At 36.4% G+C, this 72,089-nt stretch overlaps 1 long non-coding RNA gene across 1 annotated transcript; it reads left to right on the forward strand.

The window, feature by feature from the left end:
• The first annotated feature begins 22,711 nt into the window (after positions 1-22,711).
• LOC118172641 lies at positions 22,712-38,869 on the forward strand. Its single transcript, XR_004753794.1, has 4 exons — positions 22,712-22,722; positions 32,207-32,212; positions 38,226-38,233; positions 38,723-38,869. It is a non-coding gene; the product is annotated as an uncharacterized LOC118172641 (long non-coding RNA).
• Positions 38,870-72,089: the final 33,220 nt, after the last annotated feature.

The raw sequence follows: 72,089 nt of genomic DNA on the forward strand, positions 1-72,089 counted from the left end.
TATACAGAATTGCACATACAGTGCAATGAAATGCAACATAAGCTGACAGGATATTGGTATGGCAAACCAGGGGTGTCCAGGTAATATACAGTTGTACAACAGCACAATTCCTCTCTTTTTTGATGATACACTAAGGGTATCCAACCTTACAGAGATTGCAGGATAAGAGATAACATGGATATTAACACAGCATGACACAGGACACATTCTCATGTTACAGCAGAATGCTGCATGCTGGGACCCTTTGGGTTAGAGGAGATTGACTAGCTTGTTGGGGCTGAGAAGTCCAGCCCTCATGGGTTTCCCTGAGAGGTGGAGTTGGCAAGCACCAACTACTTTTTGCCCTGTTATCCCTTGAGCATGAGGTTAGTAGAAAACCTTATGAGATCCAGCCTGGAGAGTTTTTTATTCTACTAGTACCCTTTTGAAGGTTTTCTGTGAGAAGGCAGAGGGAGCCTCTGTCTGGGTACAGACCTTCTGTGCCAGAAGAACTTTAAATAAAAATTAAAATAGGAAGAGAAAGAGAAGAGAGATCTACTTACAAAAGAATCAGGGAAGCATTATGTTTCTACTGAGAAAAATTCATTCTATCCTTTTTATTATTTTAAAATGTAAAGAACACAAATGCATTCATGCAGAAATAGAATAATTTTATATGGCTATTAAACATTCTGAAACAATGAAAAAGTTTAACTAAGCACTTGAGAGTACTGTGCAACTAGCGGGGAATCAGTTTCATTACCAAATAAAATACAGCCTGGAAATCACACGTTATGCTGTGTGTGTGTATATACGTAAGTATGCATGTGTGTTGGTTTCTCACCAATGCCTAGCTAAGTTCCTCTGTGCTGCTCTCTTCCTCCTCAACGAAACGGGGAGAAAATGCAATGAAAAAGGCTTATGGGTTGCAATAAGGACAGGAGATCACTCACCAATTACCATCATGGGCAAAACAGGCACAGCATGGGGAGATTAATGTAATTTATTGCCAACTACTAACAGACTAGAGCAGTGAGAACTAAAAGCAAAAACACCTTCCTCTCTCCCCCAACACCCAGCTCTTCTACCTCCTTCCCCTGAATAGTGAAGGGGAGTGGGGGCTGCAGTCAGTCCCGGACACTTCGTCTCTGTTGCTCCTTCACGGTCACCCTCTGCCTGTGCTCCATGTGGGGTCCCTCCCACGGTATGCCATCCATCCCGAAATGAGCCTGCGGGGGCTGCCCACAGGCAGCAGCTCTTCAATAACTGGTCCCACATGGCTCCATACCACAGGGTCCATCCATCAGGAGCAAACTACTCCAGTGCAGGTCCCTCACAGGCAGCGGGTCCCCCCAGACCCCCTGCTCCTGTGTGGACTCCTCTCCACGGGCTGCAGCTCTGGCCCAGGGCCTGCCCCTGCGGGAGCTCTCCATGGGCCACAGCCTCCTCCAGGCCACATCCACCTGCTCAACAGGGGGCTCCTCCATGGGCTGCAGCGTGGAGATCTGCTCCATATGGGACCCATGGGGTACAGTGGGACAGCCTGCTTCACCAGGGGCCTCTGCACAGGCTGCAGGGGAACTACTGCTGCGTGCCTGGAGCACCTCCTGCCCTCCTGCTGCACTGACCTGTGGGTCCACAGGGCTGGTTCTCTCACATTTTCTCACTCTTCTCTCCCAGCTGCTCTTGCACAGCAGTTTTCCCTTCCTTAAATTTTCTCTCCCAGAGGCGCAACCAGTGTCACTCAGCTCTGGTCAGAGGTGGATCAGTGTTAGAACAGATAGAGCTGGTTCTTACTAATATGGGGCAGCTGCTGGGCTCTGCTCACAGAGGCCACTTTGTCCCTCCCTTGCTGCCAAAACCTTGCCATGTGAACCTAATACAGCCTGGATAATATATTTGTATGAAAGCTTTATGCATTTTGCGTTGTTACTTTGTGTGGAAAGATACTTTTTGCATCTGAGCTAATTGTCACCCACTTCATTTGCACTGAATCCATAAAGAGTTTCCTGAACCAAAATCAGATGAAATCTGCACATTAAAAAAAGTGTTCTTTGGACTTTAAAAGGTTATAGACTGCTGACTGCAGGGATTGAAACTGATGTTCAATAACAATTGAAGCTTGGAAGCTAGGTTTTTAATTTATTCTTTCTATATATCCCTTAGAAGCTGCTTGCTGTTCAGCTGCTAATGCATTTCCAACAGAAATTTTGTAAATTATATTGGGCAACATTCTCAGTGAGAATAGATTGTGTAAGTAACGGTAATGGCTTCCTCCTGCTGCTTCTGGCAATATGGATATTCCTCCTCCTACCCCCATCACCCCCCCCCAACCCCCCACAACTTATTTAAATTTCTTGGGCCTAAAAAATCTTCAAGGTTCAAAATATCAGTTCCTCAGCCACTAAATTTCATGGATAATAATCTGGGAAACAGAACCGATGAGAGGCTTTTTTAAAGCAGTAAGCTGTTGCATCTCACAGATTTTCATTTCTAACAAGAAAGGTCTTGTGTAAACCAACTTTTTCATATAGGGCTTTTTGGCACTATGTTCTTTATCTTGAATATTTATTGGAATTCCTTTTTTCCTCCACTAAAATCTGGAAAGCATAAGTTTCTTTACTTCTTGGGTTAAGAAAAGACCTGCTGTGGCCAACATTACCATTCCTGATTTTAAGGTTTCAGTGAGTGCTCTTTTCTTCTTACCTTTTGAGCATACCTCATGCCAGCCCTGAGCTGAGGGCAGGAATCCATATGTAGAGAGCAGTGCATTCCCACCAGTTTTACCAAGAGCAGATTGGTGTAACAGTGCATGGTGTGGGCATGGCCACAAAAGCAAAATTTTGCAGGATGCAACATGGCCTGAACTTACCTAGGTAAAAGGCTTGAGACTTAAGCCAAGAGGAAAAAAATTAATCACATATAAAAAGAGAAAATTTAAGTTTTACTTCAGTGGGAATAATAGAGAGTTTGGAATTGACTCTGCTTTGTATAAACGAAAATTAATTTTCACCTCTTGATTCAATGCAAAGTTCAGATATTTGCTACCATTTCCCTGTTTCCCATTTGTAGGCTTTGCTTAAGTGTGGCTCTGTACACATACGCATTTAGAAAGCTTTGTCTTCTATTTGGTTCACATTTAATCTGAAGAAACAGAATTTAGAAACCGATAAAAAAATGTATCTTTAGGTACTGTGATAAAAGATTGGTTTTGCTCGATTGCTTTGTGTTTGTTTTTGTTGTTGTTTGGTTTTGCTTTTTACAAATTTCAAGGTGATCTGAAGTACCTTTAAAGTATTACTGATTAATGCTCTGGGTTTCACTGAGGTTAAAATAAATGAGGAGAGTTGCTAGATTTGCTATCACTATGTTCTCTGGAATTTTCAGCAAGAACAACACAAATCCCTACACTTGTTTTGTGTTATAGTTCATTTCTTTAATGGATAACTGAAATGATACTCCATACAAGTCTGTGAGTCCCAAATCTGGAGTTTGAACAGGGCATCCCTGTGCTAGAAGACAGAGATGTTGATTTAGGCACAGAGAACACTTTTCCCTGGGTTCTGTAGCAAGCACTCTGCTGGGACATGTGGGAACAGGGCTAAGAACTGTAACAAAAGCAATTCTTTGCCAAGTATTTAGTTTTTATAACTTCCCTTCACAAAAGAGAGCCAGAATATTTTTTATTTATTTCTGTACACCACTCCTCTGGTGTACGTAGCATGCTGGTTATCTACGTCTGCTTCTTTATATGATAAAGCTTTGGTTCGTATTTCTATATGTATTTAATTTCAGTGAATATTAAAGGGATTTACACAGAATCATCAAGAGAAATGCAGCTCATCTAAGCTTTGACTGATTCAACAGGGAATCAAATCATATAACTAGACAGGCTAAAGCTTTAGTACCAGCATAGTTTATCATAAACAAATAGTTTCTCTGCTCTGCTTTTATTGCTTCTTCACCTGTGCTAGTCTGACTGCCGTCTGTGTGCATTTGTAAAGTAAAACTGAGGTATTTCAAAATAAGGCTGCAATATGTTTGCAAAAATAGACCAGTGAGTGTAAAACATTTTTAAGCAAATGTCATGTGAAAGCCATAAAAAGGTGTGGATATATTGTTAATTTAAGAAAGAAACTTTTTCACAGTTTCTTTGAGAAAATGCTGCATGAATTATTAATGTATGTAAATTAAAAAATCAAATTTTAGTGTATTTAAATTGATGCTTCTGTAACGCTATATGAGCTGCTATTTTATCAAAGCTATTTATTGAAGAAAATATGTCCTGAAGTAGAGTCTGTTGTAACTCATTGTAACAATATCAGTGTATGAAGTTTCTTAAAGATAAGGACAAAGGACAGCCAAGTTTTAAAATGTCTTTGTTATTCCTTATTTATGGTAGTTTGAAGTGCCAGATGTTTGCTTAGCACAAAGGAACAAACAGCCCCTGCTCTGTATAGATTGGGTCTTACATCTCTATCAGGAGATATTCATTTAAGAAAAATCTGTAATTTTCAAGAAAGAGCCATAGTCATTTCCAAAAACACTTTGATGTTGAAATTAAAAGTGTAATCCTGCAAAACAAATTCTGTCAGGTGCTTACTGGCCTGTCTCTCAATCATCAGCACAGTATTTCTGGCATGGGCTTGAGTCAGTATTTGAGCAGTCCCTGTGATTGAGGGGTTGGCTCCCTTATGTTCTTCTTACGACCCTGATGGCTCAGATGAGGCATGTGGTGCTCCCACGTGGTTAGCAAGTTGAAAGGCTTTGCCTGGTACACAAGTCATCTTTCTCCCAACATATGGCAAGAGTAGCACAGCATCCGTGTTGATGCCATTTTCACTGACAGTGCGGGCCCATGAGAGTATCTTCAGATTTATGCAGAATATGCCACTTATCTAAGTCACTGAATGTTGTTGTGGACTTCAGGGAAAGGCCATGGGCTATGATCAAGTCTGGGCAGTGTTCAATCCAGAAAGCTGTTCGGGCTGCTGTGCATTTGGCACGAGCAGCTGGGTGACAGAGGGCTGCTGCATCCAGTCGGAAGGTGGAGAGAGGTAGTTATATATGCTAATAATTGTTTATTTAATCTTAGTTAAAACTGATAAGTGCTGGCACTCACTTGAATTAAAACCAATCTGTATGTTCCCAAGACCGTTTTTGATGCAGTCTTGAGATTCCAGTCCTCAGAAGAAAATATGAAAACAATGTGTGTGTTTTATCTGTGCAAGAGCATTCGAGTGTAGTTTCTTTTAAATGGAAATATAAAAATCTGTGTTTCTGGCTGTCAATAACTTAGATGTATGTCATATTATTTGATTAGCAGTTTATGTGAGAGAATAACACTTAACTGCACTTTTTTTTTTTGGAAGTTGTCTGCTAATGCTCTTTGTTTCTCATGCTCAAATCTTATGATCTCATAGGCTTTGATGGTTATGGGAATCAACAGGTTCTGTTTAAAGTTATGAAATCAAAATCATTAAGCAATGTAAACAATAGAACAGAAGTAAATATCTTTAAAAAGAAAGATAAAGGGGGGGAGAATGAATTTGGAGGAGGTCATGTTACTGAAGAAATGGAAACGGTGAAGATGGTGATGTGAATGAAACATATTAGAAAGAGGAGAACTGATCTGCATTCTGTATGAAGAGGTTTCATTGGGAAAGGTGACTCAAAATAGTTTAAACTTCTAGTTTTAGTAAAAGATCATTTGCCTTATATTTAAAAGGAAAAAAATATCAGATAGTTCTCGGATTGATCTCAACTAGCTACATTTAAAAAGTTCTGCAGCTCACACTCTCGTGGTATTGTTTTTCAAAAGTATCTATTTTTATGTCAAAAACAAACAAACAAAAACAAACAATATAAATGCTGTTTAAGTCAACACAAAATGAATAGAGAAGTTTTATTTCTTCAGATTCCAGTACAGATTCTTTTTAAACTTCTGCTATTCTGTGTTTCAGAATTAGTACTAAATTATGACTAGCAAGAAATAGACTTGTTTTTTAGAGGAATGTGGATAGCATGATATCACAGCATAAGATGCATCCTCCCTTTCTTTCTACCATTCCAAATGTTTATATTTTCACCTCTAAAGCAGTTACACATCCAAAAGCCATTTTCTTTACTGACTGTGTTACTCAATTTTGAGGGTATCCTGCTGGGAGATGCTACTTTTAGGTAATCGTGTGACGTAATGATGTTACTATGCCCCAAGTATTCCACGCATTATTGCTGAGATGTTCTTTTAGACCTAGTGTTACTTGTGTTTTTAACCTCAGTGGACTTTGAAGAGCTTTTTTTCCACTCCATTAAGCAATTATGGAAAAGGAGTAATTTTTTCCTTGAAGCTATGCATTTGTTTTGGGTCTTATGGCAACATGAAGCTCAAGGAAGGAGACTATTGTTTATATTTATAAGGAAGGGAGGATTAAGTAATGACATTCTTATTAAATGTTTGATAAATTAAATGCAATAATGAATTTTCTTTTGTTCTTACCTATGGGACACAACTGTTAATGTATAACTTGCCATATAAATTTATACACATTAATCATTTTAAGCAAAACTTTTCAACAATTAAAATAATACCTTGAAGAAATTAAACGTCAGTTCTTTACATCGTTCTTTGGCTACATATAGAACAACTTTAAAAATATATATATTTCTGGCAGTAGCTATCCTAATAGAGGTACTTGCAGAAGAGAATCAGTGTGTGCAGTTCCTAGGCTTTGTCCACGTGAATAAGTGGACTGATCCAAGATGAATGGACTCATGGAACAGAACGGCTGGCACTAAGGACACTGTACTTGAAAGAGGGGGATTATTACAGCCTACCTCTGTGTGGTTCCTGGGACTGAGTGCTCATTAGTGGTTGGAGCCCATTGGGTGCATTCCTGGAGCATGTCTCTGTTTGGTTTTATCCCTTTTTTGATCTCTCAGCTTGTTCTGCAATTGCTCCAACAGTGGTGAATGAGAATGATTCATCTCAGAAATATACTCTTGATCCAAGCTGCAGGGTCTTATGTAGGAGGTTATTATACAAGATGATTAATGTGATCCACTTGATTTTTAGTTGGAGTTTGACTATAATGTAGGGGGCTTCATCAGTTTTTGGAAAGAAGCAATGTAAGGTGAAGGTTGGTTACACTGTGTGTTTGGGTGTGAAAGAGGGAAGTTACAGTATTGTGTGGAGGGGAGATGTTCCTTCTCCCAGTCCTTCTGCTCGTACCTCTATGCTCATGCCCATGTGCAGGCAGAGGTGATCTCAGATTCTTTCCACCTCCCAGAACCATCCTTTGTTTTCTCACATCTTTCTTTTTCTTGGTTTCAATATATGAAATTCATTTGTACCAAACCCAGGTATTAATTTTTTTTCCAATCTTGATAGAAAACATCCTGCACAGAACTGCCCTAGAATGAATTTTGGGGAAGGGAAGGAGGAGTGGAGTACAGGTTGAAGCATTCAACTCTGATCATACACTCATGTTCTATGCTGCTATATTTAACTATTATTAGGAAGAAGCTTACCCTTAGGAAATTTGTACTAATTACCTTTATTCTTTTAATAGGTGTATGTACCATTGGAACAACGTGGAAATGCCGTAGGGAAACAGATTATGTAATACAGATGCAAAAATATTTTCATGTGTAACTTAGGCTAAATAGCCCCTATCTTTGAGTGCTCAAAGCCCTTTTAACACTGTTCAGAGAGTGCATGATTTACTTGTCCTTTTTATCTTCAAAGATTACTGTAAGGTATGCCAATGGTATGTCATCTACTGGGCCTTTCTTTTCAATGCATTTGGACATCTTCCTGGTGTCAGCAAAAAGATGTTTGTTATTGAATGTTCATTCAGTGGAACTTGTGCCTGTTATGAATTCTGTCACAAAGGAAGTATCAAAATGCAGAGCAACTTCTCTGTTTGCTACAATTTTTTTCAAACATTTCAAAACTTTTTGCAACTTTACTGCTTCCAATGACAAAATAAACTCTTTAGTATAAACTGCTCCATCAGCTCAGCAGTTGACCTGCACTGGTTGTGTGCAGCCTCTGTATAAATTTCCCTCATGCTGTGAATGCTGATCTGTTTTCCTTAATGTTGTCAGTTGAAAAAAAAAAGAACAGGTAGAAAAGGACTTTTCTTATAGTGACAGTCAGGGGAAGACCCATCTGGAATAATCAAAGTGTAGTTGTAGTTATCATTTTTAAAATAATGCTAATTTTGCATAATATATATATATTTCTTGCAACCTTCATATTTTTTTGTTTGTTTGTTTATCAGTGTAATCGGTTATTCTTTAAGATTGCAGAGCATGAAGCTGTTAATTGCTGAGATCTTTGGTAGTGAAGTTTGCAAATTTACAAACAATGGCAGCTTCAATTTCTTACAGAGCCTTTCTAATAGTCAGACATCTTGAAGTGCTTTACGGAGCATATAATTATGTGCTAGCACCAAAGTGAGTTTATACAGGCTAACTGGCAGCCCCTCTGCTTTCAGCCATATCCCACATACTGCAAGGAATGCTAGTTAGAGATCTGAAAGTGAAAAGAGAGACAAATGCTGAAGGGTGTTTCTGGGGCAAAAGAGGTACACGGTAACTTGTATTTCAGTGTAGACCAAAGCTTTTGACTCCTGAATTGAAAACAAAATGACATACCTGAAGGCATACAACATGATGGCAGCCAGGTGTCTCAACCATCTAAGACAGTTTCTTCCATGTTGTTGTGTATAAATGGTTAGAGGTGCATTTACTGCATGATGCATATTTGACTGTCTTCATAACAGAAGTAAACAACTTGATGTGCTTAAAGATGGCCATGACTACCAAAAGGACTCTCGTGTGAAAACATAAGGTCTTACAATTAAAGTAAGGTATTCATCCTTATTCTGACTCTAGCTATACCACAGCTCCGTGCTATGTCAGAAGAGCACCCTATAATGCTGGGTCAACTTCCACTCTTGGAAGGAATTTTCCAGCTGTTATCATCATACTGCACCAATGGACAGTGGAAGAAAAGCCAGCAAAAGCTGTCTTCTGTCAGAATAGCTTCATCCATAAAAGGGATTCATGGGTGTAGAGACATCACCATGGGGATGTAGGCTTACACTGAAGCAATGTTGTCATTGTGCATTAAGGGTGCATTGAGACTGAGAGATTATTTTTAACAATTTCTAAATATTTGACTTATCGCTGAAAGAACCCATGTAAATTTAGACTATGATTTCATCTCTTTTTATTAGAAAGAAAATAAATAAATAAATAAAAAGTTAAGCAGCCTAAAGAATGCCTGAATTAAGAGCACAAACAGCATGGACGTTCTCAAGATCTTGGGATACAAAGACTAGAGCACCTCTTTTTCTGAAGATGCTACATTCCTCTATCTCTAGTCTAACTTTGGCAGCACACTTTTCTATCCAAGGATGTTTATGAGCCAATATTACATGTATATAATATTTGATGATATTGTAATTTTGTTAAAACAATAATTGGTGTTGGTGGTATTCTTGTTGTTTTAATGATGACAGCTTTCCTAAATTATTTAAGCTGTATGGAGTCATCGTTTTTGTTTTGTTTTGTTTGTTTGTTTTTGTTTTTGTTTTTATTTTTTTTGTAAAAAAGGTCGAGGAAAATAGTCTCTGAATGAACCCGGATGCTGGCTAGGCATGCAGAAGCATTTTCAAAAGCCAGGGTAGCAGTATAGTTGTTATTCCATAAAGTAATCTCTGCTTTAGCCATCCTACTATTTTATTCTTTTGGTGAAGAAAACGTCTTGCATAATCTGGGCATTGTTTATACTATGTAAGTATGTGAAATAGTTGCTGAGATGTATTCCAGGCAGCATGTCCCTGCCTTTATTAATTAGAGCTGTAGCAGGTGAATGTTCAGTAAGATAGTTCACCAAGTGATGCAGAAGAATGTTGTGAAATTTCACAAAACAGGTATTGGTTATTATGACAGACGCATAAGTATGCTGCATGGGAACACTTTTTCAAACTGCTCCTTTAGTAGAACAGACTGATGTAATAAGAGGAGGATTTTGATTGTGGGAGGTTTGTTTTATAATTACATTTACTCTTTCAATTACCATATTCATTTCTCATTAATATAGGATTTCAAGGCCTTATATTTTTGAAAGGGAAAAGGTTAGAATTATGGGCTAGCAGCTGGTTTTGATAGGACGCAGTGAGCAAGTTAATGCTTACCAAACATTTGAAATTGCTTTTCAATTTCTGAAATCACTTTGCAGCTCTTCAGCTATTTTTTGGCTGGCTGCTCTTTATCATATTAATATAATACAATGCAGGAAAATATTGCATTTAAGTGTTATGATGAAATCAAGCTGTTATGCTGCATGTGTGTGGTAAGGAGTATATTTTTAGTGTTTTTTAGCTTATAATTATGTATGTTTCGGTGCCTTTCAGAAGCATATTTGTCAAGGGAAGAGGTTACGGTTATATAATGCCAGTTATTTTTGATAGGGTGAAATGCATTTTACAGCTTTTTTAAGCCTTGTTTGACTAAAGTAAACCTCATTTTAGTTTTGGTTGAAGGTAATATTTAGTTAAAACAAGTTGTGATATTTTTTCTACACATTATTTTGGGCAATCCTCTTTCTATCTACCTGACTGCTGTACTGAGGATCCACAAGTCCTTAAGCTTCCAACTCACCACACCACATGTGCAGTCTCCTGCCAGGACTACAGAGATAATTCCAGATGTTTTAGCATCGGGATAAACCAATCAGATACAGGATTATTTGTAGCTGGTATGCCTGAGAGCACCACCAATGGTGTGCTGCAAAGTTTTCTAAGTTTTTGACTGTTCATATAACTCAAAGAAATGGAAAGAAATTGTTTTCTGTGTAATCCAAACCAAACCTTAAGAGAAAGGACCTGATTTAAATTATGTTTTTGTAGGCTGAATTTCTAAAACTAATTACTGATGATGGAAAAGAAGGGAAGGAAATGTGTGATTCTGTGTAAAAAGATTGAACTTTATTTACTCATATCTATCAAAAAACATAAATCAGGTAAAAAATATGTGTGTATTTATCATGTGGCTGGAATCATTATGTATTCACTCCTGTATCTACTGGTACTTATTTTTTTTTCATTATTTTATTTTTCCTTTTTATAAACAGCAGTTGTTGTTTTTTTTTTTTTTAAAAAAAAAAAGCCACAAATGATCAAAACTATTGTATGTAATCTCAACCATTTACTTATGAACACACTCCTGGGCTCTTCACATGGTGATTTTCTGTTGAAATTTCCTTCCAGAATAACCTTGTCTCGCAGAGCTGAGCTAGATCACTTGTCAGGCCCTTGCACTTGTTATATCTCATCTGTATTTGTATCTTCAAAAACTAAATATTTCAGGTCACATAAAAAACCTGGCTCTTTTTCAGTACTTTTAAATTATTGTTATTGTGGATTGCTCTGGAATTGTTCCTTGTAATCTTCAACATGTTCAATGTAACACAATTGATTATTTTACTTTTGAATCCAGCAGGTCTTTTATTTTGTGAAAGCCTAGCAGAAGCTCATTGATTTACACTGGAGTTGGTTTGCTGTTTTCTTCAGTCAATACTGTCACATAATGAAAATCTTGACTTAGCCAGGCAGCCTCAGCAATGCCTTGGTTAGTGTCTGCTACTACTGTCTATGACCCTGCAGCTTCAACTTAAATGAGAATATCTTTTTTGGAGTTTAGAGTTTGGTCTCTATTATGTCATCATGGAAGCATCAAAGAACCAACAGGAATATTAATAAATTGTTTCAGTCCTGGGTATTTTGGCCTTTGCATTTCTTTAACGGACAGAAGTGATGACAACTGGCTTCATATTTTTGGATATTTTTAAATACCTGTTCAAGGGACATAAATTAACCAATAAAATATAAAATATTAATAAATCATAGCAGATATTTTGACAGATATTTGCATGGCCTAAATCTAATATGTGGTATATCTGGTGGTAATGTTTTATTGGCTTGGTCCCCTTGGAGGCCTAGAATCAAATAGGAAGCACTTTACACAAAGCAGGTGGATTTTTTTTTTAACCTCTAACTGGGCTTTCCCACTTTCAATAAATTTACTTGAATTTCAAGGTTTATATGAAAATTTCTCTGTGAACATTGCAGACTGAACACTGAAGAAGGAACTATAACTGCTTTAGGAGTGATGGAGCAAGTGTTGCTGAGTTCTTTAGACCCAGAAATTCCAGAAGTGCAGAGAAAATCCAATTGCTTTGCCACCGTCCCACAGAAAAGTTTTGTCAGTCCTCAGCTAGTAACTGAGCAAGCGTGTTTAACTAATTAATAAGTAAATAAGTAAGAAAATAAATAAATAATCACAGGGCCATTATCTTTTCTTTTGGGAAAGTAGCATTCAAATGGACCTATGGACTTTGGAGAATGGAATGATTTGCTAGTCCACTGTAAATTTCACTCTGAGACCACCACGTATAGATACAGAAAAAAAATTGTTAGTAGTGCAGGCTGACCTCATGCTGCACGAAATGAGTTCTAATATTTACAGTTTTGAATTTTATACTGTGGTTTGGATTAAAAGGGTACTTTTTTCTTAGCTGATTTTTTAATTTTTTATTTTTCAGGATACCTCAATTTAAATAGCTTATTCAAGTCCTACAGTTAGATTTCTGTATAATCAGCAACTTTCCATTTTTAATAGATTGTGCTCATATCCAAAGAAATAATGTGTCATGAGCCCTACTCTGTTCTGTCAGCCATATTCCTGTCAAATGCAATCTTGCATTCTAGAGTACTTTTTACATAAAATGGTACTAGGGACTGAAACCAGCTTTTCTCACGTGATTCAGTGATAAATATTAGCACGTTTAAAGCATGTTGAAACCCACCTTTTTTAATAGGTGGAGGGATTCACCCACTTTGATTGAAGTCTGACTATTCTGACAATATGGACAAAGGAATGGAGTTTGATGTTCAAAGTACTCCACACACTGATTTAAGAGCAACACAAAAAATTTAGAGATGTGTAGCAATGACAAATCTACCACCCATGTAACATCATTCCTGCAAACATTATTCCAAGTTGCAGCAATTTCAAAGGGTCTGTTATCAGAACAGCTGTGGCTCAGGTTCAGCAAGCCAAAATGTGTGATTATGTAACATTCAGAGTCCTGAAGTCTGCAGTTTTGTATTCATTTTACTTGCAGTAGTAGAAAAACAGCTTAAGAAATGGCTCTTCCAATTTTCTCCATTTTATGTTTGTTTCCCATAAAATAATGTGGAATGATTACTGATTTCTGGCCCAAATTTCTTTGTGTTATAGTAGATGTGTAAAGAGCTTTGACCCCATTTCATTTCTTCCTTGTAATTTTGTGATTTTGCATGTTTTATGTATTCTTTGTGCGTGCATGAGTGTGTATGTAGCGTAGAGATGTACTTACGTAAATATGCACAGGTATCAGTGGCTTAAAGATGCAAAAGTATAGATTGAAAGTTTGGAAAGCTAGAAGTTACCAAAGATCTGATGAAATAGTTCTCACACAGGAGCAATGAAAAGATCAGAAATTAAGTACGGACACTAAGACACTGATTATTACTGGCTAAAACAAATAATCAGTATCTGAAACAGTGAAAACTATGAACAAGTTTGAGGCTTCAAAGATATAGTATTGTTTTCTTTAGTTTTTGTCTGTGGAGAAACTACTGCAGATGCATGTATCTTGATACGACATGTTACTGCTAGAATCTTAGATGCTGATTTTATTCTCATGTTAATTTTATTTCCATCACATAATGATAAAGAACAGAGTAATTAATGTTAGCTTAGTGCATGGAAGGTGAGAAGACTATTTGCATAATTTGCCCCCCAAAAAATAAACAAACAGATAAAATATCATGCACAATGAGCTTTTTCTCTTACTAACTTTTAGCTTAATCAAGTTCATGTGTTTCTTGTGAATTTCTAAGTCCACCTTTATTCCAATTTCTATTTTGTCCTGATAGTGTGGATATTAAATTTGAAAAAAAAAAAAAAAAAAAAAAAAGATCCAAGTTAAAATTTCCATCGATAGAGGATGAACAAGAAAATGAACATAAACTGATCGTGATCCTTAGTGCCCTTGCCCATGTGGTGACAATGTTTAGATAAAGACAATTCATAAAAGATTAAAGAACTGACTTCTCAGGGACTTTTAACATTTTTGGCTAGATGAATGAGTAATTGAGTGTCATCATATGGTTAAGCCTTTCAAACCATACAGTAATTGAGATATTATAATGTTGACTGAATCCTCAAAAATATGGAAACCAAATGTGAACCTCACTGCTATGATCTAATTACATCCTCTTTCTCAAATGGTTTCCTTAATAACTTAAAGGTTATTGCTGCATTCCTCATATGCTGCAATACTTATACGTGTAGGTCGAGTGTCTCAGCACATTATTTTGGTGATGGCATCATTTTTTACTTTTCTTTTCAGTGTTCTCTCACATTGGAAAACTTGTTAAAGGAGGAAAGGAGAGAAATGCAGTGGGCTTATATTATTCATGTACCACAAGCAAAATAACACAGGTTGCAAAGGTTTTGAATGTCCTGCCCAACAGAGCAGGCACCCTAGCTGGATAGTGTAGAACATCACCTCCTCTCAGACATGATAGAAAAGGCAATGTACATTAGTAGCCTTTAAAATCTGTAAACAAATTGCATATTTGCTTCAAAAATGTGAAAGCATTTATTGATTAGATGGCATTAGAGTGCCCTTCACTTTAAAAGACATTCAAAATAGGAGGTAGTGCTCAAGATCAATAATAGATTTTATATTTCTGACCTAAAAAAGTAGCAGCACTGTGTAATTTAACAGCAAATGCTTCCTTGTGACTCCTGCTCACGTGTTTAGGTTTCCTTTTATATGCTTTACGTGTCTGTTAAATCATCTGTGACCAGCTTCCTTTCTGCCAAAAGATGGCAGAAATCTAAGGATTATTTGGGGTAATATCATTTGTCCTGTCATGCACAGCTTTGGTTGGATCAAATTGTTCCTTCTGTTCTACAAGTAATAACAATAAGTATTTTGGCACAAATCAATACAGAATATTACATTCTGCTAGAAGGCTGATGTAGTTACCTAAATTTTGTTTTGAGTAAAGTAAGGTCACTACATTTCTCTTTTTCTAAAAATTATCTGCATGCAAAGGGTGCCCATAATTCATTTCTTTGGGTGGCCAATAGCAGAGGAATACCTGGTAGTTGTAACTACAGTGTCCGATGGCTATGCTTTATTTTATGTAGTCCAGAGCAAATTAGGTTTTTTGGTTTTTTTATATATGAAGGTTTTTGTATTTGCTGGATTTCTGACGGTCCAGTGAAACTATTCATTTTGAAGATTACTTTGTTTACAAGTGTGCAAATACAAAGGTTTTTCCTTTAATTTTATCTCAGGGTAAAATAGCTAATCTGTTTTGACATGCTATCTAAATGGCACTCAAAGTAGTATACAGACTAACTCATCCATAAGTCATTTCTTTTATACACATATACTGGTGTGTCCAAGAAAGAGTTATATTGGCTGCAAGAGTTTGAATAATAATGGTCATTAATATGGCGAATTGAGGGTCACCACATTCATCCCACATATCAAATCCCCTTTCAATGAGATCAGTTCCATCAGCTGTCAGATTCCATTAAATATATCCCCCAGACCTACTGACCAGCTGACAGTAGAGAAACTCAAAACCATACACCCACTATTAGCATTATAAAATGTGAAATCAGCTGGAAGGAATGATAGCAGAACTGAAAACAAAATAGATGAAAATCCGTAATGCCCCTGTGTCTTCCTAAACAGAAACCCCAAAGAGTTAAGGTGCCCCCATAAAATACGGAGGTAAAAAAGGTTGTCACATTGTTTTCTTCATAACCTATAATGATTCTTTTACCTTTTGTTAATGCAAGATTTGCATAAATGTTTCATGAGGTTAATACAATGCATAAACTGAACAGTTTATTAAGCAACATCTGTGCTGTTTTCTCAGATAATGCAGTGTTGTTTCCAAGTCACTGAAATATAACCTATCATAAGGTTTTGGTTGTTAAAATACTTGTTTTGCAAGGGCTGTGATCACATCTGACGTTTTTAGCAGATGCCACAGTAATACAAAAGAATTCCTTAATACCACAATAAGTGTTACCAAAGCACCCTGCAAGAAGTGGATAGTATTCCACTGAACTGGCATAGTTCAGTACAGTGTATAAGACATGAGAACATCTTGTAATGTGTCATCTTTCAGATAAATACCTTATTTCAAAACTTCCACAGCTGCCCATAATTCTTTTTTTTTAAAGAGATGATGCCATTGTTCACTGTTTTTGACCTTGTTGTAGAGTCAATTTATAATATTTTTTAAAAAATAAGAAAGGAAAAAAAACTTTGCCACAATTTTATCTTGATATTGGTGCCATATGGGACTCTTTAAGGAAAAAAAAGTTATGAGACCAATAATTTTTAATGAAACTTGGCTTAGCTCTTTAAGCAGGTCATGCAGATAAAAAGTAGGCTCATGCATTCTGTAGCCATATTTTTTCTTTTTCTTTTTTTTTTCTTTTTTTTTTTCTTTTTTTCCTGGCAGGGATTAAAGAAATATAGTTTCAATTAAATCAGGGCGTAATGGAGATATGTTTTATATTATTGATTCTGCAAGTAATAATTTGGGCATTTTTTTACTATTTTTTTTTTGCCGCATGTTTTACTGAGTCTTCACTGAGAAGTATGGAAATTCTGCTATTTGCATTTGTATCTGTCATTCCTCACAGGTCCCTCACATTCTTGGTTATTAATTTGAAATCATTTGATCTTTTCAGTTGCAAAAACTTTTCAAATCAGAGTATGCAAGTCCTCATGTTGAATGTGTGTTTTATCTTTTGCTTAAAAGTTTTAAGATGCCTCTTACAATAGCAGAATTGTATTTTTGGAAACTTCTTATGATATGTAAATTCTTTGCCCTTTATAAAATTGTACAGTGGATTATATGTTTCTCTGTCCATGCAGAATGTCCATTGATCGGTGTAGTAGGGGAACTTTTGGCAATCTCTGTGAGAGTAATTATGTTGATCAAGTATCTCAGTGAAATTCCAGTCTGGGTGATAATAGTCCAACACCTGTATGGCTTCTTGTGTTTCTGTGTGAGTAGATATGGTTATTTCCTGGCCTCTCTCAGACTGTGTTAGTTTGCTTTTGAACAGTTCCCGGGTTGCGCAACTTGTAAGGTAGAAGGTTTCTGTGCTGTTGAGGTGCAGCCAGGAAATCTACCAAAGTGCATAAAACCTTAGCAAATCACACACACACACACCCCAAAAAAAAAAAAAAAAAAAGTGCAGCAAAGCTCCTGTTGAATACTTTGGCTCAATATCAGAAAGTAAAATGCTATATCCGAATGAGACAAGGGAAACTTAGGTAGGCATAATGACACAAATGTTAGACTTTGGCTAGAATACTATTGTTAACACATAGTTAGTTTCAGTGTGAACTTAGGATGCACAAAGAATACAAGATCAGACCCTATATAATGAAGGGATCATTTACACACATTATCCCCACAATGAAATGCTGTCACCCCTTGGCGGAAAACACAGCTGCTTTTTAAAAGTCGCTCTACTGTAGTAAGTGTGTAACTAGAGCTTGCTGAAAACACGAAAATGGTTTTGTGAAACATTTTGAACTTTCACGGTTGTTTCCATTTTGCAGGTTCACAATAGACTATTTATTTATCCTCCAGATTTTATAGACTGTTTTGTTCATTAATGTAAATTATTTTGAATTTTAAAAGATCTTTTCAAAAGAGTGATTTTCAAACAACATGTGTTTCAGTTAACTAAAAATATTATGATTTTAAAATTACTTTAAACTTTACAGGATATTTTTATTAAAATCAAGACATGTTGCTAGTACATATTTCTATATTTTAGGAAAAAAACTTTTTGTAAAATAAAGTAAATTGGTGAAAACTTCAGATGAAAGCATTGATTTAATTTTGTGTGTGATCTTCAGAAGTAATTCTTATATGGCAGGACCAAACTGCTGTTAATATTGCTGTAACATGTAGAAGTCAAAAGTACCAGCAAACACCCGATGGTGTGCTGTCTAAACATAGAAAGATCTGCTCTCATCTGAATATATGACTCAGAAAGCAGACTCATAGAAGAATACATGAAAAAATAATAAATAATGTGACCAATATTGTTCAACCAGGCAAAAATATGTTATTCTCACATGCAGGGATTATTACTTTTGTGTGTGTGTTATTGTGTGTTATTGTTTGTTGTTACTTTTTACTTTCTAATTTTTACTGTCTCTGTTGATAAATGCTGTGCCTCAGCTGTGTTGGTATTCTCTTTTCAGGTCATCTTTCTGTTGGGATGTTAACATGGTTTTACTATTTGGAGCACCACTTATGTTTCCTGGTCCATTTTGTTTGCCAGGAGTCTCTCCCTCCTGTTAGGAGGGAACATTTCAGTTACTTTGAAATATGTGGATATGGCACCTCAGCACTTTTTTTTTTTTTTTTTTTTTTTGGACCTCTTCCATCATAGCAACACAGTATTGGTAACTCTTTGGCTTCCTTACTTTGGACTTCTATTATAGTTTCTTGGCATATAGCAATTTTTCTCCGAGCAGGCAGTTAAGTTGCACTAAACCCAATGAAGAAGTCTGCAGGCTTATCACTGGGAAAGTAAGGTCCTCCAGCTCTGGCTCACAGTAAAATTATGAGTGACAATAAGGGAAGACATGGAGAGAGAGGTTCTTTTCTCAGGATTCACAGACAGTGACTCAGCTGAATGGGAGAAAATGTTCCCTAAGCTCCTTGGGATTTTTTGGTTTAGATTTAGTGATAGACCAGAGAAGTTTACTTCTTGGTTTTGCATTCTTATTGTGATTATCAGATGTTTGTTCTCTTTTCCTTTTTTTTTTTTTTTTTTTTTTTCCAATCTCATTGTATGGAACAATATCATTTTGCAGAGTGCTTCTCTGACTCCTTCAAGCATTTGTCATATACGTCTGCATCACGCGGAAATACATTTGTTGCCTTTTTTAGGGTTCCTTTTATGTTCGTTAACTACATGATCAGATAAATGTCGATGTTGGAATGAGTAAAGGGTTAGAAATGTGTGACCAGGAGAAAGGATGGATTAGACAAGATCACAGTATCTGTTTAGATAAGCTGCAAGCTCTTCCATATGAGTCAACTTTGTTTTTATTCAGTACTTCCAGGATCAAATCCTAGAGTGGCAAGTTGTGGGATAAGAAGCAGTTGAGGTGTGTTTTTGTGTTGTTGTAGTTGTTGTTTGAATCTTGTTTGTTCTCTTGGAATGTCGAGGGCTATGAACTAAATGGTAAATCTGTTTCACACATCTCTGAAAAATGACTTTTTTTTTTTTTTTTTTTTTTTTTAAGCTGCAAATATATGATAAAAGAGACTTCATATCAGACATGATGAGGATATTAAGTTCTTGATCATTGGCCTAGCTGTGCTTTTACTAAAGTGAATATGAGCTTTGACTTTGATTTCACTCAAAGTATGCTTGATGTGCTAGCAGTCTTAACTTACAATATTCTCAGGCAAAGAGTGGAGCCTGAAAATAATTTGGATTAATGATTAAATGGTTCTACATTATATGGGGTCCTGTTTATAAAATAAACTAAAGGCTTTTTACAAAAGGGGAAACCTTTTGAGAGCATTCCTCATTAACATTGCCTAATTGCAGCTCTTTGATCTTTAATTCCCCTGACCCTCTCTCCTTCTCTCCTAACTTCATTAATGGATGCTCTGTCCCTCATTTTGGAAGAGAGGATGAGCCTGTTTCAAATACTCAGAACTGGTTGTTGAATAGCCATCTGTTGCAAATGCATACATGCAAGACTCTACTGAAGTCATTGCATCCTTAGATTGGGCTTCAGGCCATTCTATGTGTAACAAACTGATGCAGCCCTGGGTGTAGTTACCTAGTGTGTGTTTGTACAAGCAGTAACTGATGCGCTGATGGGATCCATACAATGACATAGTGTACACATCAAGTGTAAAAGTGTTCCCAGGCTTTTGGTTCATTAATTGATTAACACCATCGCCAAAAGAAATGGTTTACGTTTTTACTTTAAAAGTGTTTCTAAAGAAAAAAAAAAAAAAAAAAAAAAAAAAAAAACTTCTGCATTCTCACAGTTCCCATAAGTACAGAAACAAAATGACAAATACTATGGCATCTATGTACAACATTTTTTAAAAGTTATTCTTGGTTCATCAGTTTAAGCTGTAGAAAATCACATACAAGGAAACTGAGCTGAGTTTTAGTTTATTTATTTATACTTACAGAAAATATATTTATATTTAATGAATATAATACTTAAATATATAAATGATATTGTTATATAAAATTATAATAAGGACAATAATATAGATAATATATAATTTTATATTTATTTACTTTACTTAAATCACCTAACAACAGATGAGACTAAAAACACAGCTAGTCTCATACAAACTCTGTTTAAACTTTTAAAAACCTTCCTGTCTTCAGAAAATGGGAATAGAAAAATAAAGGAGTTGTTAATGCATCTTTGTAAACTTGGGCCAAAGTCTAGTCAAAATCAATAGGAGGCTTTTCAGTCAATTCAATGGGCTTTAGTCAGACTCTTTACCTAAGTTAAACCTCAGCTGGAGCACAATCTATCTTACTGAAACATGGTGATTGTCTGTAAGAGCCTTGGTAAAAAATAACTCTTTCCTGTAGTTTATTTTGAGTTGCATTTCATTTCCATTTCTGCTCCTCCCAACCTTAAATCTGTCCTACATTCCAGAGGAAACCTTCTAATCCAGTTTCAGGAACAAGTTGAATCTGTATCAAGGGTCATATATGAAGATTAGAAGAAAGAATGTGACCTGCCTACTTATAATTTATGAACAGTTCAGCTAAACTACATTTCTGGATTTTAAAGTAAATTCTGCAATATAATAATTGTATCTATTCATGCTATTTGTAATTTCCAAGTGGTAAATCATCATCTGTAAGAAATGCTCTCAATCAAGGAAGAAAGAGACATATAATTATGTTGTTTATAATGAATTCTAAAGGAAACAAAGACTATAAGAAGAAAAACTCTGGAGAAAACCAAGGAAGAAAATCCACCCAATAATACTGGTTGCTCCTAAGAAGATGCAAAGCTGATCAAACATTTGCATTTATTATATGAAACTCAGAATCAAATAGTTCAGCAAGGGAACAGTCAGAACTCTGGAGTATAGGCAAACAAGACACAACTTTTATTAGATAAATTACCCACTCTTTTTCTTTCATAAGCATCAATAATATCAACTCTTTGACAAATAGCTATCTCCTGGGTGCAAGTTCTGAGGTTTTCTGCTAATCTTCATCTTTTGAAGTGTATGAAGGATTAAAGGCATATGTCAATAACAGTGGCCTATGACCTTTGTGTGGAAGGTACCACTGGCTTTTTGTAATAGCCAAGTCTGTGATGTGAGATGATATGTATAAATGCTTAGAAAACATTGAAGACCCCCTGCTGTCCAGAAATCTGTAGATTCAGGAAAGATGCTTTCGTACTGTAAAGCTTTTGAACTGCATATATTGTCTGGATGAACTGGGCATAATCCATTCATATGTAATGACAATTTTAACAAATAGCACTGATTAAAAAAGCATGTATCCTCAAAATAACTAAACAGTGAAAGAAAGACAAAATAAAACATCCTTGATTTTCTACTGACACATCATTCTACTGTCAAGATTTACTACAGAAGGAATTGATATAGTTTCAGTACAAGCACTAATTAGTTTTTATTCTCATCTTGTAGATATTTATTAGGTCTGATTGTTCTCTTATGAAGAAAAAAAAAAAGTGACCTACCTAAATTGATCCTATTCACTTCCAGTGCTATCATTAGTAATGTTGATGTAGCTATTTTCCTGATGTCATTGTAGTTTTGCCCTATCAAAATAGTTCATCCTGAAAAACAGCATATTGTCAGCATTGGCTGGTGTCCTGTGAAAACAAAAAAAAAAATTAAGACTGCCAACAACTTGGTCCATCCTTATCCCTCATAGAAAGTAAATAAAAGCTGAAGTAGAGCCACCATAATGAGACTGTACTGTCTGTCCCATCATATCTCTCCTTCCTACAGAATTCCTGAGATGTGCTTTTGCATATCTGAGAGTTGGGAAATATTTTTTTCCTTCTTTTCAACTGGCATTTAACACACTTAAAATGTATTGAACAGAAATGTAAAGTAATTGTCCTGTGTAAGGAGATAGGAGGTGAGAGGGAGCTTATGCAGCTGTGCCTGGGAGAGGACAGGATGTAAGAGAGAGTTAGAGGGATAGTGGGGAAGGAAAACGTTAAGAAAATGCAACCTGGATCAACTGGGGAATTTAGAGGGATATACAAACAGCTAAGTGAAATCTGTGCAGCTGGAACGTCGTGAGCATCTTCAGAGTTCTTCCTCTGTGAAGAACTCTGAAGAGGTGGTGATGTTACACACTTTCTGCCTGGTGGAACACGAACATTGCTTTGATCTGATTTTCACAGGTAGATATTGGTTGCATCTCTTCTGATAATTGCCATAAAGGTATTAACTGTTTCAGAGAGCAATTCCTCTCATTTTACAGTGCATATAAAATGGCTCTTCATGGTGTGGTAAAAGGCCTTTGCAGCTGACTTACACTTTGTACTTACCTTTTAGGCAGTTGGTATCTAAGCTGTTTCACTTGGTGGCAAATAAAGCAGTAAATAGTTGAAGGCTTACATCCTCTTTTTACATGTCTGTATGGAAGTTCTGTTTGCAAAAAATCCCTGGAGTGATTGTTGAAGCCCACCAGCTGTGCAGTGCAGGTGGAACACGGCCTGCTCTAGTACTTAGGGCATTGTCTTTGCACTCACTTCAGTGGGATTGAGAGCCATACCAGGTCTGTGACTCTGCAGGAACCAAAGGAAACAAAGAGCTATCTAACTACTTGTTCTTTTCCTTTGGGAGAGTAAATTTTTTATTAGAACTAAGTGGAATTAGTGAGAAAGAAAGTAGAACTTCACAGAAAAATGAATGATTGTTCCCTCAGGAAAAAAAAAAAAAATACTTTGAGAAATTTTTGAGAGATTGTTGGCCATCATAGTGAAGAATATATAGGTCATTAAGGACAAATGGTGAAATACAATTAAGTATCAAGTGTTCATAGATGTTCTCTCATTATAGTGCATCTGCAATTACATAAATTCTAAGATTTACTGTAAAGTTAAATTAAGTCATAAATACCTAGGCAGCTTGATTCCACCTGCTTGCATAGTACCTGCTACTCTTACGTGAAGAATGTGGAAAGTCAATAATCTGTTAGTAAGCCAGTGTGTCACAGACACAGCCTGTACCTGACATAATTCAGTGTCTCAGTAAGTCATCACAGTTAGTGGAGATGTGGTATTCCTTTTCTATGAAATAACAAATGTGGACTACCAAAATCAACTGGCTGCTTGTCCTGAAAACACAACCTTAAAAAGCTTTGGGCCAGATACGTACAACTGCGTGTGGGTTTGTCATTGTTGAGCTGCAGCACATGCCAAGTGCCAGGGCTATTTAACCTATGGATTTCATTACAGACACAAACCCCACTAAACAATACCAAAAGACTATCAGAGAACATTTGCCAGCTTATTGTAAAGGAGTGGTTGTGTGATTTGCAGTTCAGATGTGATTTACTTACTGCTTCTCGTTGGTCACTTTCACTAATTGCTCACTGCAGGCTTGCAGGAAGGCATCATTCCATACAGTCTGCTGGAAGGAGTCTCTCCTAAACATGGATTTTCAGGCCAGTTATAGTTTCCTTTTCTCACTCTTCCCACCTTTCATTCTTACAAATTAATTTCTTATTTCCCTTCTGTTCTAGGCCTGCCTTATTTTTGCTGTTGCTCCTCTCATTTTGTGCATCCTGTTCCAAATCTATCCCGTTGGTTTTGTAAATACTTCAGGCATTAGCTGGCCTCTATTCTTATAGTATATTATAGGAGGATTTTTTTTTTCCATAAGTATGATAACTATGCTAAGATTAAATCTGACAATTCAAAATTGTGTCTGTAAAATATTTTAGAACAAACTAAGACCAATTGTAAGTCACCCAGTATTGACTAACTTGTGATGAAATTGTGTTGCTCAGGCTATACCTGAATTTAGTCATTCCCTTTCTAAAAACATGCTGGTTTGTATCCTTTGTAATTGCTTAGCTATCAACTGGGAAGGCTTAGAGACTTTGGAAAGACCTCTTGCTGGTTTTGATTTTACTGTATTTTTCCAAATTATTATTTTTTTAATGTTAGTCTTTCAAGAATAAGATTCACAGGTGTTTTTCTGAAGATCTTTCTGGTCTTTGAGATGATTCTTTTCATAGACTCTCTTTTCTCATCAACATGTCTTTGTATTATACAGCCTTTTCCTAAGGTGTGCTGTTTTTATCTTTTCATACAAAAGGCAATTGTGCTATAATGAATGAGTACTCACTTCTTGGAAGCCCAGTGGCTGAGGTTGTTCTGGAAAGAAAAGTAAGGAATCTAATAATGAGCTTAAGCTGCATCAATTTATTTATTTATTTTCGCAAACACTGAACTTTTTTCCAAGGCTAGGATGTGTTCTGTGTATGAGGACCTGTTTCAACATTTATCACAAGCAAACCACTCTGCTATTCCAAACATGATATATTTCACTTTAGTACTGCTGACTTCAGCTTACTAATTGCCTGACAGCATTTTCTTTGTTAAGCTTTAACTGTGATCATCACACTTTTGTTGTACTGACAGTAGAAATATTCAGTAACAGACGACCTAAATACATCATAAGCACAACTGTACTAATCTTTCATAATGGGTGTGCTTTTGGAATTATATGGAACACGTGCATATAATCATTGTCAGGAGCTACATGCATTCAGGTCTTCAAAAGCATCAACTGAAAGCATTATCTGACAAAGCAGTCTGATTCTCAATGCGCATGGCTTCCAAAAAAAAAAACCAAAAAGGTGCAGGTTTTTATTTTATAGGCCACGGAAGCTGTCCATTTAATCAGAATCAGCAGAGTGGACATATCACCTGCATATAGTCTGGATCAAGCTGGTCAATTCCTTTTGTGATGACACGAGCCCGCAGAAATCCACAAGCATCTTTCTGCTGAATTGACTGTTGTTTCTTGTTTTTAGAAAAAAGGCAAACTGCATACAGCATGTATGCTTGAAGAGATAGTGTTTTGCTTTGGTTAAAGACTGGTTTGCTGGTGCTATCACTTTGTAATTGTTTAGAAGAGAAGGTTCAATCTCCTAGCATATAAGCAAAGATGCAGGAGATAGAAATCGTGTATTACACATCTCCTTCCACAACCACATTTGTGTGAACTCACATGGCAAGTCTTTGTTTCCTTGTTTTTTAAACTTGGCTAATAAAACTTTATGAAGGCTGCTAGAAACTTCTCTGCATCAGCATGAATGAGGATGTAGTATAGAATTTTGGAGTCACATAACAGTTGTCTTCTGTAAAGGCACAAAGCAGCAAAAGAGGTAGTCTGGCCTCCTTCCCAGCAAAGAAGGTTATCCCACTTGATGCTCTGCACAGAAGTGCCAAAACAGCTGCTAAGCAAATATCTTTGACACAGGGAAGAGCATCTCTGTGTTCCTCTGTGCTCAGTGGCTCTAGTCCTTTGTTAAAGGACTGGAGAGTGTCAGAACAAAAGAGTTTCAGGTTTAAAAACTTCACTGAGAGTGTCAGAATGTGATATAAAAATGTGAAATATTTTAATATGTATAAATTACTCTTCTTGGGAGTAGGATTGCTCTAGCAGTCTTTCAGGCAGCATCTCAAAGTTAGATTACATAGGCACAAGTGGTTACAAGACAGTGGTTAAAATTGTTTGGCATTTGTTGTGTTTGAACATACAGACAAGGATATTCAAAAACACCTGCATGACTTAAGATTTGCAATTCATTAGTCAGTTTGGAATATCTCATTCAGATAGCTTACAGTGTTTTCCTTGTATCGCCTAGCGATCTCAGAAACAGATATGTAAGGTCTCTCAACTCTTGCTGTTTGCTAGCAAGATTTCCAAAGGGAATACCTCTGTGCTCATACGCATACTGTGTGTACCAAGAATAAAAGAGCTTTGGAGGATATATAGATTTTTCTAGAATACTTGAAGAAATATTATGAGAGCTTCCTGCCTTATTTTTTATTTTTATTTATTTATTATTTATTATTTTTATTATTTTATTTTATTTTATTTTATTTTTTAATTTTTTAACTGTAGTTTAGTGCTAACAGGTTGAATAGGAATAGTAATTTTAAATTCTGTTGTGGAACTTTGTCAAGAATATTTATTTTTATAAGGCCCCAACAACGTTTTACATATAATATCCAGAGTGTTATGTAATAAAGATGTCTAGTATCAGCCAGGGAATTTCATCTAGATGAGTGCTAAATGAACAAAGGAAAAATAGGAAGGTTCACTAAATGTCACTTACAGTCAAAAATGGGCAGAATTAATTTCAAGAGATTTGGGTGAATGTGCAATAAAGTAAATAATTTTGCATACATGACTTAATATTTAAGTTAACAAATTCAAACTACTTTTGAAATGCAGGTTTTTAGAACCATTATATAAGGAGAGGAACTACTGTGGTATTGTAATATTGCTTGGACACAAAATTAGAAATGTTTCTCAAAACAAGTTAATTATTTTTAGAAAAACTTTAGATACGCTTACATGTTTGTTTTTTCTATACGTATCTTATTAGCTATCAGTTTGTTAGCTGAACTGATTAATGAGTTTTCTTTTTGTAAACATTTATGTATGTAACTAATTGGTTGTGGACTTATACATGTATTTCACACTGCTGCCTTCTTTGAGAATAAATCTATGCAAAGCCATGTGGCTACATCTCTGAATCAGTTGTATTCTGAAATAAAGTAGTTAAAGGTTTGAAAAGTCATCACATTTCAGGCTGATTTGATAGATGAGTCAGAGGCTGCTTAGGTTGAGATTTTTTTTTATTATTTCTGTTTGTGTTTCTAGTCAATTCTTACAATTTTGTTATTTCACATATACAGTAATTTAATTGAATTTTAACTACAGTTCAACAAAGAATTAGGAATTATTACATTTAGGTTTGTAAGTAGGTAGTATTTACTTTAATTCTGGTATTCATGGGGAGAAATTATACAGGCGTAAACGTTTGCAGAATAACTACAAATTCATATAGGAAAGAGAGTCTCCACACTTATGTTGGTGCAGGGGAAAATTATAGTAATTTGCCCTAATATTATTAATAGATTCATTATCAAGTGATATTTCTGACTCTGTAAATTCAGCTAAAATACTGGTACAATTCTTACTATTTATAACTTACAGTGATTATTTTTATTGGTTGATATCCAAAGGAAGGCATTCTTCTGCTTTTCCTATGTGTTGATCTTTTCGTAAGAAAATGATGAATTAATTTTTAAAATAACAACACTAGTACATTTTTTAAAGTTTAAAACTAGGCAACATTGCACTGAAATGGAAGTCTGTGGTGATTTTTGTTGTGCAGTACATCATTATGGCTTTGCTCCTCTTGCCAATCTTACAGGGCATATTTCAGTCTGTATGACTTTGAAGTATGTGTTCTCTTAAGGCTTAACAATGTCAAGCTTCATAACACAAGAGCTAGTTTGCTTACTTCCTACTTTAAATTGCTCGTAATTTGAAACATGCAAACATTTCCATTTTATCAAGCAAGGCTACTAAACATATTATTGCTGCAACCTGCATGTTTTATTGCCTCTGTATATTTAGAAAGCTGTGCTTTATTAAAATAAACTGTAAAGAGGCTTAACTCATTATGGAATCTGCTAGTCTCTAAAATGAAATATCTTCAATTTATTATAGGGATTTAGGAACCTTTGAATGAAGAAAGGATATGATACAATTGCTACAGAAATGGGACGTTTACTATTTTTTAGACCTCTGTAGCTGTAATTTGTACAACTGTTCTGGGATAGGTCTGTCTACAGTTAGCCTGAAAAAATCACATTGATATTGTGCTCTGTGTTAGAACAAAAATCCTTTAAAATACTTCCACAAAATAAGTTTCTACAGCATCACTTAATTTTAGATTTAAGTATTAGGTCAAATGCTCAGTTTTCTCTTTCATCGCTTTATCTCTGTGATGAGAAAGCCCACCCTGGAAGCAATAAATAGAAGGTGGAACACTTAGTCTACAAACTTGTACAGCTTTTGTGAATATATATTTTGTTGAAAACTTAGGCAGATTCTAGTTTTGTCAGAGAAACTGTACTATAGCTGTTGATTTGTTGACATTCATATTTGGTTACAATTGAACAGTTGATTCAGCTTAGGGCCCAAGGCAACTCTACTGATTACACATAGTGGTTCCAAAGGAGAAAAACAGTTTCTTTTTCATATGGCTATTTCCCGATCTTTATGTTGTCTTTGTAGAAGGTGCTCAGTTCTTAACATTTGAATGAATAACATTTGCAAAGTTATTCATTATTTAGGCTTTTGTGGAACTGAACTTTGATTTTGCAAGAAAAAGTCCACACAACTGAAATATTTCTATCCAGCACTGCAACTTACAGATATAAGGGCAAGGTTAGTAAACTGCCTGTGACAGGAACTGTTTTATTTTTTTCCTGAAAAATGTTTCCTGAGTGTCAGACAAAACTGTACCAATAAAAGATCTGAAATGATTAAATAATTCTGAATGGTGCCATGGAGCTTTGAGGCAACACACTGTAATTTGATCAGAGAAGGACTTTTGTAAGCCAAAGTTAGCTACTAATTATGTGCATTTCTGACAATCTGGAGATTTGGTCTGCAGACACTTTCTGAATTCTGGTTGAGATCCCATAGTTCACAGAGATTAGGAGTTTGTCCCGGTGGTGAATGCGCTGTATATGTCCGTGATGTTTCTCAGAGCTGTTCTTGTACCAAATAATAAATATTGTTACTGAATTTTGAGAGCGCTCATTCATACAGGAACACCTCAGAACAATGGTATGGACACATCCTCTTAAAATAAAACAAAACAAAATGTTTATTCAACTCCACAGTATGTAAACTGACTTTACAAAATAGAAAATTTCCAAGAGGAAAACAAAGAGCTCAGGTCTTAATGCCTGGCAGATCTTTCCAGTCTAAATAGGAGCAGGATTGAAAGGATTTACAGAAATGTAATGAGTTATAAAAGAAACAGAGCACATTTTTCCAGCAGGAATGTCTTCCCTCATCTTTATCTGGTCTTCTGTTACAGCTGATGGCACAGATGAAAGAGTGATTATGACATACTCTGGCTGGCAAGGGACTGCATATGTATGTGCTATTTTGTTTATTAGCTCCACATACTTTTTGTGCTAGCTAGATTTTTGGAGGGAAAAAAAAAAAAAAAAAAAAAAAAAAAGAAAAAGTGTGGCTTTTAGAAACATTGGAAAATGCCTTGTTGTTTCAAATACTGTATGTCCTAGCAGATATAAATTGTAAATCGAGAGTGCTGACAAATTTGAAACTCTGGGAAAGGGGTGGACAGAAAAAGAGGAATCTGTTCCATGGTCATGTATCTGTTGTATCTGGGCTACCCCATCCTGCCTGTGAAGAGATGGAAAGCCTGCTACAAGAGAAGCTTTGGCCAGAGCCAATGCTGCTGCACTTACACAAAAGAGGGTTTAAATCTACCGGAGTGTTGTGTGAGTGAATGTAAGCAGCAGCCTAGCAATATGACCAAAACTGAATAGGGGGAAGAAGCTAAGCCAAAAGTGTCTTAAATGAGATAGTATAGGGATGACAATTTTAGAGGAAGTGGAAAGTTCTCCTTTGACTAAACTTGTCTTGCTTCTTGGTAAAAAATGGAATAGCTTTGAGAAAAAGAGAAAGCATTATATATGTTGGAAAGTACATGAAATATGGACCTGATACATTTTTGCTGCTGTTAATGTTCTACTCGCATACTTCAGGTAAACTGACTGGAGAGGCCAATGATATGTCATGAGAGTCAGATAAAATACACAGGCATTCACAACAAAAATGCTTGGAGTATTGTTTGCTAGTGAAAACATTTACACACATTTCTATAAACATTCTTAGCTACTTTTTCAACTAGATGTTTACTGTTCCTTTTTTAACCACATAGTTCTTATTCCTTACACATATTGCACAAATTTGAGTAAATTAAGCATCCTGAAGATAAGGAAGATGCAGGTGTCTGTCCAGTTTCTTGCGGGCATACTGTAAAATCCACCTGTACATATATCAGTAATTGATTAATGATGTGATTATTACAGGAATGTTTTAAACCACACAAATGCAATTTTTAGGGCTGTTTTACAATTAACCTACATTTCTACGGCTTTGTTGCCAATAAATTTTTCATGGCTAAGCAATACCTTTATTTAAAGCAGATATCAAAACTGCACGTGAGTGCATGTTATTTGTTTAGCTTTAAATTTGCTCTCCATCTTCCTTAAGCTGTTGGAAGCATCGAGAACTCATGTGACATAAACTAAAGAAGGGTAGGAACTGTTGCAAAACTATTTAGACCACCTCCAAAAAAGATGCTGACAAAACTTACCAAATTTGTTCCTGTTATTTTGTGTCCAATTTTAAGGAGCTACAGTGAATCTCACATTCTGGAAAGGGACACGAACATTTGTTTATTAACTTTATTGTTATTATTCAATGAGCATTAAGAGATCTAGAACAAAATCTCCAGATGAATTGTTGAATACCAGTATGCTTCAGATTTAGGTAACTTGTTTCCTCCTAAATTAAACAGAGAGAATGAAGTGCCTTAAAACTGTTTCTACAGCAGGGAACAAACTGAATCATTGAATCCCAAACAAGTTGCATGATCAGGGACCTGAACCCATAACACTTTCTTTGCAGTTGAATCACTGGGCTGGAGAATCCTCTTTGTCATCTTATCCTTTCTCTGTTTATGTGAATCCTGCGTTCACCCTCTCCACTAGCTCAGCATACTCTCTTAGGTCTTCACAGCCTGTGGATTCATGAACTCTCTTGGAAAACAAGAAACTTCTTTAGATTCTGTGAAACTTCTTTAGATTCCTTATTCCATTGGGAAAAAAAAAAAAAAAAAAAAAAAAAAAAAAAAAAAAAAAGATGTCTCCCTCTTCTTTGATCACATTTTGAGAATCGTTTTACTGCTATGATTTGTATGAATCTTTCTACTGCATTGGATGTGTTCTGATAGCACCTATCAGACTGATGTGCCTTGGCAATATTGGCTTCTGAGAGAACATAAGAAAATGGCTGTTTTAGCTGCTAGATAATCTCAAACTGCTTCCTTCTTCTAGTGTGAAACCAGTTATCCCAAGTGCAAAAAAAAAAAAAGACAATTAAGCACTTGGTAAACTGAACACATATGCAATTATAGACTTCAAGCAACTGTGAAGTCAGGATGAAGTTTGAAGGAGTGGGGTATAGAAGTCCTCTTAATCCTTTGTTAGATACTTAAATCCTTTTGTAAATCTGAACATTAGCCTCCCAAGTATAAGGAACATAGGTGCTTTAAAAAATATATAAATTTATAGCTTATGTTTTTATATTGTAGTTTATCCTTGAACATATCTTAGTTCAGTTATTGACCAGAATTACTTTTAAAATACCATTTTCTTATGCTTTGCAGTGATGATGATGCCTTTTTGACACTGCAGCTAACAGGCCTAATTGAGAAAGTTATTCCAACTGAAATATGTAAGTAATGTTTCTTTGTACTTGCAGCTCTTCAGTAACAGGTCTGATGAATGTCATTGTTAAGCAGTTAATGCTATGATAATTTACACCCTTTTACTACCAAAAGCTCTGCACTTTTCTGTCTCCCTGCTTTCAAATGACAAAGCCCACTTCTTAAAATTTTCTTAATGTTCTTATAACGCACAGTGGGCTTCATTACCTGAATTATGGGCTTGGTTTTGCAAAAATAGTCAAACAAGCCCATTTGATTTATTAGAAGAGAAGATTGTGCTTGAATATCTTCCATCTAATCTAGCGGCTAGCAGTACATGCACTCTGCAACATTCACGTGATACTGGTTCTCAGGCACTGCAGATTTCAGCCTAACTTCACACAGTACGTCTCTGTATTTGGGAATTAATTGATTCTGGTTTTGCAGGGTCTGCAGTTCCTCATTCTGTCCCAAGAATGGGGTCTGACTGAAAATACACTCTGGTTGGAGTGATACTAATGTAGCAAGAGGAACGTTTGGTAAAAATGTTCTCCAAGGCATGGAGCATGTATGGGCCAGTGGAAGAGAGAGTAATGACCCTCATTTCTCCTGGGGGAAAGAACTAGCCTTTTCTGTCCTCTAGCCCCTTAGCATCACCTCCAGCTTCAGATCCCTACCTGTAGTTGTTTCCATCACCTTTGCGTTTCCTTCCCTCCAGTGGTTAATAATGCATGCAGTATCAGAATAATTCTCCCTCCAATAGGTATCTTGTCGGAATAGGGATGACAATGTGTTTTTAATGCACAAGCTATGATGTCTTCTCAATATTTTCTTAGTGCACCCAAATGTGTTCATCCATATTTCAGTTGTGTGCTTTTATTTGTTCAGCTCCTCTTGTTTAATTGTTAGCTTTCTGTTCATATATATGCTTTTATCAATTTTCACATATGCTTCAACTTTTGAGAATATGGTCATGAAGAGGTCAGAGAGGTGATTACAAGTTGTAAAATGACCTTACCAGCAACTGTTTAAGCATAAGTAATGTTCTGAAATTGCCTAAAGCAAAAACTGCCAATTCAGAGCTGATTGTAATGAATCAGTTTCTTCTATACGAAATAATGTGATCAATTTCTCATTTCACTGAATAAATAAGCTGGAAGATAGGGAACTGCCTATGACCTGCTGTTAACCTTTTCCCTCATTATTCATATCAAATCTATGACATGCGTGTAAGAAATCTCTGGTTCAATTTTAGCTAATTATTTGTTAGAAGTGAAGGCTCTGTGAAGTGTTACTGATTGTACAAGTACCCAGGGACCTTATGACATCTAATGAAAATAATCCCAAAGAAGCTACTCAGGCCTGTATGTTTTTTGTCTGGCTATCATTATAACAAGAAATACTCTACTTCCAGGCAGCAAAACCCGTGTGCCTGTTTACCACTTCTCTCAGATGCAAGGTGTTGTTATAGTTTATTGTATATCAATTATTGTGACAATGAGAGCATTGGAGAAAGCAAATCTAGGGTGTGCATTGGAATGGATTCTGCATTTGTATGCATACTTCATTAATATGTATCAATTTTGTGTCTGAAGTGTTTGGCTTTTTAATGTAACAAACAATTCTAGTTAACTGGCAGCTTTTATTTTTGTGGCTAGCTAGAAAAAGCCACAAAAATACACAAGTATGTGTTGAATACAATTAATTCCACATGAGCTTTTTGGCATGACTTCTTGCTATCTTTTAAAGTCAACCTGTTTTGCAGTGCAGTAAGAAGAGGTGTACATGGCTGAGGAATAGTAAGGTTAACATTCTCAAAAAGAGAGAGCAGATACAGAAACTTAGCCTTTGGGGTTTTTGTCTGTTTGTTTGGTTTTGTTTCTTAGGGATGCCATGGGCACAAAAGGCCCAAGTGAAGCTTGGCAAAGAGATCTCCCCCACTACCTCCAGGACTACTGTGTACATATGCAGCTCTTAGTGAACTGACTTACTCTCGCTAAAAAGTACAAATTAATAGCTCAGGTACAGTGCTGCCAATGGACATAGGGCTTTCAGGTTTTGGACTAATGTCACCAATCTTAGCACAGGATCTCTGCACCATACTAGATCCAAAAGCAAATATTTTTTATCACAGTATCCCTAAGAAATTCCTGATACCCATCTTGCAAGTGGGAAATGTGCGGTTGAATGCCTTGTTGTAGTTTACATAAATGTGAATGCCAGGAGCCTTCTAACTTTGAAATATAAGACCATCATCTCCCTAGTTCAATGAGGGAAATACACCTCAGGAATTAACAATGTTCACATCAGTGAAATAAGTTTCAAGTTGTATTATTTCTGTTTAAATAAGCTATGAAGACTACATCTGCTCATGAAACACATAATGGGAACAAAGAAATCATCAAGGAAATGGAGAATTAGAATATAATGTCAGAATAAAACAAACAAACAAACAAGATGGGGCTGATCTTTTTGATGTTTAAAACTGTAGAGCTGTTGAATAATTAATAAATGTATTGTTTTTAAAGGATGGAAAAAGAATTGAAACTGAACGTATTAGAATATCACAGGAGAAAAAAAAGCTAACTCCACAGATAAAGCATCTCCTTAGTGGTAGAATAAATACCACAATAATAATAATAATTTGAGTTGATAAAATATGAAATTTCTTTAATAATTCCCAAATTTCTGTCTTTCTACAAATTCAGCATATGTTATAAAATATGATGGTGATGTGATTCAACTTTTACATAGTTTCCAATATTTTTAGTTACTACTAGTAGGTAATAATACTGCCATTGACCTATTTTTATAATTCTAATGAACTCTAATGTCTATCTTTAAATTAAACAATTTTAAAACATAAGTTTTCTGTATTGTATGCGTAGATTATATTTTTCCATAGTTAAATGTTTGATTTATATATTAAAAAATGCATCTACTAATTTGAGGCATAATGATTAAAACCATAATAATGACGACCTTTAAATGTAATATAATTGGATGAACAAAGGAAATGACATGCCAATTATTACCCAGTAGTGTCGTCATCCTCTGCACACCCCCTCCTATAAATTCCTAATAATAACCAAGAGTGGGAAGACATTTCATTATTTCTTTTCCTGAAATGAAATTGGCAAGATGAGGGTAGAAATAGAGTATTTTAATCTATGAGGACATTTTTCAAAGTCAATAAGCAAATCTCTGGTAAATGGGACAAAGCAAAGTGTTTCATGTTGGAATTTCAAATTCTTCTTCGATGTTCTGTTCAAGTGAGAATGTCACAGTTCAAGGAATGGTGATTCAAACTCTCCTGGTAAAGATAGTGGTGTCAGTTTTGATAGGATGGCTACAGCTATCTCATGGGTGAATACTGGCCTTCCTAGCAGAACTGAGGAGGGAAGTACCCTTGTTGTAGTCTGTCATGGAGGTATTTGTTGATATAATAATAATAATATCTTCCCCCCAGCCTCCCCTTCACGATGACTAAAACTTGTGAATGTGTCTAGGTAAAGAGAAGATTTCAGTTTTCAAGACTAATACCTCTACAGTCCTTCTGCACGCTAGTCACCTACGTGTTGACAGTGTACCCTTACTACGGCTTGGCTTTCCTTTCCTTTTCCTATTTTTCTCATATTCTTCGTTTTGCACAGCACCAAATAAGGGGCCACAACAGGAGGAGAACTGATTTCCCACTTCTTTGTCCTTTCATATCTGTTGAACACGACAGATTCTCAAACACCCTGAAGGATTCATCTGACTGCAAAACTGCTCTCTCAGGCCAGCAGATGCAAACTTCTGGAGGAGAGGGCTGAACATTGTCTAGGAAGCTCTTTGAATTCATATATGTATGAAGGGCTTAAAACAGTGGTATGAAGTAGACTGAAATGAAAGTGAAGTGAATCGCCTCTTAAGTCAGCTTCATGTTACTACAGCATGCATATTCCAAAGAACGTGGCAGCGCTAACGGTTGGAATCTGTAGAGGCAATGTCACAGATGATGCCACTAAGGTCTGGAATGATAGGCAGTGTGTAATTCCAACTTCTCTCTTATTTTGCACAGGTGTAAATAACTTTACAAGCCTTGAAGGCAGAGGGGATTAAGGCCAATGAAATTATAGCCTTGAAGGCATTTTTATAGCTTAGCAAAGAAGCCCTCAGAACATGGGTTTATCAAAAAGGCCAATGACAGACTCCCGGCAGCACCAATGCCACCAGGCACAGTTGAAATTAAGTTAGCGAGAAGAAAAATGAAAACTGCTCTTTTTCCAGCTAAGCTGGTCTGTGGTCTTCCTTGACCCTGGGGCTAGTGATTGCTGACCAGAATCTCAATGGCTATTTTCTAGTGACAATTCTGTGTCTGAGCTCATTAATCAATTTCTATTCAGCAGAATCAGTTTGTGGAAAAATTGTAAAGGTTAGTCAATCCAGAGGGAACATGTACTGCTAGACAGAAGACTTTTCAGTCACAGTCTTAAAACAAAATTTCCCAAATCTCTGCCTTGTATTACATTTTCTGTGACTTTATCAATTACTGATAGCAAAGAACAAATCAAGCCTTTCACTACAACCAAATCATTCATGGTAATGCTAGGAAAACATAACCTCAGCCTGCCTGCCTTAAGAAAGGAAGCCTTTCTATATCTTTACCTCACTAAAACTGTCACATCCCTTAACCCTTTGGCTTCAGCATGAAACAGGAAACAACAATGGTGAAATAGATTAGAATATGTAAGAGAGGCTTTTCCACAGCTCTCCCCAGTAATATCAGTTATCATCCAGTCCAAGAACTGGATTTGAAAGCAATTTGTAGAAACCTCCAACCTATTCAAGTCCTTGAGTCCAAGGTTAATCTTTCCAAAAACGTGGCATGGGACTTGAGTGTCTTCGAGGAATTCCCCAGACTTAGCAGTCTTGCATGAGTATGCGCACACACTATGTCAGGACACCTGGGAAGGGAAGCGGTTACAGGGTGACTTGTGGAAATGAGGAGTGTTTTAGTGTTGAATAAATTGGCTTAATGGCTTCAATATGAAGAATAAAATACTGCTTTATTTTTTAAATATGGTGAAAATATTTTAAAACAAACCTTCAAATATTTAAGCTTGATCTCTTTTGCCCATTGTGTGTAGGCAATTACTAGCTGCCTGTGGCAACCTTCTGGCAAACTGCCTCCCCCAAGGAGGCACAATGCCAGTGTTTGGTATGATTCGAACATAGTTAGTAGAGTCATTTTGTGCTTGAAGTATTTTATTTTTTATTATTTTTTCTTTTAATATTTTTCATTATATTGTTTCCGTATGTTTTCTCGTGTGCTTGAAATAAAATCAGTGTATGGAACTTCTCCTGCTAGGGATGATGAACTACTATGTGATCTCTCTTGAGTGCTGGGCCCAGTGGGGGTATCTGTGAACAAAGTAGAAAACAGTATAGCACCTTTGTGCTCCTATGGTCAGCCACATAAACAAGATAGGGCAGATGGCACAGCCAGTCTCTTATGCAGCTATGAACAGGTACCTACTAGGACCAGCCTGGCCTTTAAATTTACTTTTCTTCCCGAAGGAAACAATTCTTTATTTCAGTTTCCTGGATTAAAATTTTCCTGGAGTCTGATCAACTTTTCTGGCATGTTGCTGCTATACCGATCCCAACTCTTTGGGCCACAGCAAAGTTAATACAAGAATTACTGCTAGAAATGTGAAACAGTATGGGTAGAGTTAGTCCTCAATTTTGCTGTTCCCACTAGATGGCAAATTTATGCATGTGGTGTTGACCTTCTTTATCCTGGGTTCTAGACTGAGACTGCCGCCATGTAAGACTTTTGTGTTGCAGCATTTAACATATTCCAGGGTCCCTCTAAACTCTCCCATACATTTTTCTGTGCTGTGAATCAGGATGACTTGCAGGAGATGTTTGAAACACTGTGATGGCTGTGAGTTTACTGAGAAGTCCAAGCACAGAAATGGAAGTCTGACTGTGAACTACCCAAGAGAAAAATCTTGCTTGGAGTAAAAAAAAATAAAAATAAAAATAAAAATAGAAATAAAAATAAACTCCCTGGAGAGTACAATCATGAAAGTTTTTCATGAAAAAGAATTCCTTGGTGTATGAATTCTTGAAACATGTTAGCTAGCTCTAATCTTAAAACTCATCTGGTCAGGAATATATTTTTATTTCTGTAATGTCCTTGTGTCATGATCTATCATGTCCTGATCAAGTCCCTTAAAAGTAATAACAACCAGTATAGAAGTTGGAATATTGCAATCTAGAAAGATTTGTTGCTTTTTTTTTAATTGCAGACTTTTATAAGGAGGACTATACTGTAGCTCTTTGCACAGATATGCATGGATGCAGGGATTGTAAGTGTTACTTCTACAATTGGTTCTGGAGGCATTAGCTGACATGGTGATTGTGACCCTTTCCCACACATGTTAGCAATGTTCTTGTTGCATCAGCATTGCTGGAGATATTGAAATGAGCTGACTTTGTGAGAGTTTCCTGAGTTTAAATTCCTTAACTGTAAAGCAATATCCTAACAGCTATATGCTACTCAATGACAGAGGGAAAAGGGGGAAAAGTAATTGAGAAATGCATTATAATTTTGATTTTTTGCCACTGTCTTGGTAAGTATCAAGTACATTCCATGGCTGTTTCTGCGCAGTCTCTTCATAAATATTCTGTTTGTGATGTTTTTGCAGTTTCCTGTTAGTAACATCAGTTTTATTTTCTTGCATCCAATTCTTGGCCCTGTTTTCAGCAAAACATTTTTGATACAGAGTGTGCCATAAATATGAGGTACAGGAACCTCACCTGTCCCATTTTCATGAAGATTTTACTGTAAGCACACAGACTGGTATTTCGTATTTGATTGGTAGTTGGTGGAATTGCAATTCCACAGAGGTCGTTGTGTGTGACTGCATGTTGGAAATTCAGATTGGAAATTAGGAGAAATTTCTTCTCAGAAAGAGTGGTCAGGCAGTAAAATGCCTAGGGAGGCGGTGGAGTCACTGTCCGTGGGGGTGTTTAAGGAAAGGTTGGATGTGGTACTTAGGGACATGGTTTACTGGGTAATATTGGTGGTAGGGGGACAATTGGACTAGATGACCTTGGAGGTCTTTTCCAATGTTAATGATTCTAGGATTCTGGGTTTAAAGCAGTCTAACACCCTTCAGAGTCCCCTAGTCCAGATTAGCTGGCTGCTGCTGAAGGAATCAAGGCCTTGGGTCCCCTCTGTCTCTTCCCATGCTTGGCATCTGGCTAATGTTTTGGTCAGGACAAGAAACTGAACAGGTAAAAATATGAGTTGCACCACTCTCCTCCATACTACATATAAGGCATATCAGAGGCAGAGTGGAAATTGGCTTATAATTGACACTGTTCATGTGAAGTGAGCTCGTTGTGCTGAATATAGATAGAAGTGCTGTAGTTACATCACTAGCAATGCTGAGCTATCACAGATGGCTGCCATTGCTGCCAGTATTGAAGTTCTACTTATTGAGAGTGTAAGTTCTGGCATTATGTTTCCTTGGATGTAGGTACTACCTTCATTGGTGGCAATTCATGATAAATAACAGAGGAAGAACCAAAGAAATCAGTTTAAAAACATTCTCTTTATGTTAACTTATGTTAACTCTCATAGGTGGAAAAGCGATTATTAATTAGTTTAATCTAGGAGTGCTATTAGCTGAGACAAAACCAGGTTGATGCTTTGGCAACAGGACTTGAGTATTTTGACATACTCAATAGTATATGGAGTTTGATGGCAATGTTAAAGGCATTTGCTTCATCAGAGTTTAGGACTCATTCAAGACCTAAATGTTAACAAATGTCATTCTTCAAGTATCTTCAGGTACTTGCAAAGAGGTTTTTTGTATAGAAGGCTGCCTTTTCTCTAGCAAGTGGGATGCACTGCAGAGCATTACCCTTTAGCACGAGTGTGGTGCGATTGCTGAAAACAGAACATCTATTCATTTTTAGGCTGCCCACCCCTCTCTAAGTGGGCCTAGTCCTTAGCAAACAGGATTATACCGCAGAATATAGAGCCAGGCTGAGCATTTGGGAGGGTTAGTTGAATGTTTCTGCAATATATATCTGGTATAATTGACTGTATTGCATAAATATTATACAGACTTGTAGAGAGCTCCTTAACTTTCCATCCCAAAACTTGTATTTCAGAGGAGGAGCCAAATGCTTTATTCCTCTCTCACGGACTGTCTTAAGATGTGAAGTTTTCCAAAGTTTTTCTACTAATATCTTAAGAACAGAATCTGCTGATTGCATTTCACACCTGTGTCTCAGTGCAATCTGGAATGAATAAAAAACAAGAGAGAAAAAATTGACACACCGTATTGAGATACCATGCAAAGCTCTAGAGGGCAGCGGAAAAACAAAACACACACAGACACACACAGACACACACAGACACACACACACACACACACACACAAAAAAAAAAAAAAAAAAAAAAAAGCCTGCTAGAAAACCAAGCATTCCAGCCATGGGAACATCTATACAAAAGTGCTTCTGCAAAGAATTGCAAGGTGGTAATGTGGTCAGAGGCAGGAGTGCTGGTCATGGACACAAACCTAGAGTGTACTTGTATATCTGGAAGGGACTTGCTGGATCACAGCAAGTTACACCTCAGATGTCATTGTGTGCTGATCTGCACTAGAATTGTAGGTTCTAACAAGGTATAAACCTTACTGGCTAAATGTATGTGCAGATGCAGCTTATCTTTTGCATAAATGCTAATAGTGTTATTTGTGGATTGATGGTTATGTCTATATTGGAAAGGTAGGTTTTTTTTTTGAAATTGCAAGTCTTGGTTATCTGTTCCTCAGGGCAGGTTCTATCTGAACTCCTTTAGTTCTGCTTGCCTCAGTTCTCTTTGATAAAACCACATCATTTCTGACAAGTGTTAACATCTTAGAATACGGCTACTGTTTGCATTCAGAAAGTATAATTTGCCACCTGTACTCCAGTACACACTAAATTACTGTCAGGCCCCAGACAAGACTCCTGACTGTGATTCTATTTTACAGGATTTTGAGGTAATTGATACTGTCATGACCTGTAAGTTTCATAAAAAGTACATGATTGGCTTTTTGGTCATTCTGTTTACTACAGTGCTTATCCAGCCTCACTGTACCCTTTGGTTAGAAGAGGTGGTACTTCTATGAACTGTTTCCTAGCCTTGCATATAACAGTCACAAGCTCTGGCTCCGTAAGACATGAATTAAAATAGCAGATGCAGTTCCCATTGAGAGAAACAAATTGCCTAGGCTGACAAAATGGCTTATATAGGCTGGGTCCTAAACAATGCCTTGGACGAGTAAGAGTAGTAATTTGTGAAATTGGAATTGATCTCTGAAATATGGTCTAACAGTGGAAAATCTGAGCACAGGAACTCTAGATACTGTATTACATGGCATGGATAGAGGTAGGTAAAGTAGCTCAAAGGAAAGCTTTACTCATCTAAAAAATGCTGTAGACTAACAGTCTTTGAAAACTCAACTTCACTTCAATATTGAGATGCCATGCAAAGCTCTAGAAGGTGGAACCAGAAAGAAAAAACAGAAAAAGTTTTGCTCAAATTTTTGGTAATTTCTACAGGGTTTCAAATAAAGAATGTCACATTTTAATTTGAAAACAAGAGTTCTGAAACAACAACAACAATTTTTTAAACAATTTATATGTTTGTTAACATAAAAACATGAATTAATGATGAAAAGAGAAAAAGAAAACAGAAGGGTTTGACATTTCTTGTTGACCAGCAGCTAACTATGGAAAATTTAATAATTTACATAGTTGGAGGCAAAACAACATGATGTGACTGTAAACAGATGATTTTATAATATTCAAAATAACATTTGACAGCATCATGTTTTTTGATATTTTACCAAAACAAATTCAAATATAAAGCATGTTTGAGTCATACAGAATTCAAGGGAAGTTCCCTTACAGAACTTCTGCTAATATTTTAAATCCTGCTTCTGTGATTCTCCCTGGCCCTGTAAAGAATGAAAGGAACAATAACTGTCTGCTATCACTGAATGCTGTTACACAGGCAAACAATAACTCCTATGTACCTTCTAGATAGGAGAGAGATTATAATCCTTTTAAGGCTAGCTTTGTGTGATCCATTTGTTTGCTGTTTGTTACACAGACGGTAGCAACTGAATGTCAGTTTTCACAAAGGAAGCCCTGAAGCCTGGTTGTGTGATGTATCAAAAATGTAACCTAAATAATGTTTAATTGACAGAGCAGATTGTTTATTTCCAAATAATTGCACTAAATTGCAGTGCTTAAAATGTAGTTAGGTTTTGTTGGCTTTACCAGCCTATCAGCAGCTGGAGAATCGTATGCTTTTCTGCAATAATAGGCAAATGTAAAAATTAACTGTGGCAAAGTAGCCTGAAACTTTGTTCTAATGTAGTGAACAACTGACTCCTCCATTCCAGATGTTTTCTTTTGCAGTGATCATTTCTAAGACAATGTGCCAGTAACCAGATTTAAGTCATAGATTTACCTCTTTAAAAGTAGTTGTCTTATTAGAGGTTTATAATGTATCAAATAGTGGGGAGGAAAAAAAAAAAAAAAAAAAAAAAAAGAAGAAGAGGGAATTGCACAAATCCAATACATGTGGGAACCAAGCACCTCAGTTCTTCAATTAGTAGCTGAGCAGTAACATAGAGCAGTTATACTGGATTCATGTATTTTTTAATTTCATACCCCCCTATCTTGTACTAGAATGTGTGTTCTTTACATTCTCACTCACTACCAAAACTTTTGGAAATCCTTATTCCATAGAAGAAGAAAGTTTGAGGAACTTTGAAACAATTGTTCTCTGATGACCAAGAATCCAAGGCTAGATTCAAATGCCTGATGTTAAGCACTTGCATCCATGTGTAGTCATCAGTCCTGCAAGCATAGCAGAGATGGTAGAGCTTATCCAGGGCACAATTATGACTTCAAAGCTGCTAGGTACTGGACAAGAGGACCAGTCACCTAGCCAATTGTAGCTGATAGGTGTGCTGAAAATGAATACATGTGCAATTGGGTTAGCACAGTCATGGATGCAAGTTGGGGGAGTCAATTTGTTCAGTGTGGTTGTAAGAAGGGCTGTATATTGAATTGTGTATGGTGTAGGTAGCCTTAGATAGTAATGTGCAAAGAACTGACCTCATTCTATAAATTCCATGTCTTTCATTGATGGGTTACAAATATACTTAATTATTTTTAGCTAAGTTTAATTTACCAGTAGTATTTACTATTTAGGAGACACATTTTAACAGCATTTCTTTCTAACTATTAGATTATTTTCTGTTGTCTGATTCCTGTTTCTTTATATATGTTTTATTTTAACAGTAACATTCTGTTAAAACTCACAAAAAAAAATAAATCAGTCCCTTATAATTTGACCTCTATGATTGCTTCATGAAACCAGGACACTCTGTCATTTCAATCTTATTTGTGCCTACCCTGCGCTCATACTTATTTTCAGCATTCTTCCCATCTATCATCTGCCCACAAAAGTTTTTAAAAAATCCTACAAAAAAAAAAAAAACTATTTTGCATGCTAAAATAAAACATAATCTCCACACAAAATGTCCCCTTTCTCCCCACACCTCTGAAATATTTTTGCCAGATGTGCTTGGCTGAAGTGCCAAACACAGTAGATGCTGATCACATGGTCACAGCTGGAATTTACTTAAAAATTTCTATTCAGTGGAAATTACCATCTTGTTTTATTTTCATTCAGCAAAAAAAAAAAAAAAAAAAAAAAAAAAAAAAAATGGTAACATAGATGACATCTGTCTTTCCAGCTGTTCCTTGTGCTCAGAGAACCTCTCCCCTCTCAAAAATTAGCCAAAAAAATAAAAATAAAAAAGGAAAGTCAGGAAAAAAAAAAAAGACAAAGAAAATAAAGAAACTTATAAATAAAAACTGATCCAAAAAAATAATATGATAAGGACGCTACAAGCCTGTTTTGCTGTAGTTTTCCCATGTTTAAATAGATCCCAAAGTGCTTCATGGGCTCCACCATATGATTGTAATACGTGTAGAATAAAATAAAGTCACTGTGATAAAATTGTAGAGCCATTTGTCAAATGTTTTTGAATCTTTTCTGCACTCTGCCTGTCAGTTGATCTGCATTAATATTTTTATAACTTTCTCAATATTTCAGTATTCAGCAAAAGCAGCAATAAGTGCTTCAATGATTCCTGATTTACAGCCAATTCTGCACACTTAGTATGGTAGTCTACGCTATATTACTTCTATGTAATATTTGATTGTGAACAGTTGATCAAATATAAAGGCTCCATATCTGCTGGTTTTCCATTTCACACAAGATACTTCCCTGTTCACTGTCCTTTTTATCAAGCTGTGGCTTGTGACACTTTAGAAATAAAGATAGGGGTCTCTTTAGAAAAAGCTACATACGTTTTGGCAATTAACATCTCTGGTTGGAGTACCGTGCTCTCCTGTACATTTCTATAGTACCTGACCAGCTATTTAAAATGAAATATATTCTAAAAGGAAATATATTCTATACAAATTTGTGATGTGAATCAGTAATCAGAAAAACTTCTGCAAAGCATCCTAATAATTATAGCAAGATTGCAAACCATTCCTCTGATTGACATTCTCTAGATTTTATACTTAGCCCTACTGGTCTGTTAAGAAAATCATTCTTATCCCCTGAGGAGTCCAAATTCTGAAAAACATTTGGTCTGCTCCCTCAGATCAGCTTGTGCAAAGGCCAATGAGAAAGCCTGTTTCAAATTCCACCAAAGATGCATAGTTATCTATATCCAACTGTCTGTCTATCCATATGTCATGTGTTTCCCAGTGTGGCATAGAACATTCATGTGCTTTGTCCTTGTTATACTTCATGCTTTGAAGCGAAAAATCCTTTCACTTCTTCAAACATGGATTGCAATGTCCAGCACATTCACTTCCAAATGGGGGGAAAAAAAAAAAAAAAAAAAAAAAAAAAAAGATATTCTCTTTGAAAAAAAAAAATGGACTTGTACAGTACAAAATATTGCTACTCTTTAGGTCACTAATTGCAGCTGCTGTATTTGAAATATTCATATTTTTATTGTACGTAATGAATAACATGAATTCTGGACATACTGCTCTCTGCCCCCTGCCTTTTTTGGAGACTGCCACAAATACTTTACAATAAGGTTTCATTTTAACCTGTTTGATTCAAATTATATTCATATTTGGCAAGACAGAGAGTGAATAAATCTTAATCATTGGAGAGTACAGAGTACTTGTGTTACCTGGATTTCCATTACAAGCCAAAATACAGGCCAATTACTAGCTTCTATATATAGTTAGTTGTGGGAGTCTGCTGGCAAGAAGAAAAAAGATTTGGTTTAGTAGCTTGGTTTGACTTCAAAACCACTCATGTCTCAGGCAAGCCCCTAATTTTAAATAAAAAACATCTGTTTGCCTAGAGCTATGCCATGGATATTTCATATCAGTAGCTGATTTATTTTCCTCCTTTTTCAGTTTCAAAGTGTCAATAATGATGACATGAATAAAAGGAAGTTTACTGTATTCTGAAAACGATGTCATTGCCCATAGACAACTGGGAATTTTGTGCATTGCTGTGTAAGAAAATCACTTTGAATGTGTCTTTCCAAGCACAAATATTTACAGAGATGGGGAGGGTGAGAAAGGGAGATAGTAAATGATCTATGGTCCTGGTACGAGAGAGTCGAACAGGGCAAAGTATTCTATTGCAGACTCACTCAAATGAAATGCTAGTTGATTTTTATCTGGACTAAGCCAGGGTATCTTTAAAACAAATCTCATGTTCCAGGATAGGCACAGAGTTCAGTACTTTCCTACGCTGGGCAAATTGTTCCACACCGAAACTGCACATATCAAATAGCTATGCTGGTACAGTAGAAAGGACTCAAATGTTGCTTAAACTTGCTAATATATACACTTTTTTTCTTTTGTTTTTTGTTTTCTTTTTTCCTCATGTAATGTCTACTTCTGCTTCTTGTTTCTGACTGCTGTCTGGGATCACATTTCTCTGTTGATGTTTTGCTTGCTGTTTTATTTTAAGATTTTTCCAAGAGCCTGCAGCTCCTGCCAAATAAAAGGATATTGATTATTCTTTTTCATTTTGGCAAAATATCAAATAATGAGGATGAGATTAATTTAAAGTTCTCTCTAATCTTAGGAAGGTGTTGGTGAGGCCTTCTTCTAGGGGTGGTTCTTTATTTTAATATATCTGTGTAAAAAAATATGGGTGTATTTATTTACTTCTGTTTCCATATAACTCTGCCCATATAGGTGACCACCCTCATTTTGGCAAAGCAAAAGTTTCAATAACACAACAAAAAATGTTAAATCACGGAGATATTTAATGCCCTTTTGAAAGATTGAGACTTAATTGAAAAAGCAGTAAGATTTGGGAGAGATCTTGCAACTGCTAATACATTTTCCAGAGTGAATTCCAAAAGTCAATTAACTGGAATAAAAATGTTGACTCAAGGAGTAGGGTATTTCTCAATGTGAGTAAGAAGGGCTACCCCGCTTTCAGCTACTTTCCATAAATGGCTGTGCTGTAATTACAGCATGTGTTAAGTTAGAGGCTTGGCTGGATAGGAATATTTATAAAAGTTGACATTTCAATAAATTGACCTAGTTTACAAGATTCTAAAGGAACAGCGAGAAATAAGGAAAAAAAAAAAAAAAAAAAAAAAAAAAAAAGCCAAACACCTGACATGGCAAGTGAGCTTGTTTTAAAACAAATCAAATGAGGTTCTGATCTGTGAGCCTATGAGTACTCATATAGTCAATGGAGAAAAATCAAATGCTTGTAAATACTGTTTAAGGGCTTACACACAACTTGACTTGATTAGAAAACTAAATATTTAATTATTTGTGGTTTTGATTTTATGAATGTTGCTTTCCTTTACTTGATCTCTCAAGATGTTTGACGTCTGGTGAGAGAAATTGTGGATAGCATTTCCATGTGTGGCTCCCATATAGCAGATTTTGATTCTAATGCTGTGCTTGCATAGCTGTCCTCATGCTGGAGTCCCATCGATGTCCACGGGTTTGTCTTAATGAAGAATACAGAAACTGAAATCTGAGATTAGAATTTGGCCTGAGAGTTCACTTCAGGTTCCGCCCTTCAGCCAGTATGACGCCATCATCATTTCGGCCCCCTGCTGCTTTTAAACAATGTAGGCTTAAAACAAACACAGATTCCAGTGCCGTCTTGTCAGTATGACCGCACTTGAAAGGACCCTGTTAGCATTTTATTTTTCCTTGTGCTCTGTTTTTTCCCTTTTTTTTTTTTCTTTTCTTTCTTTCTTTTCCTCCCATAATTTTAATTGCACTTGAGTTTGGTGGTAAGATTGTCAACAAGATTTTTAAGACCTACTTACCATTGTGAGCTGAATGGGTGTATTCGATACATTCAGAGCAATCAGACATGCTGGGCAAAAGGCAAAAAAGTTACAAGAACCTCAAATTGTTGGTAAGACTTTCCGTGATTTTGGTTATGAGAGATGTGCCTCCATGAGGAAAACACGTGCATCTTAATTGTTCTTTGTCTCTTCCAAAAACAAGCACTCACTGAGTAGTAAAGATATCCTTCTTGTATGCGGAGTGCACTGTGACTTTCTTTAAAACTGTCATGGCTTAAAGCTTTACAGTAACAGAGGCTTTGTTCTCGTAATGCTCGCAATGTGGGTGGCAAGGCAAAAGGCAGGAGTGGTCTAAGGCTGTGGCATGGGCTCTGAGTCTAAACTGAGAGAACCATAAAAAAAGGCAAGGGAAAAATGTGGTTGTATAATAGGAACCTGGTGCTGTGGAAGAGAAAACTCTGATCAGGACACAGACTCAAGGGTCTCGGTGGGTCTGCCCTGGGGCATATTGGAGGGAGCAGAGCAGCACAGGGAGACTGCTTAGAAAGGACCTGCATGTGGGAGAATTTGTTCGGAGCATGCAGCTACCAAGCAAAAATACTTCCTTAGGCATTTTGGTCTCCTCCTGGTGTTGATAAAAACAAGAATTCTTGATCCTCTCCCTCCCAGAAGTTAGTGGTTTTGCTTTCACTAACCCCTGTTTTTCTGCATAAACATAACAAAACTGTGACTTAGGTGCTGCTCTAATTATGAACAAGTTTTAAGGTTCCTTTTGATCTTGTACACATCAGTAGCACTTACAGGTATCCTTAAACTGAATATACAAAGCTGTACAAAGTTAAAATATTTTGTTTGTCTTGCATGAGAGAAATTCATAAAGATACAATTTTGAACCTGCTTGCTGAACGCCCTATTGATTTCCCTTAAATCCACTGGCTTCTGTGTTTCTCTGGAACAAAATGGCTAAATAAACCAGCCCAGTAACTCACACACTCAGGCAAAAGGCTGTAGCTATTGCTGCATGGATCCTCAAGTCCTGAAATGAGCTTAGGGACACAAAAAGCCATTCATATTACAAATTACCCTTTGCTTTCGAACTGTAAATTATCTTTATTATTAGGCTAGCCATGGTACTGCAATTATTAGGTGCCCTGTGTCTAAAGGTTTGAGCAATTAGAAGTCTGGGGTGACAGTCTCATGATACAGAGTGATAAAATATGTCCAGTCAAGACAAAGAGATGGTCTATATTCGTGTCTTCAGCATGTATCACAGGGAGCCTGGAAGCTGTGCTGCTCTTAAACATTTCAATTAGCCCTGACATGGCCACAGTGAGCCCACAGATTATCTCTGTGTTGCTGTTAAGTTTTTATGAGGCTTTCCCCTCAGATTACCCATTTCTACAGCAATCTATAAATCTGAAACTGCAACATCTGATTAATTCTCCCAGAAGAGAATTGTGAAGATACAGATTTTTTCATTAATGAAGTTTGTGCTGTTCTGAGGTCTCATATATTTCAGCCACTCTTCTGCAGTTTTTTCCCATTCTAGTCTCTTTCCTTAGGTACCAAGGGAGGCAGGGGGTTCAAAACCACCCACTTCCACTGGCCTAGCAGATTAGACTGACTTTTCTTGTAGCACCATTTTGCAAGCTGATGGCCGTTCTTTGTTGTTTCCAGAGTGAACAAAGCTATAGCGTACCATTATTATTTCTTTATTACAAACAATTGCTTGGCATCACTTTGCTATTGAGTATTGTGCAGTCTTTCTTTTATGCACCATATTCCAAATTAAATGTCATGTGGCTTTGCATATTTTTGAGCTTTGAGATCAAATGAACCCAAAATATAAAACGAAACTGAACTAAATCTGCTACATATTTCCTCGTCCCAGATGGAAAATTTGGGAAACAAATACTCCTTCACCCTTTGCAGATAGGGAAGCTGAGGCACAGATGTCTGTTTAAAGGTATTCTGGTGGCAGACAGAAGAAAATATCTGTCTCTCAGTGCCTGTCTTATCTGGCGGGGAACACTGGATGATATTCATGTGGTATTTTCTTCAACAAAGCAATTGTTTCACTGTAGCCTTAGATAAATTAGCTGAATGATAAAGAAACAGATAAGAATCCAGATGTCATATGTAGGAATACCCTTTCAATTAGCTTATGAACCCTTGAAGTAGTGCTTCCTGGGTTCTGTGTCATAGGGGCCTCCAATAGGTGTCAGAAGAGCAGACAGATGTTTGTGTGTTTGCATCTATAATTCTCATGTAAAGATCAAAAGACACGGGATAGATAACTTTAGTCCTTGGAATATATTTTATATGGATTTAAATATATATATATATATAAATATATTTTAGTGTGACAATAGTATGACAATGGTGCTGAATTCCCGATGTTTGGAATACCATGAAGGAGGAGCACTGTCCTCCGGCCATCCATTCCTGGCCTTAACCTGGGACCGTTATTCCTGAATATCCCAGACAACAAGCTAGTGGCCAGTTCATTTAGGCCTTTTGTAGCCACTTTAAACTTGCCATCCCTTTGTCCGTTCAGCGGATACTATACTTCCCTGCCTGGACACAGGGTAAGATCTGCTTTTGTTTTACCTCCTCTGTAGTATCTCACCAACAATGTAGTCAGGAATATGTTTGAAGCAGAGGAGTGAAGCAGGTCAGTGAAACAGTTCCAACTACAGCCCGTAGATCAGCAGTGAGCCTCTAGAATGAAGCATTGAAAATCCAGGCCAAGTGCTGTCTAGGACAAGGGTCTGTGAAACACCTTTTTGGTTCTGTTATAAAAAGTTGTAATGCTCTGGCCAGGGGCCAACAACTCATCTTCATCTTTCTGTTCACTTGAGGTACATGCTTTCATGTTCTCCATGTGCATTTCTACTGACATCTATCTTGAGACAATTGGTATTATATTCTACCCCTGTGTCAAACACATCTTGACCTGCAAGAGAGATGGAGATGAATATTTGTATAACTCAAGCAAAAAGAGTTGGTTTAACTGTATTTGTGAACAACCTGGTGACATTAAATGCAGATATTTTTGTAGCAATTTTGACAAGCTTTGCTTATAATTTATAAGGAAGAAAAGAGTATATTTGTTTCAAATTAAGTAAACTCTAAAGGACTCCAGATGTTTTCTTTGCCTTTAGTACTCAGTGAACCTGCAAATGAATGTAGGTGTTTCCATTGCTTGTGCTGTATGTATGTATGGTTTTGTGTTTGGTTTTGGGTTATGCATGTTTATACAGAGGATATTTACCAAATATCCTATTCATCAGTAGTCAGCCTGAAGCAGCCTGCCGTGCATTTTCAACAATGTTATACACGTTGGTAGGAATGCTTGTCATCCCACATCTCGTGCCAAATCTACAACTACTCCATTTAAATTTTGCATCTGTCTGTTGTTCCTTTATATTCCTTAGGTATTATACTTCACAGAAACCCATACTACTAATGCATGTATTTTGAAACCATGTTTACTTTTGATTGCTTGGAAAGATATTGACTGATTAGTTGTACAAAACTCCTGGTGACGGTGCTGTCTAGTAATTTTATCACAGCTGTCCCCATGTGTGTTAGGCTTTCTTAAACAAAGTATTGCATTGTAAATCACAGAAATAAAATTTGTGCTTTTTTTAGCCCAACTGTATTTTCAAGTAATGAGCACTATTCCTCCCACCTGCACTTTGCTTTTTCAACAAAGATTGTAGTGGTAACAAACTCTACCTTCTCTCCCCTGTCTCAGTGCTTCTGCTCCCAATTTATTTTTAAAAAGGTATTTCTCATTTAAGCTCTTCTTTTTCTTGCCTGCAGTGTTATAAGCTGTCAGTCATCAGATTTCCAACAAAGATACTGATGGAGTCATTGAAATTTTGGTGGCTCTAATTTTTTAAATCTTCTGTAGTGGCTTCTGTGTGTACTGCTCTGATTTTGTTCCTCAGCAGATACCTATAATAGGACAGTCAATTTCCTTTCCTTTCACTAATGTAAAGAGAACACAACTACTGGTGCATGTGCCAACACAAGAAGCCTTTATTCCTCTTATTATCTCTGCTATGAGAGCCAACATCAGGGAAATCTCAAGGGATTTCTATGATCTCCCTTTGGCAGCAAGGATGACTCACCTGACTAATAGATATGGATTGTATACCCAAGTCAACAGATGAACGCATTGATATAGCTGCAGAACCACATTGTTTTATAGGGCTGTTAGGTATCAAAGCTGTACTTTGGGCCTATTGAATCTATAGATATAACAGAGGACAAAGCCATTTAATTTTTTTCATGAGTGGATTGCTATGTTTCCTTCCCAGAAGAAATGTACATATTGAAAGTTGTCTGTCTTTGAGCTAGCTGTAAATATGGGCATATGAATTTTCATCTCTCATATCAGCTACCCAACAGGTATAAAGGGAGCACAGTCAGTATATGGAAATCAGAATATGAGATGTGTATCAGTATGTTCTGACACATCAACATTTTCTGCATAACCCATCATTTCTTTATTCCTCAGTCTGCTGTAACTGTGACTGTACATCTCTTCTCTCTCCGTCCAACAGGGCCTAATTCCCTTATTATTCTCTTTCTTGTTAATAAGCCCCTCTGCTCTGCAGATTCTAACCAGCCATTTCTCTCAAATTGCCTAATAGATTAACATAATTAAGTTAAATCACAGCAATTGTTTCTGATCTATATTTAGCTTCAAGTTTGCTGCTTCTGCCTCAGGTGTGAGGATATTCTTACAGGCCTGAATGCTTATCAATTTTTCCCAAATATAGCCGTTGGTCTAGTACGATGTGTTCTTCTCTCTGCAAACTTTGTCTTCCCTTATGACATTTGAGCTTCTCTTCCCCCAAATGGGAATCATGTCAGACTGCTCTGTAATAGAGTGATATGTTGTGTGGCCATGATCACCTCAGCAGATCAGTGCTGCCTTGGCTCTAGAAATGTATGCGTTGTGAATGATATCATTGTTAGAAAAGTCAACCTTTTATAAAGAGAATAAATAAATAAATAATAGCCCAGCTCATGCAGCGGAAGGGGAATCTGCATCATTACACTGATTAGAAAGCTTCAGAGGTTCCTAGGTTTTGTGGCAGACTTAATGTGGCCCCTCTAAAAGGGCTAGCGGGTTCCTCCGTCCCTTCCTCATTACTGTTTAATTCAACAAATCTTTTTTCTTTTCCCCTTTATTTCTTTATCCCTCACAATCCATTGCTCCTTTCCCCTGCCAGCTGGCTCCCTCAGCTGCTCCATTGATCTCTCAGCTGCTCTGGCACTCCTGATATCAGACGCAGTGGGAGGCAGAGTAGCTCAGAGATCAGCAGACCAGCATACAGACCAATATGACTGAATCCCAGAGCCCCAGCAAAACCCCCTGAATTTGTTCTCTTGCTCTCTCTCTCTCCCACGGCAACCCTCTTTGAAATGGTAGGTTGGCATTGAAGAGTCTGATGCTTTTGGTAATAACAGTAATAGCTCTGGTGCTTCACCTAGTTTCTTCAGTTGTTTCTGTAGGGTTAGGGTTCTGGCTGAGCTATGGAAGCCAGACATCACATTGTCATGAGAGAGGGTCCCTGGGTACCTTACCAGCCTTGGGCATCCACTCTGTATGCTTCTAAATGTCGTGTCACCACAGAAGCGGAGTTTGTGAAAGATAATGCTTTAATTTTGAGAGGCATGTAAGAATCAATACAAGGTGGAGCAGGAAGATTGTGACAACAGGTTTTGAAAATGATCGTGATGAGTTATGCATCCCTTTTTTTCCTCTTTGGCTGATTGTTGTTTGTGCTGTGTAAAACAAATGGCATGACGAGAATGAATTCAGACATGTCAGAATGATTTTACATAACTTATGCACACTCTCCATCCCGTAGAACATGGAAGCAAAAGGTGACAGAGATAAGCTGCAGCAATTCAGCAGATATAACTGCATTTGTTTCTAGTGTCATTTACTGTTAGGTACTGCAGGTCCATGTTCATGCTAAAGATCAGTATGTCAGTAGCTCTCATTTTGACAGCTCTCAAGAGCAGCAGCTGGATTTATTTTTAAATTTTGATTTGAATGTACACTGCCAGTGGAAATACACTGCTGTGACTGTTTATTGAAAGCAGGTCTGGTAAGCATGGCCCAAAGCTTTTATAGCCAGCAATGACTTCGGTTGCCTAGAAGTGCCAGTCTGTATTCTTTTCTCTTCTCTTCCCTCCTCTCTTCTCATCTCTCCCCACATGCTTACTCCAGGTTATCAGAGACAAGTTGAATAAGTAAAGAAATTTGATGCAATAAAATATAGTTTATTATATGACATATTGATAGTATTCTTGGTTTTGTTCTTTTCACAGGAATATCTGTGAGTGTCTTACAAGGATTATTTGTATCATAGACATACTATCCAGATGTAGAGCCTTCAAGTCCATCCAGTAGGTCTGTTACAGAAACAGAAATACCTGAGTCACTATCCAGTGCTTTATGCATTTCTGAGAAAACCATGAGCCAAAGAATTCCAGGTTTGGGGAGTTTAAAATCTGAACATGGATCAAAATTGCACATGTGGTTCCTTTTCCTTTTTCAGTGTGGGCTGAGTTGAAATGGCAAGTCTTAAAACAACACTGTAGGTCATCAATATCTGAATATAGGATTTGCACTAATTTGTTTTCTGAATAAAGGTATCATCGATGGCAAAATAAATAAATAAATAAATCCCCAGAGAGTAAGACACCTATTCATGAAGAGCTGTGGAATGTGGGAATAGGATAAGCTAAAAGGGAAGGAGAATACTAGTACACTGCTGTAAATGGCTTTAAAATAATCATGAATATTGCAGAAGTCGTATTGATAACAGCTTAAGTATATTTCCATAGGTGTTTCTTTATATTTACATATTAATTAGTGGATACCAAAGATATTATGTTACTACAATGTCTGTGATATCCATGTTTTATTGACAGACTATTGTATCCAATAAAAGTTGCCAGATGTGGAAAATTAATTTGTACAGGCTTAATCAAATGCAGAATTTCTAATTTTGCCAGCTTTATTTCTTGCAACCTTGCCACTGCTAGGCGTGTAGTGCCAGAGTAACCCTGCAGATGCTTTGCCAATACACTTCCCATTCCCCAGTGGTTACGGGCCCTCCCTCTTTCCACCACCTGCAAAGGAGGTCTGCAATCTCTGTATGCTGTGTAGGCCAGTCCCTTTTGAAATCTTCTCCTGGGATACTTGCAGCATTCAGGTAGGGTAGATGGGGCACCATAATCAAGCTCAATTTATTTGAAAGCAGGGTAGAGGTGTTGAGCTAGAAAACACTTTATTAAGACCATTAGGCCAAATTCAGGGCAGGGAGTCAGAATTTTTATCTTGTCTGTACCATTGACTCAGTTGCTTCTCCTCATATGAATGGAAATAGTAATTTCTACCATATTTTCATTTCTCATCTTTGTACAATGCTTTAAAGCTTTAAAATGACATAAATATTATATGCAACACACCAAATTGTGGCAGTTTAATAACATAACACTATGAAATTATCTGATCTTCCATGCAAAGGATGGAATTATCATGGGTGATTCATTGCTGGGTACTCTTTGCTCTGCATCAGCTCTTAACCAATGGCGTTAAAGGGGCACTGTGCTGCTGGAAGTGAGCTGTCTTTGTGGAGATGTAAAATGAGAGTCTTGATCACTGTTATTAAAGAAGGGGTGGTGCTTTTAGTTAACACTAGTGTTCAGGCCATTTCCAGCTGAGACAATTTGTTATTTCCACAGAAGTGTTAATTGCAGATCTGGTCAAGTGAAAGTCATCAAAAATTATGAGACGTCATTTAGACAGATTAAAAATATAGTTTTGTGTTATATTTGCTTTTTCAGCACCCCAAGAGTAAATCATAACTCTCAAGTGCAGCACTTCTTTGTCGTTATATTGCAGGACCAGGCTAATTACTCTGAATGCTTGAATGCTGGGGCCCTTTTTAGAAAAGTCTTTTTAAAACAAAAGTAATTTAAAGGTTCTCTCTTTGTGTCATTCCCTTATAAGAATAAAAGAAAGATCATCGATGACTTACTATCACTGAGTTTTGTGGTTTTCTTTCTCCTGACTGCATCTTAGATTATTTACTTAACCAAAAAAATACTTTGGAAAGTGAAACTGGCATAATGAAATATATAGGAAACTGGTCAGGTTTTAATACACTCAAAATATTTTAGGAGCAGCTGATAGCTGTATGGACTAGCCTGTATTATTACCGAGGTCAGTATCGTTTGACACTGTAGGCTTCATAAATATTAGTATCACAAGATAATGCAGCCAGACATAATTTCTGGGATTACATCCTTAACTGATCCGGCTACTTTCTGACAACAAGATAGACAGCTAGGATGGCTGAAGTAGCTCATCAAAAGTTATGAGCAAGCTTTTCAGATTTATCCAATTAATGTTTAGCCCTTTAGCATTGAGATCTAATTTGCTGCTTGATAATGTTAATTTTGCTTTCTTTAGTGCACCTATCTTATTTTACTTTGTTCTACCATACCTTTATACAATGTGACTAATAGAGTAGAAAATACATTTTCTACAGCCATCTTATTTTACAGAGGTAAGGAAAATTATTATTTTGCCTTTTTTTTTTTTTAATTATTCTCTATCTGCATAGAAGTCATCTGCTACAGGCACATTATGCTGTAAGCCAGAATACAAAATTATATGTTTCCATTTTCATTATAAATTAAACAATCTGGAAGAATTAGTTTGGAAGCATATGAATTAAAACACAGCTCTTATCGTAGATCGTTGTATTACAGAGGTCTTCGGATGTTATTAAGAGAAGGTTTAGAATAATGTCATCTGAGTGATACTGAGCTTGAATGTTTATGCTTTTTCTATAATAAAACTGTAGGGTTTTTTATCTTTTGGCTCATGGGAGAAAACAGAGTGGCTGTTTGGAAGAGTGGCATAGATGTTTTCTAGATTCTTTTCTAGGTGACTGTCACTAATATATGTTTATAGATGCAGGTGGATTCTTTGGTTCTTTTTAATGTCGTTTCTGTGTTTCTCTGCGATACCATTTTATGTAAGGATCTGAATCTCAAAATGAAATGCAGTCAATATATTGTTAATGTTGTAAGGGGAGTTTTTCTGGAAGTTTGGTTATTCGAAGTTAGTATCTATCTTTCAAGTTTAGTATCTATTTTCCATCAGTATTTGCAGGCTTATTGCTTTTCTTGGATTTGTCTGTTGTTTAAAAAATATAGAAATAGGATGATATGATTTACCCTCATCTCTGATCTCAGCAAGCTTCAAGGCGTCTTAAAATGGGGATTTCTAATGATGATGAGTGACAGCTTAATCTGTCCACCTATGTTGTTGAATCTAAAGACATAGAAAGGGCTGATCCTCTAAAATAATGTTTTGAAACGTCCTTAGAATCCTGTATTTTCAAACCCAGAGCTATAGCAAGGATTTTCAAAACATAATCTACTGCAGATGCTTTTCTGAAATCTATCCAAATATGAAACTTTTGACCCCAAATATCTTCAGAAGGGGATTGTTTTTTGAAGGAAATGGAAGTAAAACCAAAGAGAACAGTTAAAAGTACAGTGTTTTTTTTTTTAAAAAAAAAAAAAAAAAATCCATGAGTAAATGTATGAATTTACAGCATTAAAGGTCAATACAGATTATGGTCTGCAAGCCAGAGAAGCAGAAAGATATAAATTACAATCCAGAAATCATAATCTAAATTTTTGAGAACTTAAAAATAAATGAAATTTATTAATAATTGATGCAGCGTTAATTCTGCACTGAGAGAAAGAATGGTTGGAGAAGATAATTTCCTTAGACCTAAAAGATATTAAAACTGAAAATAATAATAATAATAATAATGAAAAGCTGATCATTCATACAGGAATTTTATGTAATGATGTCATCCTGAAACTATATCAAACTAACGGAATAAACATGAAGAGGTGGCTGTTTTTTTTTGTTTGTTTGTTTTTAGGTGTTGGATTTTTCTGGGAGGTAAGGGGGTGGATTTGTTTGGCTTGGGGTGTTTTGCTTCTGTTTGTTTTTGTTGTTCTTATTCATATTTGTCTTTATCCCCTTTTAGCTGAAATACCATGTTTTTGCTATTGCTTAACACATAATAGGATATTACAAAAATGTCAATTTGAAATTCAAATAGTATGTTCTAGACACATATGAATAGTTACAGCATTTCACAAGTAAAACAAGCACTGTAGCAAACAAGATGGAGATCTTCACTCAGCTTTCAGAGTGTGGTCTGCTTTTGTGACCTTAGTTTGAGTAACACAGCTGCAAAACACAAGTGCTCTGGAGAGACAGGATGATGGTTTGTTTTACAGTCTTTTAGTTTATTTAGCAAACTAGAATAACAGTTGCTTTGTAGTCAACTTTGCTGGACAGATAAACAATAGTGACAATTTCATATGATGTATGTAGACAGAAGAGGTTAGCTGCAACCCCTGAGTGATGGAGCTTGTCATATTCCCTTCTCCAGTAATGCACAAGGTTAGAAATCAATGTCTTAATCATGGGCAGCTCTGGGCAATTCAGATATATCACACACAAACAGGCTTCTAATTACATTTAAGAAATACATATCATACATATATAAACTGACATAAATATCAGAGTGGTGTTGCTAGCTGTCAAAATGGATAAGTATAATTCCCTCAGTGGCCCTTGACAGGTTCAATACCTGCTACGGAGGTGCTATGAACAGCATTATACGGCTGATTGAGTTATGACAGCTCTAACCCAACAGGGAAGCAAGGCAGGAAGGAATAGCCTGGGCTGCAGACAAATGATGATAAAGTGATCACTTTAAAGAACAATCTCCATAATATTTCATGCTCGCTGCACGGTGTAAAGGCAGCCTTGACTGCGGGGCTAACTGCTCTATCAATTGATTTGATTCACTGCTGCAGCTACTCCCAGTCATAATATTTCAAATAAATGGTACCGTGGATAGAAATAATATCTGCATCAATATTAACCCTGAAAGGACTAATGGACAAAAGCTATAATTTCCTGGACACCCTAATAATGCGTTTTGACTGGGCTTAGTGTGGAATGATTTTTGTCTTTTTTTTTAATATGTATATAAAAACACTGTACTGTTTACTTAAACTTTCCTGTTGTGGCTATGAAGAAGCTTTGCAGCTCAGGCCTCATTCACAGCTTTAAGTCTAATTTTAAAGACAATTCTACTAAGTACTATTTTTAACTGTTTATACTGAACATCTTGTACTAAAATTACACGAATTATATGAGAGAGAAAGCACGACAAGCATTTTTTGGATGTGTGCATTATACCATGTATGTGTACATATGTATGTACAGAGGGAGGTTTTATTGCTCAAATTATTTACTAAGATGCATTTAAAACAAACAGTAAAGGAGCTTAAAATTAATTATAAATGAAAATGGAGTCATCAAAGTGTAGTCTGCAAACACAAGGAACCAGTAAATTCTAATGATTATACAGGATGTTAGGGTTTCTTTTTCCTTTAGAAATAATAATAAGTACTATATGAGACAGGCTGAACATGTAAGAAGTACATGTGAATTTATAGGTTCATAACCTTAAATCAAACCTGATTTCTATTTTCTATGCAGTTTTTCACATACTCTGCAAAATAATGGATGTTTATTCTGTTCTTTCATTCATAACACCCTGCTGACATTTAAGTCCCTTTTAAAGATCTGCTGTGCTTATTGTTAATCAAGTTGGCATGTATAAATTGTATAATTTTATTATTGTTATTCTTTTTCTACTACTCTGTGACTACTTGACCGTCTTTGGATTGCGAGTCCTTAAGGTCAGAGCCATGCCCATGTATTTAGAAACTGTGTAAAGTACTGTTAATGCACGTTAACAAGAAATAATCTGGATAAATTTAAAAATCCTTTTCTGATAACTAGTTTTTTATCTGCATAAAGATTGTCCTTATCAGACTCCTTTTTTTGTTTGTTTGTTTTGTTTTGTTTTTGTTTTTTCTTATTTTTTCCCTTAAGAATTTAGTAGAAATCAGAGAGGGAGATTTGAGTTTCATGAGGTTTGTTTATATGTAAAGCTTAAGAAGAAGTATTTCATGAACAGTCTTGGGTGAATGTTCTGACTGCAGAAGTGGCCTTAAGCAAGTTTCAGAGGACCCCAATTTATAGTTTTCCAGAAGGTGTGGGGAATAGTTGTATTTCTTGGGATACCTGAAGGTTCCAACTGAATTTAGAAGGTTGTCCTGAATTTAAAATTGAAACTGAAATTTGAGGAAAGTTGGCATTGAGTTAACTCAGCTATTTCTATGAGTCTTCTCTGTCACAAAATTACCGTGTTTTCCTTCACTATTGATCTGAGTACACAAGCAAGCTCTGTCATGTTTGTTTCTTGCTAGCATGTTTACCTTCAAATCATTGGCAGATTTTACCAGAAATTAAAGCACATGGTTCTCATAATGTATATTTGATTGTTCTGCATTTTCTTAAGAGCCTATGGCAACAGCCTGGGTCACCTCTCTATTAATCACTACTCACCACTTCAGTATACGAACACAGGAGTGTTCCACATTTTACTAAGAAAAATTTAAACCACCTCTTTGCCTTCCCTGCTTGCTTTCTTTTTTCCTTCTCCCCAGATTTTCTTTCTTCTCTCTCGCAATGCATGATGCTTATTTTATTTCTCCATTTCCATCTATTTCCTTCAGCTTCATCCCCATCTTGTGATCTTACTCCTCTCTGTCTGTAAATTTATTGAACTACTTTCTGAAATTGCTCTACTCTAATTCAGTTTCAGAACTTTGGTTCAGGTCATTCTGTTCCTATGAGTCTGTCCTTGCCTGACTCTTCATCTTCATTCCTCTCCAGCTTAATATATCCTCTATTTCTGCTTTGCTGTCCTCTTTGCATGTTACTGCTGACTTATAAAGATAGTCCACAAATGCAAACTGAACCACTACACCTATTCAGAAACCTCACAGATCTTTGAAGTAAAATAATGTCGTGTCACCATCTAATATTTCTTCATGAATATTCAGTGTATAACAAGTTGAAGTAGAGCTTTGAACTTTTGCTGACAGCTCTTTACAACAACCTAACTTCTCTCCCGTGTCTCCGTTGTTGATTGTAATATCCAGCATCATGATTCTGTCACTTACTGCCACTGTTCCTTAGCCCAGTATTTGACTTTGGCTTAGAGCTTTTGTGTGTCTTGAAATCTAAGCCATGTCTTGGTCTTGTCGATTATTTTGGAAAGCTATTTCTGAAAGAGAGTGTGCCCTGTCCATATTGTGCAGCATAAACTGTTTTCCAGGTTCTCACCATCTTCTATGACTTGTAAACTAAACTTCACTTGAAATATAGAGCCTTGCTTAACTTGCAGATTATCAGAAGCTTTTTGCAAAGCCCATTTACCTAAACTGTTTCCTTCTTCCCTTATTTATCCTACATTATCTCTACCACATTGAAAGTAAAATACTTGTTTTCATGTTAGCTATTTTCTTTTCCATTGTCTGTCATTCTCTACTTAATATCAAGACATCGTATGCCTCACCAACCTTGATGAGTTATCAGTCTCTGTCACCCTGTTCCTTGTTCCTATGAGCATTTTTCTTCTGTCTCAATTCAATACACTTACAAGGAGCTTGCCATTTACATCAGCAAGGGTAATTCATTCTTGTCTTTCAAAGATCTACTGAAGTTCTCTTTGGCTATAGGTCCAAAAATTCACAGTCAAGCTCCCAACTTGAAATCTTGCCAATATTTGCTACATATGGGTATTTTATTTTGTGTTACTGTCATCAGTATGGTCTTCTTTTGATGTTGTTGTACTTTTCAATCCGTCTGCTTCTTTTTTATACTTGGTAAGTTATTTGGGGTGAAGACTGTCTTTCTCAGAGCTTGTACAGTATCAAACACTACAGCACTGTAGCAATGCAAGTAATTAAGACAATAACAATATTAAAGGTAAGTTATACACCTGAAAGAGCTGTGAGAGAGTCTCATGTAATTAATACAGCCAAATTAAACTTAAAAAAAAAAAAATCTTTTCAAATATGAATTATTTACAGGTTGTAACTTCCACAATAGGGCCTGGAATTTAATACTGATTTCAGATATGAAAACACAAAACACAGCAACTCAGTTGGGCCAAGAATGTGCTTTCTAAGACTGATAAATTATGGAGTTGCATCCATTTTCCAGCTAATGTAGATGAAGTGTAAATACACGATGATAACTGAAATACATCCCTTTACAGTATTGCACATGGGGAGGTGGGAAGACCCTTGATATTTTAAGGGCCAAAGAGAATCACGGGAGCTGCTTTAAAGATTAATTCCTTGTGTCTAGTTTAAAACAAGATTAAATTAGCTTGTGTGAGCTGCTGTTAGCAGATGCACTATTACATTATGCATGATTCTTGACTGCTCATAGCATGAACAAACTGCATAGTGTTCCATTAGTGATTTTCAATGCTGTGCTAAGCTTTAAGTCACATAGACAGGCCATTGTATTGGGTTTACTTTGTGGATGTGTTTTCCAGGCAATTTCACAACCTACCTGATCACTGTTATTGATTGACTGGGTTTGAAATGGATAAAAGAATTAACCTGTGTGAGGGTAGCAGAATGGAGTATATACAGTATCCTATATACTTAGGAAAATCAATAGTACTCTAATGTAGAAAATTTAACCAGACAAGGCAAAACCATCTTGCCCACCTGCATCAATCTTGATGCTCCCCACAGTGTATCCCATTATATTTATACTATGTGCATATGCTTATATGCTTTAAATGTGCTGTTGTTGTTTTTTTTTTCCTTCTTCCCTTGGACACTTTCTAGTATTCTCTGTAACATTATGGATGTATTGATAAGCATGCTCTAAAGCAAATGGAGGAACTCCTGAGCAGGTGTATTTTTCCTCTCTCATAGACACTTTTGAAGAGAAACACAGGCAGCTCCACATATCTAAAAACTCTCATCTTTCATCTGTAGAGGTACAGACACATTACTACTTTCTCTCTTACTCTCTGTCTGACCAAATTCTTCTGTTAGTCCTATTGCATTAGTAGTAAATTTCCACTTTCATATTCACCTTTCATTCAGGGATTAGGCCTCAGTGATCTCCACCTCCCATTTATGACATTTTTCCACCCTCTTCTGCCTTTTGTGCGTGATGTGTGCACATTTATTTTTCATGTCATTATATTATTATACCTAGTTCTCATGCTTGCCAGATAAACCATACTGACTTTTTATTCCAAATAATCTTCCCAGTATTGGCTAATTAGATGTTCCTTAGCAAAAACTTAACTAGCCTAAGTCTTTAAAACAATTTTGTGGAAATAAAACAAAGTTATGGCTACTTGAAATCTTTACCAGGAATACTGCTGAAGGTAGTATCAGAGCTGTTATTCATCCCTGAAATTGAGTTAGTGAGTTTTTATATTTTACTTCTGTCATGTAATTAAGGTCAGGAAATAAGCTTTAGTACAGCTATGGTTGTATTATGTTTGCTCCCTCCAGCATCAAGAAACATTAAACATACCAAACCTCTGGCCTTCTGGGAATTCCTGCCCTCCTGGCCAACTCCTTTTTCTTCTTGGCTAACTTTCCTTATTCACAACCTCTTCTAAAGGAAAAGCCACCCAGAATGACATTTCTGTCTCTTCTTTCAAGAATCCCAGGAGACTTCAGGAAGGAATAAGTGAGAAGTAATAATGCTCCCCAGCTTGTGCTTAACCTACAAGACAGGAAAGGGAAAGACAAAGAAGGGTTCTGCAATGCAGTTTTAGAATGGGTGTCTGGTCTACTATTTCCGGGACAAAATTTTAACAGAATCAATTAATGTTCTTATATTAATTTAAAATTCAAGTGTCTTTTTTTTTTCTTCTTACAAAAGTTAGAAATTTTGTTCCATCTTGAAATTAATATTCCTTTGAATCATCTCCTGGAATATGCAATAACTTGATCAGTAAACAGTATCAGGAGGTTGTTTGCAATGAGCGCTACCTCCTGAGCTGATTAAGTCTTTGTCTTTTACCTAGAACTGTGTCCAAACTCACAATCTCTCATGGTAAATATTTTGTCATATAATTTTGCATGGTGTTCCCCCACAGCTTTATATTTTATTTTTTGTAGCTGTCTAAGATAGAAACATAGAACTTGGAAGTTCTTCAGTAGTTTCAGCACTGATAGTCACTCCAGCTTTGCCCTTACTCTCTGTAGCCCTTCCCTTTAAAATGGGTGTTAGAGTGGCTGCTCACTGAGCTAATGTTGTGTTAGCTAATGGCTTTAATATGAACTAATAAAACTATACCAAACTGGTAAAGTTTCTTGGAGGCAAAAGTGATTGCAGAAGTTACAACATGACTTCAAAATGCTATTATTGTTGTTTAAAGAAACCAATAATATGAGACCTGTTTTTCACTCCTGCCAAGGGATACAGAAATTAGAAAAGCCAAATCAATCACATGGCTTTATATGTGAACTCTTTCTGCTCAAATCTCTGCCCAGACAGGATCAACTTGGGTGGTAAGGTCAGCAGGGTGACAGAGCTGGCTAGTGGTGTCACTTCTTTACCAATGTGCACTGTCCAAGCACCATGCAATTGCTGCCAAATCCCAGCACGATGGCAGCAGTATGGGCAGAGGAGTTAGCAACATGCAGAGGAAAACTGCTAATAGAAAAAATAGGTTTCCCTCAAATGCTAATGTTGCTAAAGGGAAAAGGGAAAATAATGTTCTGGTTCAAAGACACTTAAGAGAGACCTGTGCAATTTCTAAGCAGTATGTATTTGCACAGAAAGCAAATACATTGTTAAAAACAAATCAAAATTCTCTATCCACGTGAAGCCTTTTCAGAGCAACGCAGTAGATACTGAATCAAAGGCCACTGAAGTTTTTTATTGCTGGGGGGAAAAAGGTCCAAATATTGCTTGGCAAATTACTGTTTGCTAGGGGCAATATTATCAGTCGACACAATCATTGGTCAGCAAATTGGTCACATTATCGGTTAGTAAATTTGAGAGTACAGAATTATTTATTGGTAAATTAGAGATGGCAGAATTATTGGTTGGTAAGGAGGGAATTGCAGTGATTGGTTAGCAAATTAGAGACGCTTGGTTTTGTCTGTGGATAAATCAAGATTGGTCAGATATTGGAGGCCAAATTAAAGATGGTCGTATTATTTATGGTTACTCTGGTGAATGTTGAAATCCTACTTTATGTGTTAGAAACAGTTAAACATTGAGAGGGTTTGTTTGGTTCTTTTTTTTTGTTTTGTTTTCTGATTTACATTTATATTTGCAGTTCACAGTTGAAGAATTTTGGGGGTATTAATAAGTGAGAAAATACACAATTTTCCTCTCTTAATTCATGATAGAACTATGTGTTAGCTGAACCTGTGAAGAGTGCCAGAGGACTTCTGAAATTGTTTGTATGAAATTAATATTAAAGAAAAGCATTAGATTGTCAGAGCTAAAATCTGAAACCCTTGCAATTCCAGCATCAAGCTGGTGCAGTACAGGCGCAGTGCAAGTTACTCCTTGCTGGCCTGTAGTCAGCTGGCACCAGGAGAAGCTGGTGATGTGAATCCCTTTCCTGGGAGGCTGCCTCATGGCTGGCTGAGAGCTGCTGCCCTGCACACTTGTCTGTGAACTGAGATCAGCAAGGACATGGAGCAGTTGTTTCTTCAAAGCAATTATTTCTGTGAGGTGTGGGGATTTCTGTGAGCAGTGGCATCCATCTACTTTGTCTCTTGCACAAAAGCTAAACCACTGCACCAGGGTCAATAACCACCCATTGTTACCATGTAGCAAGAGTTTTTTGCTGGAGAACTGTAGCTGAAATCACCCTGTTCTTGCTTGTGAAAGCAGCATTTTTTATCTCATTGATATCAAAAAATACATTAGCTTTCTATTGAAACAGAGTAATGCAGCAGAAACTGTTTCCTGGCATTTTTGTATTGTCAGTTGTCTCCAGTTTTTTTTGTTTTCTATTCCTCTATGTACAGAATCCCATCTTAAAAGCAATCCTGCTCTTGTATACTGCAATAGAGCGATTCAGTATCATTCTAGAACACTGTAAGAATAAAGTTTTTTTCTTGCAAACAATGCATGGAACACAATGGCTAAACAAATAAATAATTTTAGATTTTAACAATGCTGAAGACAATAACAGAATACTTATTAAGAAAAGTCCATGGCTGTTTATATAGCTGTTGAATTCTACAATGGAGACCAACACTAATTAATCAGATTTACTTTTCCAAAGGGACACTTCATAATGGTTTTGACAATAATACAGATGGAGTCAGGGAGGATGTATTTTAAAACTTGAGGAAAGTCTTAAATTTTGAAACATTAAAATTTGCTTTTTATATGAACTCCTGTAACAACAGTGCCCTACCTTTCTTGTCTACTAATTCTGCCAAAAATGATGTGTTTATTTGGAAACAGTAAAGTATGTTTGACATTTTTAAGACACAGCTAGTTGGGAATTTTGCAGAAGTGAACGGGGTGAAAAGGAATTTTTATCCTGCTAAAGTAGCAACACGATCACAAGATATCTGGGTTTTATAAATCTCCTGGATTGAGATAACATATGCTGCACATTTTTTTGGTATTTTCATGAATCAAAAAGTTAGGACTTGGAATACACCAGAGCATTTCAGTAACACAATGATTGTTCAGTGTTGAGTCCAGCTTGAACTGATCATCTGGAAAGTTTTAGCTGAAACCATTATAATTAATTAGAGATGGTTTAACCATTTCAGAGAAACATAATTATAGGGCTCCCTCTTGTCCTGGGTAGATGCCTATGTAATCTGTTCTCCAGAAATGAAATAATCCCATCGGTGCCAACCACATTCTGCTCTCAACTCTCAAGATCGTGTAGGCTCACACTGTGAGGCATCTCAACCTGGATTGTTGCATACTTAAGGGCTTTCCCTCTGGTGATTTGTTTCAGCCCATTACAAATCTTTGGATCCATATTCAGGCTTTATCAAGATCTGGGGTATTGAATTGGGACAAACTGCCTTCAGTTGCTATTCAAATGTAGCATGAGACAGGAACTATAAATGAGGAAAAAAAAAAAACAACAGTGAGAGTAAAATGGAGAAGGAGTGAAGATAGCATGGAAGTAAAGCAGGACAGAATTGATGGCTTTTTTTTTTCTCCCAACTGAACCTAATAACTCTTAACAGAAAGCAGCTTAACATAGGAAGGTGGGGGCAAGCTGTTAACCTTACATTAGAAAAGACTGGGATTTGGGTCTACCTCTATTTCAAACATAGGATTTTATGAGAAATCACTGGTCATACTTTCAGCTGGTGAAATGAAATTTAGGGGTAGGTTGATTCCTCAAGTCGTTTATCTGAGTTCTTTCCAAGCTCACTGCGGAAACTGGGATAAATCATTCTACTTTGCTCAATGGGTTTACCTCTCTTTTAAATTTTTATAATAAACAAAATCATACTTATTTAAATCTCTTCCAAAAAATCATTATTGTATGTTTAGTATCAGCAATGGTATATATTTTCCATTCTTAATTAATACAATTAATAGTAAAATACATTAACTAATACAATTAGTTAAAAAAAAATAATTGTGAGGTCTTTACAAAAATGTAAAATTTAAAATAAAATGCTTAACAATTTGTATACATGACAGTTGGGTTCTGACTATAACATTCTGATTTTTCATTTTGCTGGTGTTCTCTTAGAACAGCATGAACTGAGAATTCTGGTTTTAAAAATAAGTATTCCTAAGCAAATCTGCACTTCTGTGGTTAGGTTAGGTTAGGTGTACATGTGGCATTGATTGTGTCCTTTGATTAAAGAAATTATATAATTACCTCTGAAAATTCTCTGTACTAAATGTCAATTTTACCTTTTACCATTCTCAATTTGTGCTTTGATTTACATAATATATCTAACAAAAGACTAGAAATATTACATGGCATTTTACATGACCAATAAACATTGTACAAATTTCTTTTTTCTTACTCTGCAAGTGTTTGCCATTTGTAATTAAAAATATTTTTTAATTCAAGGTTTATGTTTCATAGAGTCTTAGAATATCCTAAGTTGGAAGGGACTCATGAGCATCGTTGAGTCCAGCTCCCAACTCCACACAGGGCAACGTAAGAGTTAAACCACATGTCTAAGAGAGTTGTCCAAATGTTTCTTGAATATTGACAGGCTCCCTGGGGAGCCTTTTCCAGTACCTGACCACCTTCTCATGTATTGGTATGTATTTTTAGAAAACATCTGAGAATTTTCAAAATGATTGCAAGATATTTCAGAAAAAGAAAATGATTGGTTCACTGAGTGATATACTGCTCTGAATTTGGTCAAATCTTTGTGAGTTTTATGTATCAATTTAAACCTGTAAATGTAGGTTACATTGACATTTTTTTTCCCTTCTCATGTGCAATTTATTGTACTTTTGTAGGACTAAACAAGTAATCACTACAAATCTGAGAAAGCAAATCAAAGCTTAGAATGCAGTAACAGCCAAAGAGGGGAAGTTTTGAAGCTAGTGCCTGAGATACTTCAGAAATTTTAACTTCCCCACTTGAATGGAATGACATAAAATGTCTTAGTCTGACATATGTACTGTGATCGTAAAACAATTAAAAAAAAAAAAAAAAGTAAACAGATGCATGCTATCCTATTTGCCAATTGCAGATATTTGAAAAGCTAAGAGCTATTTGAATTGTGCAGTGAATGGACTATTCTCCACTGTAGGAAGAACAAGATCTTCCCAGGATTCAAATGCAATATTTTTCATCTTCACTGTGAAGAGCTTTTTCCTCTTCTTTTCTTCAGAGGAATAAAAGGCCTTTCTGTTCTTTCAGATGTGCAACCTCTACTTTTTAGGGGGAAATGGAGTTTCTGCTCCACTCACCCATCACTACCGCCCAGCAACTCTTCAATTTCTGTGCTTGAACTAGGGGAACAATTGTAAAGGCTGAGAAGAAAGAAAAGAGAAGTGTGTGCATGTGCGCACACATACTTTTTCACAAAGAAGGCAGGAAGATTGGTCTTCACAAGAAAAAACTTAAAACCATCTCACAGGTGGAAGTGGAAGCATTTTCTAATCTAGCAACATGGTCAGGAAGGAATTTGAAAGCTTACATTTAAATGGCTTAGGCAGATTTGTAGTTATGTGCCAAATGGATACATTTGCATTCATGCATTCAAATATGCAGTTTAGTGTGAACACAGTCTGCGGTATCCTTTGCAGTCCATTTACGTGTTTTTATCATACTGCAGGTTGTTAGAATTTCACTAAACTCCCTCAGCAAGTCTGGGAACAGTCTTATTTTTTTCAGTTATCCTTTCAAGTTATATTTATTAGGTGTATTCTTCAGGCTTTCCTGGATAGACTTTGATGGGTTCAAAATTTGAATTTGGAGGGTTGAAGATCTAGTGTGTAGAAACTGCATAGCTGGAGGGTTAGCGAAGAGAGAGCCCTTTAGCACAAAGTTATGCTGGACAAAACCTATCTCAGCTGGTTGCGATTCACAAGCAGTTAAGACTGTTTGGTGGTGTATGTGGACTAAAGGCATGAGTCCACACTGGGAGAACTATCAACGTGGTACACCTGTATTGTCCATGGGTAATAAGTGTGAATGAGCAAATTTGAAATGGATGAAGTATTGAAGATACTCATATAAGTATTCCTTCAACTTTGACAAATTCTTTCATGTTAGTTGGTAGATACATCCTATTTGTTACTCACTCTAATTTAGTCATTGTCATTATGAGTCTGGCATTCTTCATAGGTATTATATATATTGTGTTTTGGTTATGTGCAAATACATCTGTCTGCACTACATTAAGAAAAATAGTTTTATAATGCATATGCACCATTTCAAAAATATACAAATATATTGCATTTGTCTTTGAAAAAAAATGGCTGATGAATGACTTCAGACAGTGATATATTTATGTTCATGTAATCTCTGTGTTTTCTTTAAATTAAATGAATTTACTTTCATTTCATGAGGTAATAAGTAAATTAAAGGAAAAGCCCTTTGTAGGCTACAGTTTTTATGATTTCCTAACCTTAAGAAAAAGAAAGCTGGGCCAACTAAGTTGTTCTTGCTTTTATTAAAGTTCCTGTTGGCAGCGCACTGATGGGACACATTAATCTTAGCCCCTTTTCCTCAGTATTAATACTTAGAGGCCTAGGATGAATAAATCATACTAGAGCCCATTTGGATCTGTTGGCACCTTCCCTTTTACATTGTTGCTGGATGAAAAGGCTTCTCTACGTGTTAAAGGCTTGGATAACACAATTGGCTGATCGCAAAATTACCTACAATAATTTGTGAGTGTTCTGCTGGGGGTAGGAAGAAATGAGGCAGAATGGTCTGAGCACCTGTAGTTATTCAAAAAAATAATGGCCTCACAAACATGTGCAACAAGCCTGCTAGTTGGTACTCATAAAAATACTTACATTTGCTTCTGGCCCTCAATGCCCTGTGTAGTCTTTGTCACTGAGATCAGCCAGTGGTGTTTCCAGTCTAGTTCTGAGGTATTTGTTGATGATAAGGACGAAAACAAAAAAAAAAAAAAAAAAAAAAAAAAAAAAAAAAAAAAGAGTAGTTGAAATGCATCCTTTTGTGTTGCATTGGTCTGTCTCCAATCACTTCATTAAAATTTTTGGAAGCCAGGGGATAGGCCACATTTTTTTCAATTCGGATGGACTAAAAGTAGATTTTTCTATTTTTTATCTTTCCCTTTATTATTACGTGAAAGATTAAAATATACTGCAAAATAAAATTATCAGACTCTAAAAGTAATTTCTTGCTTCAGTTTCCTCACATTTTGCTGCTTTCTGGGGAGCTTTTGTTTTTCTTTGAATCTGTTTGTGTCTGCAATGAGCCAGCCCATTGGCTTAGAAGCCCCTCAATGCTTTCTCTTGCCAAACTGCCAGGCTCTCAAGGTCTTCCTCCAAAACACTGCCTCATTTACCTCAGAAACAGTTATTGGCTGCCAGCCTCCTTGGCCCCCTCTGGATTCAATTCATATGCATGTTCAAGGTAGGACACAACCAAAATGTGGCTGTGCGCGAGCAGGGAACAAAGGCTACTGTGGTGGCCAAGGTGAAGAAGCAGAAGGAAAGACAGGGAATGAGTTGTGCTCTGCAGTACTGTGGATCTGGCAGGTTTATAGCCCCTTCAATACCTACCCAAAAAATCACTGGTGTGATTCCTTCTCTGTGGTCTCAGCTGGATTTACCTGTACTCTGGAGTACTCTATGCACTTAAAAATAAATGGAGTGCGGTTGCTGTCTGGGTAGATTTTTCCTGATTCCCACAGCTTTAATTGCTGCTACATGAAAAAGTGGATGCTGACATCAGAGGAAGATTGTCATACAGCTGTAGCTAAACATTTTCAGTGGCAGTCAGTGAACAATTATATGCTACAATTTACACTATATTCTTTAGTATGTCCTTTGAAGAAGCACCTATTATTAGCCAGGCAATAATCAAATACTTAAAATAGGCATATAAAAGAAGATTTGGAATAATGCTTGCTACCATTTAATAAGCATTTCACTCCCTCATGAGATGCACTGAAGTGTAGAAATGCAAGGTATATCACTGTATTTTTAACTGACAAAATTGTTGTTGAGACATTTATATTTTCTCAATGCATTTTATTCATAAAACAATCTAGTTTTATAAACACAGATCATCTTTAATATAATGGATGTTATCTGCAACAATTATTTTGGATAACTTGTAGTAGTTAGATGGCACAAGGAAAATGAAAAACAATGTGAAATGTATGAATACTTTTTATTTTCAATGAAATAATAGAATATTGCTATCATTTCTAACATAAATAGGATCATTTGAAAGCTATCAACCTGTTCATGTGCTGTAATAGATGTAAACATACTTTTTGAAGCTAGCCAGTTGCCTGTGAACTTAGGAAGGAAATATTGCGTTCCTAAATGTGTTATTTCTGTAAAGCAGTTGGTTAGCAACAGTTTACAATCTGAAAACTCAAGCAATGAGCAGTATTTGGTAATGCAACACCAACCATAGCAAGGGTGGGCAAGAGCTGCTGGTTTGTCTTTGTTTTCTTCAGAATCTGAATTTCCAGAGGAAGTGCTAATTTAACTCATTTCTCAGGCAGGAGAACAAATCTCTGTATTTCTACCTTGATGCAGCACCTCCTTTCTGCTCGTCCTGTTTTTGGTCCAGAGCTATACTGAAGTACTTGTAGTACTGTAGTACTGAAGGCTTGTGTAGTGAGCTAATACTTCGTTCAATTTGTCTGCCCAGGACAGATTATGAACAGTACAAGTATATCTAGTTCTGCTCACACGCTTCCAAACTGAGTAGTTTATATTAAAATTACTATTTTTAGAACAGCAGTTAAAGAGGAAAAAAAGTGTTTTGTTAAATCTTCACTTGTTAGCTTAGATCCTTAAAGTATACATTCATCAGATGCTGAATTTAAACTTCACTTAGTAGCATTTTTATAGTCCTCTTACACTTTTGACCTTCTGACTTGAGTATTACAATAAATAAATTAAAGAAATACATTATGTAAAGACTGATATAAAAACAAAGGTTCTATCAGGTATAGCACATGAATACCACTTATTCTGTGTTTACTTACTGGTATTTGGAGGTTGTGAAATCTGGATTTGGGGAGAGCAGGCAATGTTTGTCATTTTGTAATAATTTAGATGATAATCATCTGTCTGTTTTTCCTTGAGGTGTAAATTATAATTCTCCATTTCAGGAAAACCCTACCAGGATATTTGACTGCAGAGAAGTAAAGACTGCAAGATTGAACACTCACTTTAGAAGCACCCCAGAAGCAGACCCTCTTCATGAAGCCTTGATATGCACTACCACGAAGATCAGGAACTTTAAATAAATAAAAGGTGCTGAATAT

This window comes from Oxyura jamaicensis, chromosome 11 (assembly GCF_011077185.1).
Source record: "Oxyura jamaicensis isolate SHBP4307 breed ruddy duck chromosome 11, BPBGC_Ojam_1.0, whole genome shotgun sequence".
NCBI classification, from domain to species: Eukaryota; Metazoa; Chordata; class Aves; order Anseriformes; family Anatidae; genus Oxyura; species Oxyura jamaicensis.